Source organism: Globicephala melas, chromosome 13 (assembly GCF_963455315.2).
Source record: "Globicephala melas chromosome 13, mGloMel1.2, whole genome shotgun sequence".
Classification (NCBI taxonomy): Eukaryota; Metazoa; Chordata; class Mammalia; order Artiodactyla; family Delphinidae; genus Globicephala; species Globicephala melas.
Window position 1 is genome coordinate 88,470,192 of NC_083326.1, and position 71,258 is coordinate 88,541,449.

Genomic DNA, 71,258 nt, shown 5'->3' on the forward strand with positions numbered 1-71,258 from the left:
GCTGGTCCCAAACACGGCCGCCTTGTGTGGCTCCCGGAGGGCCTTTCAACATCGCGCCTCCCGCAGCCGCAGCCCCGCCTCCAAGGACCTGGGGTCCCTTCCCGGGCGCCAGGCCAGGAGGCAGAACAGACGGGGCGGGGTGAGCGGGCCCAAGGATGAGCCCAGCGCCCAGGGGTCCCACAGCTATCCAGCAGCCCCTCCTACCCCCGGGCCCCTCCCAGGTGAGGGCCTGTCGGGGGCGCAGGGTCTGTCAGCTGCTAACCTACAGGGAGGAGAAAAGGGAAGGCGAGAAACAGGGCAGGACGGCGGCCCTCGAGCAGTGTCCTGCGCGTGCCGCTGCCCTTGCGCCAGGGCGTCCAGCTCCGGAGGTTTCCGTTTCAGGCCGACCCTGCGGGTGCCCATAACAGCCCGCGGTGGTGTCAGCACCCCGGGAGGGGCCCCTTTCCTGCCCTCCTCCCAGGACCCCCGCAGACCGGGCCCTGGAGGCAGGCGCGGTGCGCAGGGTCGCAGGAGGGCCGCCCTCGCCGCTTCCCGGCCGCGCAGGCTGGTGGTGCTCGTGCGCACGATCGCCTATCGATGGACCCATGGATCGGCGGGCGGACGGGCGGTCTAGCGATGATTGCTCTGAGCAGGCCAGGCCTTCAAGGACAGCAAATCGGGGCGCGCTGTCCACCTGCCGCCGTGTCCCCAGAGCTCCTCTAGGTCATCGTGTCCCTCTCAGGCCTGTCCAGCTCCATCACCAGCATCAGCTGCCCCCACGTGCTCCTCCAGAAGGTTCTGGAACATGCCCCTGAGCCCTCAGTCTCCTGACACGATGGGGGACATGTCCTGTGGCTGCAGACCTTCCCATCTTGGGGGAAGCTGGCTCCGGAATGTCTTAAAGGTGTGAAGTCCTGGGCTCCAGGGTCCCGGGAGCCCTCCCCCTGCGCAGGACCCCGGAGGCTCTCGGGACGGTGACCTCCGAGGCTCCGGAGGTTCGGCGGCAGCTGCTTCTGGAGGAGCAGAGCCGGTCCCGGCCCAGCGGGGCCTGGATCTGCGAGGTTTGCAGAATGAGGCAGATGGGGACCAACTCGGGGACAGAAAGTCCTTTTCAAGTGCATGAAGCAGATGGAGAGGTGGTGGTGGTGCTTCCCGCACTGTGTGTGCGTGTGTGCGTGTCAGTGTGTGTACAGGTGTGCTTGTGTACCTGCGTGTGCACGTGTATATATGTGTGCCTGTGTATGGGCATGTGTGTGTGTGCATGTGGTGTGTATGCATGTGGTATATGTGTGTGCGTGGTTTTGTGTACAGGTTTGTTTGTGCACCTGCGTGTATACATGTATATATGTGTGCGTGTGTATGCCCCTGTGTGTGCATGTGTGTATGTGCATGTGTGTGTGTGCACGCGTGCTGGTCTGTGTCTGAGGTGCAGAGTCGGCCCCGGCCACCCCTGCGGTCGGCGAGCACCCTGTTCTCTCTTCCACCCACTCTGGCCCCGCCCACGAGCTCGCCTGGCACTGAGCTTGGGCTCTCACGCCAGCTCCTCCCACCTCCGCCCTGGGCACCAGGCAGTAGAGCACGGACGCCGGCACTAAATGAACCCAGAGCAAAGGGAGGTAAGAGTCCAAGGCGCCACCTGCTGGCGTCCGCGGCTCAGAGTCAGGTCCAGCCCTGCCGACCCCCTGCTGCTGAGGAAACAGCGTCGCCAATGGGCATCTCCTTCCCGGCGGGAAATCACGAGGGCCTCTGTCTGGGAGAAGTTTGCACTTATCTGCTCTCCAGCATCATCCTGAGCAGAGGGTGGGGAGAGTGGAGCGCAGCTCCTGGGGGTGCCCAGGAGCCCAGCCCTGGAGGAGCCGGAGGGACGCCGCTCTTCTGCTTTGCCCACGCTGGTCTCTGGGAAGACCGTCTTCCTCGAGAGGCTGCATTTGTGGGGACCGCACCTGAGAATAGAAGCTTCCTAAAGGCCTTGAGAATAGTGCACCTTCCTGGGCCCCAGCCCAGGCTCCCGGATCAGAATATGGGGGGAGAGACCCAGGCACTCGCATTTTAACAAGCTCCCCAGTTGTTCACGTGTCTCTAACGTGTGAGGACCAGTGCTGTAGGAAGAGCTGGGGGGTCCGTGCAGGAGACGTGCTTCTTCCCTTCCTCCCTTCTTTCCTCCCTTCCTTCCTCCCTTCCTTCCTTCCTTCCTTCCTTCCTTCCTTCCTTCCTCCCTTCCTTCCTTCCTTCCTTCCTTCCTGCATCTAATTCATCAGTGCCGGGGACATAGTGACTGGGGCAACCAGGCTGGTGCTCGCGGTATCCATGCTCCAGTGGGAAGACGGGGTGTCAGTGTGGGCCCCACGGGAAACGGGGAATCCAAGAGCCACCTGAGGGAGTGTGAGGGAGTCTGATGGTTGGACCAGGCGGTGATGCCAGCAGGGCAGAGCAGGTGGTCTGAGAGTGACAGCGTCTGAGAACCCGGGGGCGCCAGAGGCTGCCGAGGCCTCACCGACAGCACAGCTGAAAGGCTTTTCGGGCCACTGGGCCCTGCGTGCGTGACGCAGCATGAGCCCCCGCGGCCTCTCCACCCTCGAGAGGCTGCTGACTGCGCAGGAGGCTGCTCTGAGTGCCAGCGGCTGCCGTGCTCGCGGTTAATTATGGACGGCTTTTAGAGTTTCTCCTGCACAGCCGGGCCCATCGAATATTCATAGCAGCCAGACATCTGCCTCCCAGCAAGTCGGAGGCATTGGGGGAAAAGGACACTGCTGTGAGGGGTGCACAGGACAAGCTGGGCACCCGAAGCCTGCTTGTGAGACTCCAGCAACACTGACCCACAGGCCCTCCCTACGGGATTCCAGAGAGGAGCCGGGTGGTTGGTAACCAGAGGGTTCATTCATTCATCCGGAAACACTCACTGAGCACCTGCTCTGTGCAGGTCCCGCACTAGGCGTGGAGGAGCCGCAGTGAACGAGAGGCCAGGACCGTGTGCTGACGGAGGCCACGTTCCGGGCGTGGGGAAGGCAGGATGCCCAACTGGACTGGAGTCCCGGGGACGCCCGGAGCAGCAGAGTGGATGTCGGACGCACTTCCCTGATGGGGAAGGCTAAGAGGAGATGGGACGGAACTCAAGTTTGCTTTGCGCAAGTTGGGCAATGGGAGTCTCGGTTATTGGTCCCGAGACAGGTCCAGCACCCACGGGGCCTTGGATGGGGCTGTGTCCTCCGGAAATGAACAGCTCAGGATTCCAGTCGTGGACCCCCTGGATAATGCAAGGATATGGTACATTCTGGTTCCCAGCTATTGGGAAACTGGTAGATCAGGAGGACAGACCCCGCACACGATGCAGGTTTGAGTCAACATTTCATTATTCCGGGTGGAAAGAGGGACCCGAGGGCACAGTCCATTCTGGGGAACCGCACCTCCCCCCTCACCGTCCTCGCGCACCACTGATGCTCATGAGAAGACCCGCCAGGAGCTGGGCCAACTACTCGGTGATAAACAGCTTCTCTTAATGCGGAGCTTTAGGGCGAGAGCGGGTGCAGTCAGCGTGCCGTTCTCTCCAGGCGCTGGGGGCCGGAGGGAGTAATCCATCAGTACCAGGAAGAAGGAGATTTTTATTGGCTCCATTCATTTGCCTACCAGCGATGCTCCAGGAAAGAACAATTTTCATTAAAACCTTGATCGTCGGTGGGTTTGCTCATTTGATGGGTGAGGAGAAGCCGAATGTGTAAGGTAAGATCAGGGTGAGTCTGGAAGGTGTGGAAGGAGGAGAGAAGCAGAAAACACCTCTCTCTCTCTCTCTCTCTCTCTCTCTCCCTGTCTCCCTGTCTCCCTCTCTCCCTGTCTTCCTCCCTCTCTCCCTCTCTCCCTCTCTCCCTCTCTCCCTCTCTCCCTCTCTCCCTCTCTCCCTCTCTCCCTCTCTTCCTCTCTCCCTCTCTCTCTCTCTCTCTCTCTCTCTCTCTCTCTCCCCGCTGTTGCTGGATTTGAAGCCCAGTGGATCCCCCCCTCTGAGGACAGCTTTGAGAATAAGAGCTGGAAGACATTTCCTATCAGTTAGGGGAACCTTACTGAAATCCAGTGGCTGACTTGGAGTTCTCCCACTAAATTATGCTAAGGGACTTTTCCTGTACTTATCTGCCACACAGAAATCACGAAACAGCCGCGTTCCCTCCCCTGGCTCAGCCCGCAGGCTCAGGCCACGGCACCGGCCACAGGATTTCACTGGGCAGCGTCTCCCAGGAGACTCAGAGAGGCCAGCAGAAGACACTCCGCTTTCCACACCAAATCGTCCCTGGCTCCCAGACCTGGGACTGCTGGAGGATGGATTCAGCACTCTGGGCCCAGGCAGGCAGAACAAGGGCAGCCGCGCTTCCTTGTCCCAAAGGAGTGGACCTGTAGAGGGTCCAGAGTCTCAGTGTGTCCCTGAGACGCAGACCCCGTGGGCCCTGGGGTGTCAGCAGTTCTGATGTGGGAGGGAGGTGTTCCAGGAGCAAAACATCCAGCAGGGTGAGGGGAGTCCCCAGGGAGATGGAAAAGGGTGTCCCGAGGCCCCTGGGGCTCCAGGGACACCGTGATCTACGTGGAAGGTCCGTCAAGGGACAGAGAGGAAGGACCTGGCCAGAATGGTGGGGCAGGGGCAGCCTGGAGGGCAAATGGGCTGTGGGCACAGAGGGTACTCAGCCCAGACGGGACAGGACAGAGGATCCGTGGGAGCCCCTGGGGAAGTGAGAGCACAGAGTAGCGGGGGCTGGGATGTCTGGAGGTGAGGTTTGGTCAACTGCTGGAGAACGTGGGGTTTAATTTCTGATAATAAAGGAAATGAATAAGCAAGATGGTTTCCAACTTGAGGATAAATGAAATACTCAGAAAATAGAAAGTTATCGCCTTCTGTGTCCTGGCTCAGCAGTGAACGGGGCTCCCCGAGGTAACCAATGGGTCCAAGCCTAACTTACTTCCTGAGAGACCCACCACACACCGGAGGAGGGGCGGGCACGTGGGTGACGCCGAGGGCGGGCGAGAGGCTCAGCCTGGGCTTTGTGGTCAGGGATGGTTGGAGACACTCTGCACTGGTCCTCCTCTCCTGCCCCCATCTTGTCTTTTCTGTTCTTTCCCAGGAACATTTCCTTTACTTCGTAGTCCAGTATTTTTATGGCTTTTGCCTTTTCAATCCCATTTTTAATGCTCTTTTTAATAAAATCCTTTTCTTTTTAAATGGGTGTAGTGTCTTCTTTTATCTCCCCGAGGATGTTAGTTACTAGTTGTGGGTTTGAAATTGTCTTCTCTCTCCATAAACACCATGTTTCCCTCCCATTTATTTATTTTTAGTCTCCACTTCCATGTTGCACATTTTTCTCTGTCTGTTGGGCTCGTATGTCCAACTGCAGGAGGGAAAAGCTCGCGGGAAGCTGTGTGCTGTCGTGTGTGGCCTTTGGGGCTCGTTGGAGCATTTTCTAGGGAAATCCCTGATGCCAGAGCCCGTGGGGCTTTCTTCGTGGCCTGGCCAGAGTCTAAGGGCAGGAAGAGCGCTCCCACCTCCCCAGGGTGGGTTCCATGGCGTTGATGGTCAGGTACCATTTCCCGGGAGCTTCCAGTTATGACCTCTCCTTGCCCTGCCTGCTGGGTTAACACCTGTTCCGTGTCCCGTTACTACCTCCTCAGTGGGTGCTCCGGAGGACCAGCGGGTGGCATCAGTCTGTGCCCCCAGCCAGGTGTTCCCACTGCATCCTGAGAGACTCGGAGCTGGAGACGCTCAAGGCCGCGCTGAGGTCTCAGGAGGGGACGGGGCTCCTGGCGACAGCTAGGGTGGCGCTAACTCTGGCTTTACTTTTTGTGGGAATCACCGGGATGTTTTCAAAATGCATGTTCTGATCCAGCAGGTCTAGGGGCCCGAGGTTCTGCAGAACCTTCCTGGTGATGTTGTTCTTGGCCTGTGCCCACCCTGAAGTGACAAGGACCTCAGAGACAGCACCCAGGAGCAGTGAGGTCAGAGACAGGCCTCAGGAAGGCTCCACGTGGCTGCACATTCCGGGCAGCGCAGACGTGTCTAACTGGCCTCGCTCGGGTGGTATTCAGGTGGCACTCAGGTGTCCACGGCTCCTTCGCCTGCAGGAGCAGCAAAGCCAGCTGTCCCCTTCGTGTGCGTGAGTGTGGGACATCGCTGGGCAGAGGCCGTGTTGGTTGTATGCCTGGAGCACCTGCAGGCTCAGGCCTGGGGGGCGAGCTGGGCAGAGCCATGCCCTTGTCCCCAGGGCCCAGGGCCTGCCTCCTCTTCCCTGCCTGGTCCCTCCCGAGGGGCCTCAGTCACACTCACAGCTTTGGGTCATCGGTCGGCAGCACATGCACGTCTGACCCCTATCAGGCACTTACTGTCACTGCAGCCGCCCTAGCAGCCTCTGGGCAGAGGTCAGAGAGGGGTGGAGGGTGGAGCGTGTGAGGCAGGAGATAGAGGGGCTCCAGGTTAGACATTTACAGCCAGCCTCCTGTCTATACTTCAAGATGGAAATTACAACAGGGTAAGAGCTGGGCTTTGTCTCCAGCAGACACTCAGATAACAGTTATGGCCAGGCCAGAGAGGGGCTAAACCCTGCCTGGGTAATAGATTAAGAGGTGACATGTTTCTCATCCTTGGGGTCAGGGAGACTTTGACTTCACATGCACAGAAAGGTTCCCTGGGGATCATAGAGGGAGGGGATGCCAGACCGTAATCAGTCTTGCTATCTTCCCAAAGCCCCTCGCGCTGAAATCCATCTTGGCTAAAGGATGCACATGCGCATAGGGTAGGGCCCTGAGACCAATCAGCTGTGGGGTGAAAGCAAGACGACTGGCCAGAGGAAAACAAAGACGCGGAAGACTGCCCCCTTGTAAATGATTAAACTTCCCAAAGGCGCGACGCTCTCTGAGCTCACCCATGCGTCTGTCCGCAAGTACTCTGCTTCTCTAATGAACACCTCACTTTCCTCTCTACCTTCCGTCTCTTTGTCAAGTTCCTTCTTTTTCAAAGCACACGAGAGCTCGGGCCCAGACCCTAGTCACTGGTCCTCGTGGTCTAGTGGTTAGGTCTCACCAGGACAACCAGGGTTTGATCCCCATTCAGGGAACTAAGATCTCACTTCAAGCTGCCACTCACTGCTCTCTCCCCATAATCAGGCGGAGAAACACCAGTGCAGAGCCCAGTGTGAACCAGGGAGTCTCACTGACAGTGTGGCTTCCTGGGGGCTCTCGACATGCTGAGACATCTAGCAACGCTGGACCCATATCCCATAGAACCATCATCACCTGGGGGCTGTGGCAGCCACCCACCTCCAGCCCCACTGGGGGCTGTCACACGCCTGCCCTGTGGCACGCGGCCTCTGTGTCATTAGCACAACGTGGATCCGCCGCGTGGCCCTGAATGTAAGGAGAATGTTATTCCTCAGACTGGCGTGGCTCCACTGAACCCAGGCAGGGAGAGGAAAACCTGAAAGGATTCTGACAGCAGGAAACTAACAGGAAATGAGAACTACTGGCCAGGCAGCAGGAGCATAGACACTTGGTGTGTGTGTGTCTGAGTGTGTGTGGATAGGATCTAGAGATGTAGACATTTTAATTTCTGCCAACACCTTAGCCGCAGGCCCCTGTTGGTGGAGTATCAGATCAGATCCCCAAATGAGCAATTAGAGAAATTGGCTTTTCAGAGAAGCACCTCTGGCAAAGTAAGTTAATTTGGGAAAGTATCATATTCAAGACGCTGACAGGAGGGAGTCGGAGTGGGGGGGGAGGGAAGTGGCTGGACCCCGACACCATTCCATCCCGGCGGGGATCCCACCTCACAGGATGGCCCGGGGTCCTGACAGTACCCCAGGTTCCCCCTGTCTTGCTCAGGAACATGGGCTCCGGGGTCCTCTAGGGCTGGCAGACCACTGGGTGGGCACAGCGGAGGGACATGTAAGAGTCGTGTGCAGAAATGCAATATGGGGGTCATGTAGCGATGCAGAGGGGGACAGAGGCAGGACAGCAGAGCCAGGGCCACCTCCACCCACCTGGGCCCATCTGGGGCAGAAGTAGCAGGCGGCCCCTGCTGGGCTGATGAATTAGCACAAAGGACCCTCTGTGGGTGCAGCCCTGGTCAGAGCCCACGGCCAGGGGGCTGAATGCAAGCTGGGCTTCACCCCACATACCCCTGGGCCTGGACTGCAAAGGCCTCCTGACTGGGATACAGAAGAGCCCTTATCCACCCCTTGGGCCACCGCACGTCCCTGCCCCAGACCGGGGGAGGAGCAGACAGACTCTGGGTCTCCGTCTGCTGGGCCTCACACACCTAGAGCTGCCGCAACAGCAGCTCATTTAGACCCCAACACCCAGACAACTCAGGACACCAGGACTTTGGCTGGTCACAGCAACTGAAACCCAGAATTATTGTCTAACGAGTGAAACTGACGCAATGGCATCTTCATTGCTTCCCAGCCAGGAGGTCCCCTCCGTCCTTCCTGAGCTCACATCCTCACGGTACACACCTGGGCGCCAGGCCCCGTGCTGCCTTTTCGCAGACGCACTCCAGTGGACGGCGTGCAGGCTGCTTCCCCCTGGAGCAGGCCTCTCGGGGCGTCTTCCCAGCCCACCCTGATGCTCCTGTGCTGAGAACCGGCCCAGTGAAGCACCGCCTACAGCTTGTCTCCACGCAGCTACCAACCTCTACAGAATCACCTTTCGCTGCCACCTGTTCTTGAGAGCATCCTCGGGCCTCCCCTCCCCCGTGCTCTGTTGCAAATGAGTCCGTTCCTTTCAGAAGAGATTTGGAGCCCCCGTACCCTCTCCTGGGCATCATCTCTGAGTCTCAGCTCTGGAGCTGGACGCTGGGACCACGGCAAGCTCTCCTCTGCGCGGCGGCCCTGCCTTAGCAGGGGAGCACACGTGGAATGTGGAGGGAGCGGCTGCAGCCCCCGGGGCTTGCCCTGCTGCTGTGAAGACACCACCTCACAGTGGGGGGGAGGCGATCAGGGCCCCGGGATCCTCATGGTGGCGCCCCCAAGGGGAGCCTCGGTTCTACAAGCAGGGGCTTAGCCTCTGAAACAGGTAGCTGGGGGGCGGGATGAGAAGTCTGAAGGCCGCTCCTCCTGGGAAGCGAGTCCACAGTCTGCAGGCTGGGGGGACTGGGGGCTGGGAGCCCTGTGTTCTTGGCTGTGCCCTGGAGACAGGGGTCCTGTTCTAGACCCTGGGCATCCGAGACAACTCAGAGCGAGCAGAGTCCTCCTTACGGCCACCCCGTTCCGATGGACCAGATCCCAGCATTGCCCACGGGTGTCTTCAAGCCTTAGAAACAGCCGGGACATTCATTTCTCACTGTGGTCCCACAAGGCACAGGGTTAATTTCTGAAACTGACCATCAGAAGTTCACCGCTCACGGATCCTGACAGAAAGGACCTCCATCAGCAACATTACACAATTGTCTTTTTATGCCTCGTGCCCTGCCCGTCAGTCAAGGGGAGACAGAGCCATTTCCTTCCTAGTGCTGTTCGCGTGACCACAGCGCCTTAAGGCCCACACGCAAGTCCCTGCAGCCGAGTCGCCAGAGCCGCCGCCTGACGGGCCCCAAGTCGGAGTCCTTCGTCATCAGAGGTACCTGCATAACTGGCTCCCCACCCACCCCTCCTGGCGGGAGACCGGCGCTGCCCACACCGAGCGCGGAGGCTCGGGACCGCCCTCCTGCCAGGACCTCGCGGCCTGTCTCACCTACCCTCACCCCTGACGTCAGCTGCTGCTTTTCGAGGCAACAGGACAATTATTAGGCTTCAGATGATGTATTAATTAGCTGTGCTAACCCTCCTCAGAAAGGACACTGGCTGCGGGCATCTTCCTGCTGGGTCTTTGTGATCACAGACCATGTAATCTCCACCTTGTCCCTTGGCAATGGGGACACTTTTTGCAGGTTGAATGAGACTGTGACAGTTCTGACTTCCCCTTGGAGGCCAGTCATTGAAATATGTGTTTCCATTCATGGCAAAGCCCCCCAATCCACGTGCCAGAACCTGGGGACCCCTGCTCAGTTCATCCAAAACTTTTGATTTTTGTTTGTTTGTTTGGCCACGCCACGCAGCTTGTGGGATCCAGTTCCCCGACCAGGGATCAAACCCGGGCCCCCTGCACTGGAAGCGTGGAGTCTTAACCACTGGACCACCAAGAAATTCCCCATCCAAAACTTTTAAATGCAGACGTTCCTAAAGGAAAACACCTGCACTACCTACCACGGAAATTGCCCTAATATTGTTTCTGCATTAACCAACGCCTTCTCTACACCAAATACAAAATAGTAGTGAGGAAGTATTTGGGTACATGAGGAGATACTCAAAAGTGGGCGTAAAAAATAAATCACACACGGCGTTGCATTTCATCATAAATTATGTGTGGTTTCTTAGAAACAACACCGAAATTACAATGAGGCAATAAACGTTAAATATAAGGCATGTGTTTAATTCTAAATTAAGTAGATTTAAAACTGTTTATTCCCAGCACTGCTTAAAATGGTCACATGGCAAAAACAAATGTCTCTAATCTGTTTTTATTTCTGTGTCATTTGTCCCTTTAACTGAATCTCTGTGAAACAATTAAAACAAAACCTATATCCTATGCCACTGAAGGGAAATAAAATCCCCCCATCCCAATGGTCTTTTAATTAGAAATAACCCATCTCAGACATGAATTCAGGGGAAAATCTGCATTAGGACTGCAATGCTACTAATTGAGAACCTTCGAAATTGTGTTCATCTAATTTAATGATCTTTGCTGAATGTATCTAATAGATTCTTTCTCCCTTGATAGTTTTCACCCAGTGAATTTTATAGGAAAACAAAAACGTCAGGACATCTGGGCATATGAAAACGCCGTAACAAATTACCCTACAGAGACTTTTGCTAAATGGAAAAGTAACAAACATCAACAAAACAAGCTACTGGTATTGAGAGAAAGCATAATAACCTGGTAGTCCAGGCAGCATAAACGACAGTCAGCCCCTCCCCTCAAAAAACTTAAAGACCTGATGGTTGGGGAGTTCGTGGTACCCTCCATACTGCCTGGCACAGATGCTGTAACATGACGTGATTCACCGTTCGCCATTCCTGGACTCTGCAGCACCACACACACACACACACACACACACACACACACACACACACACACACACACACACACACACACACACACACACACACACACACACACACACACACACACACACACACACACACACACACACACACACACACACACACACACACACACCAGAACTCGAAGGTGGGTAACATGAACCACGTGGGTGAGGAAGGAAAGATACAATGTGGATGGGGAAGAAGAAGATGCTTCTGCAAACAGCTGGAGATCCCTTGAAGACCATCTCCAACCTGGTGCGATCCTTGGATGCCCACATTGACTGGCCAGGGTGTGAAAAGTAAGATTCGACGCTTCCTGTACTGAACGTACATTGGAAAATGTGACCTAATGCCACAAGTGATGTTCCCTGAGGAACTTCCACGCTACCTGAAGGGACAAGGCCCAATGATGGTTGAATTGTTCATCTCCCACCTCCATTTGTATTTTTACGTTTCATAGAACACCTCCCCATTCACCACGGTTGCCCACAAGCCTGTTTAATAGTAAATATTATCACAGATTCTTAGCATTGGAAAGACTCTCAGGGGACAGCTAATCTTCGTGCAACTGACCCACTGACATGTCTTAAAGAAAACAAATGTAAAGGAAGTTCAAAACAGTAAAGACCCAAGACAGGGCACCAGTCATTGTCAGCAGATTTGGTACAAATAACCTCTTCTTAACTCCATAGAGTGAGCCAGGCTCAGGCACCCTCTGACCCAAATGTGTCCTAAAGACCCCACTGCGATTACAGAACCCAGGAGTGCTATACCCCAGGGTGAAACTGGGATGTAACACCACATTTGAGAGAAGATGATGGAATAATTTGCCGAGGGGAAAACAGTTTTTAAAAGTTGGTGAACAGTTGCAATTGGTAAATGAGGGCGCAAAGGCCCAGCTTCAGGGCCGCGTCCTTGGGTCACACAACAGTGTCAGTGTGTCCATCTGGGCGCTGTCATCAGACACACAGATGTCCTTCTGAGTCAGACCTTGACCCAGAGGGAAGGGAACTTGATAGTATTTCCAACAGTGTCACTTCCAGCAGAAAAGACCTACCACTTTGCATGCTTCTGTCTGGAAACCTGGGGTAAAATCCTTATGGAAAAAGGTGGAAAATCTTAGGTATGTAAAGCGCTAAGAAAATAACAGAAAACATTAAAACACCAACCCTGGAGATTACGGTGATTTTGTTGTTGTTTTGTGCCTTTGAGCCTTCAACAATCCCATTGGGGTGGGAGAGGGGCAAAGAGAAGTGAGAGCTGTTGTCGGAGCTAAGGGGTTTTGTATTCGCGTCAGTGGTGCTGGAAATTTGCTTTCTCGTTCCTGAGGTCTCACTCTTCTGGAAATCACAAAATGGGGGAGGGGGCGGAAGCAAGGAGACCACCGTGTGGTGTGGGCGCCCTGGCGCTGCGAGGACTCACCTTCTCCTGATGGTGGAAGGCCACTGCCCGCTCTGCCAGGACAAAGCCCCAACTCAAGTCGGCTCTGGCAAAAAGGCTCTTGGGACTCAACCGTACCAACATTTTCTTCTGTGACTTCTCGATGTTTCTGATGCGCAGAGAAAAAAAAACCCTCTCTCACTTTGGTTTTGGGTGAACTTCCATTAAACACTTAATACAAGTTTTTAAAATCGAAGTAAGTTCTGAAGACGGCACTTACTTCTCCTTCTATCAGATCTGTTGTCTTCTTTGTATCAATACTAAGGCTCCCTAAAGTGAGGGGAGCAAAGTTTCTCAAAATTCCAATCCCAGAGCTGATTCTGAGTTCCTTCCAGGGCGCGGGGCAGAGCTGAGCTGATGGTGAGATCGAAGCCATTGCTCCAACAGAAGCAATTATTCTGCAGTTTGGGCTGAAGGCGACGTGAGCTCTGCTCTCCTCTCCTTGTGGATTTCATTACTCGCCCTGCATCATCACTTAACTCCACCGTTCATGTTTAAAATTTAATTTTTCTTCGAGGACAGCAAGCTATTTGGCCCAGACAGAATGTCATCTTGAATGGCGTGACAAGAATTCTTAAAAGCAGCTGAGATATTTGGACAACTTTTCTTCTCTGACTCTCTCTGGCAATTCTGTTCCCCAGAAACTTTCACAATGAGCTGAATTGGATCCCCAGGGAGGCGGCTACCTCTGAGCGGAGAGGCACCCACCGGGCGAGGGCCTGAATCACATGGGTGCAAATTCACCTCGCCCTCCACGCTTGGGAAAGGGGACATTGATTCTTTGCTCCACTGCGGAGGGCTCTGTAACATTCATACATCCTGGGGACTCGTGGGTCAGCGGTCCGTTACTGTTGTCATCTGCTTCTCCCAGCTTGGAGACGCTTGGCCTAGCTGAAGCTGGGTGCTAGAAACAGGGGTCAAAGCCCATTCAGGTGGAGGACCCTTTTCAAACGAGCCATGTGAATCCATGAACTGATGTCTTTCAGTTCGGCTGCACATAAATTAGTAATAGCTGATAAGTTTCTCTCCATTATGTGTGTAAATAATCTTTTATTTGTGTCCTTTCCAATAAACAAAATCTCTAGGTTGTAATCCATCATCCTTTTCATCTCCTGGGAGCTCACTGTAAAAGTAGTCACCATTTTTTTTGAAGTGTCTCAACAAGACCCTGTCAATAACGTAACAGATTTCCTTCGAACCAAAATGGGTGCAAATTTCCAAAATATTGTTTTCCTCCTAAAACCATTTTCTTAGATGCCCAGTGTGTTAAAGAAGTACCTGCTGGAGTCATGGCAATTGGGCTTCAACAGACACGCTAAGTTTTGTTTTATCAGGTCTAAGCCATATTTGTGCGGTTGGATCAAAATTCCCCCTTTTGTTGCTGTATCTGTGTCTCTTTTTAGTGGGGACCTCTTGAGCCTGTAGAAAGAAATCTTTTATAGGGTTAGCAAGGTTAATGGAGAGCAGTGGACAGTCTCAAGACTGGACAGGAAGAATATTTAAGGCTGCCTGTTCGGCCACGGCATTAGCAAGCTGATTTCTTTTAGCTTCCATGGTGTCAGATTTGGAATGCCCTATTGTTTCAATAATTGCTAACTGTTCTGGCAGCTGTATATCTGTAACCTGTTTTGTTTTGTTTTTAAATTTATAAGTTGTGCTGAGGAGGTTAAAAACATCATTGTTTTTACAGCGTTCCAAAGTTGCGTGCCACTTCAAAAGTATAGCGACTGTCAGTATAGATATTTGTTATCCTGGCCTTTAGCTAGCTGACAAGCTAGAGTTAAGGCAATTAATTTGGCCAGTTATGCTGACTTTGTTTCTGATAAATAAAAGTTTTCAATGATGTCCACTGTGGGTGTTACTGTATATCCAACTCAATAATGTCCTTGTTCATCCTTTAAGTAGGACCCATCTGTAAATTAAATCCGATCAGCCTTATCGATAGGGGCTTCCTGTAAGTCATTCCTGGAAGCAAGAAAATAATCTGTTAACAAAATGTAGCCGTGGTTGTTTCCTTCCTGTAGTGCTGGAAGCAAAGTTGCAAGGTTAGGGTTGTTGCCTGGAACCAAGGGAGTATTCAGTGCAGAAAGCAACAATACTTCATGAGAAGCTAGTCAGCTGAGTGTGGTGAGCGCTTAGGAGAGACTCAACTGAGTGTGGGACATACATAGTGAAAAGAGACCCTATTATTGATACTATTTCTTCAGTAGCCTTACACGAGAGAGCTGTTTCTGAAATAACCCTCATACAAAGTGGAAGTCTTTTGCTACTGAGTCTTCAGCATAAAAGCAAGTCATCTCCAAGTATTTTTGTAAAAGCATCAGAATAAGACAGTAAGACAATAACTGTCTCTAAATGACAAAAGGCTCAAAAAGCATGCTTAAAGACCTGATTACAATGTGATTGTCAAGGAAATTGAGCCATTTCTGATATAGAACATCTTAAGATAATAACTGCAATCATGACTGACAACATACCATGGCATTTTAAATTTTAGGAACTTCATATAATTTCATACATTAATAATATTTACCTATACAGTATAACTTAAGAAGAGTTATTATTACTCATTTGACAATGCTTCCCAGCTGGAATTCTCAGATTTCACTCATTCACTCATAGGACAAACTAGGTTCTGGGGATCCAGGATGACCAAGAACCACTTACTGATTTCAAGAGGCTGGGTTAAGAGGGTCTGAAAAAGGCTACAAGGGGATGTCCTGAGCTGCAGGAGGCAGCCCAGTGATTCTGGAATCAGGCAAGCCTGGGTACGGCCCCAAGCTCTGTGTCCTTGGGCAAGTTACTCAACCTCCGTAAGCCTCAGTTTCCCGATCTGTGACACAGGGATAATTAGATGACCCAAGTCTCTGTCCGTAAGATGCTCTTGGCTGCAAGTAACAGGATAATATACCTAAGTCACGTTTAGAACACAGGACATTTACTCAGCACAAGAAGCCCACGGGCAGGCGATTCCCGGGCAGACTGCACGGTCAGGCTTCAGTGGGTCTGGCTCTGCCGCCATGCTGTAGCCAAGTCCTTCAGTTTGTCTGGAACATTCTGGTTTTAGCACTGGCAGTCCAGGGTCCTGGGAAATGCCTCAGTCCCAGGCAAACCCTGGACGTCAGGCTTCCCACATCCTGCTCTGCTTCCTAATGGCAGCAGTGGGAATACGCTGAGGACTGCACTGACAATGGCCAGGACGGGAATTCAGGGCTAGGGCTGACTCCCTCTTACCAAGGAAGCAAAATCTTCCCCATGGTTCCCCCTGCAGATATTCCCTCACAGCTCATTGGTCAGAACTGGGTCACATGACCACTCTAGACCAATCACTAGCCAAGAGGGGCAGGAGTGGCACAAGGGCTCAGCCAATCATAAGGAGCTATGGGTGGGAACAAGGCTACCAGTGTCTGAGCACTTCCCGGCTCCCCATGGGAAGCACTTCCGGGATGGGTGTTAAGAGAAAAGAATGTTCCAGGAGCCCCCGTCCAGCGGGACAGGGGAGTCTGAAGCCCACCGTGAGAAACCTGCCCCGAAGCCCTGCCCGACTGGCTCTCCCCTTACTTTCAAAGGCTGGTGGGATGTGCAGCCGTGGGGGATAGAACCGGGGATGCTGAGGTCCGGGGGGACGGGGGGCGGGGCGCGGGGAATCGAAAAATGGGAGAGGCAGAGCCGGCGGGAGAACCGGGGTTTCTGCGGGAGGACCTGGGGCCAAGGCAGAGCGAGCAGGAGTCGGGCCCAGGCCAGATGGGCGCCGGCTTGGTGGGAGGCCGTGTGGGTGTGTTGTCTCCAAGCCCGGGGGTGGGCGGGCGCTGAGGCCCCTCTGCGCTTGTTCCTGAGGCGGGTGCTCCCCAGCCCGTGTCTGCGTTGGAGCATGGGATTCATTTGTTTTTCAGTCTTGCCAGTCCGCCCCCCTTGTCACTGCCATACCAAATAGACATTTGCTTCTCCTTCTTGCCAAGTCCCATATGGTCAGCGGGGGCGTCCTCCATGCAGTGACTCAGGGACTCCCCGCTCCGTGCAGCCTCTGAGGGTCCCGTCTCAACGCTTAGCTCCCAGGATCGGAGTGGAGCTGGGACCTTGTCCTGGCCTGAGCCTCTCAGTGGCCCCTTGTCTACGTTAGACGGCCTGGAGCCCCTTGGCCTGGGTGACGCGGGCCAGCTCTCTGGCTTGTCTGTGTGAGCTCTGTGTGGTCAGCTCCCAGTCTGAGAAATGAGATACAGCATCACCCACCACCTCTGGTCATTGTGAGGACAGGCCCTGGCCCACAGGAAATGCACGAGAAATGCTGCCTGTTCCTCTGCACGCTTCAGCGTGAAGTGGCAAAACAAACCAACACCCAAACCCTAAGTAGTTTGTTCTCATGCATTCAGTGCATCCAGCTGGTGTGGTTCTGAAGCAAGTTTGATTTTCAGTGTTTCTGTTGATGTTCAGGACGATCCCACGGTGCTGGGCCTGACTGAAAAGGCCGGCGGGGACCCCGAGGGCACCGTCCTGGGCTCCCTTTCCAGATGGTGGGGGGCCGTCCTCAGCCTGTGTGAGAGTGTGCAGGTTGGAGAGGGGAGGGGAGGAGGGAGGCAGTTAGCTGAGGAAGAGCTCCTATTTGCCCAATTTAATGCTGAGGGATTTCTGTGGGGCTTAGTAAATGGTGTTGGCCACTTCCAGGCCCCCTTCAGGGTTTCCTAAGGCTGGATTAGGGGCTTATCTGTTCAGGGCCCTGGGTTCTACTCCTGTCCTGGCCAGAGTCTCCTAATGACAAGCGGCCCGGGAGGCTTCAGTCGTCCTCGCAGTGGGACGTCCCTGCATGCTTCCTGGGGGCCTGCTGTTCATCCAGGAAGTGTGTAAGGAAACCATGTAGCGTTTGGGGCAGGGGCGCGTGCCGCGCGTGCCCCCCGGCCCTACATCAGTACAGTGTCACTGAACACTGTGTTCGAGACTATTATTTAGGGAAAACCAGTTATCAAAGGAGGGAGAATATGGTGCACTCAGCTCCCAGGGGCTTGTTAAATGTCAGATGGGAACCGGGGGTCGGAGTTTGCCGACATCTGTAACTGAGCAGAAACGTCAGTCCTTGCTTTGCAGAGCTAAGCTGGGAGGCACATGGGGTCCAGAGGAGAGAAGCAGCGAGTAGATGGTAAGGCACCCATGCTGGGGGGTAGATGATCCTGCGTCTCAGGGGCATGGTGCAGTGTCTCAGGTTCTAACTCATTCAGTAAGTCACTGAGCACCTACTGTATACAGTATACCTACTGTATACCATATGCCTGTTACGGTACGCCTACTGGACGCCACACGCCTGTTACGGTACACCTACTGTATGCCACACGCCTGTTACGGTACACCTACTGTATGCCACACGCCTGTTACGGTACGCCTACTGGACGCCACACGCCTGTTACGGTACACCTACTGTATACCACACGCCTGTTACGGTACGCCCACTGCACGCCCCACGCCTGTTACGGCCCGCCCACTGCACGCCCCACGCCTGATAGGGCCCGCCCACTGCACGCCCCCCCGCCTGATAGGGCCCGCCCACTGCACGCCCCCCGCCTGTTAGGGCCCGCCCACTGCACGCCCCCCGCCTGTTAGGGCCCGCCCACTGGACGCCCCCCGCCTGTTAGGGCCCGCCCACTGGACGCCCCCCGCCTGTTAGGGCCCGCCCACTGGACGCCCCCCGCCTGTTAGGGCCCGCCCACTGGACGCACCCCGCCTCTTACGGCCCGCCCACTGCACGCCCCCCGCCTGTTAGGGCCCGCCCACTGCACGCACCCCGCCTGTTAGGGCACGCCCACTGCACGCTCCCCACCTCTTACGGCCCGCCCACTGCATGCCCCCCGCCTTTTAGGGCCCGCCCACTGCACGCCCCCCGCCTCTTACGGCCCGCCCACTGCACGCCCCCCGCCTGTTAGGGCCCGCCCACTGGACGCCCCCCCGCCTGTTAGGGCCCGCCCACTGCACGCCCCCCGCCTCTTACGGCCCACCCACTGCACGCCCCCCGCCTTTTAGGGCCCGCCCACTGCACGCCCCCCGCCTCTTACGGCCCGCCCACTGCACGCCCCACGCCTGTTACGGCCTGCCCACTGGACGCCCCCCACCTGTTAGGGCCCGCCCACTGCACGCCCCCCGCCTGTTAGGGCCCACCCACTGCACGCCCCCCGCCTGTTAGGGCCAGCCCAATGGACGCCCCACGCCTGTTACGGCCCGCCCACTGGACGCCCCCCGCCTGTTAGGGCACGCCCACTACACGCCCCCCGCCTGTTAGGGCACGCCCACTGCACGCCCCCCGCCTGTTAGGGCCCGCCCACTGGACGCCCCACGCCTGTTATGGTACACCTACTGGACACCAAGTCAATACCGCCTCAGGTCTGCATCAGTCCTCCATGAGACAAGTACTCTATGTGCCAGGTAGGGTATTTTGGGTTATAAATGACAAAAAACTCCACCTAAAGTGTCTTCATCAAAAGTGTATTTTCCCTGGCACGTGTGCTTTGGAAGGTCCATGGATACACGAGCTTCAGGAACAGCTTCATCCAGGGTCCAGCTGATGTCCCTTGGCAAAATCTCTCTGCTCTCTTCGCAAGGTGGGCTCCCTTCTCAGTCACTCTCTCTCCTCATGTGTGAAAGTCGCTCCCAGGACCTCATCTTTCCGGGCTGACATCTAGTGAAGAGAAGTGAGAATCTTTGAACCAGCGTCTCTACCTCATCGTGTTGCACCTTTCTGGATCTTACTGGATGGTGTGCTCAGCCCTGATCAATAACCATGGCCTTGAGGAACACAGTGCACTGATTCATTTGGGCCTGAATAACAGGGCTTACTTTTTTTTTTAATTAATTAATTAATTTTATTTTTGGCTGTGTTGGGTCTTCGTTGCTGCACGCAGGCTTTCTCTAGTTGCAGCGAGCGGGGGCTACTCTTCATTGCGGTGCGCGGGCTTCTCATTGGGGAGCACAGGCTCTAGGCATGAGGGCTCAGTAGTTGTGGCTCACGGGCTTGGTTGCTCCGCAGCACGTGGGATCTTCCCAGACCAGGGCTCGAACCCGTGTCTCCTGCATTGGCAGGCGGATTCTTATCCACTGCACCACCAGGGAAGTCCAGTAGGGTTTACCTTTAAGCCCAGGATGGAGTCAACTTCAAATTACATGGGCTGCCAGTGGGGAAGGAGACGGTCACCTGGAGGGAAGTTGAGGAGACTTTTACAGGAGAATGAAGGGCTGCTGAGAGGCGAAACAGCAGATGTCCACTGAAGTGGAGTAAAGTACGCCACCTCAAAGTATGCCACTTGGTCATAAGGATCATTTTGAGCTGAAGGCAGTCTTTTTCTGTTTGGTTGGTGTTTTTCGTTTGGTTGGTTTTTTGTTTTGTTTCTATTTGGGTTTTTTTTGGGGGGGGGGCGTGTTTTTTGTTTTGTTTTTTATCCTGAAGGCAGACTTGAAGAAACAGACACCAAAAAAGCCCTCTGGACTCCACCTGTTTCCTAAAAGCGGGGCATACACTTATAAAGTTGTCTTCCGCTCCCCTTTCTGACTAGGAAGAACCAGAGACAAACCTAGACCCTTATCACCTAGCGACATCCCAGGAGGAATCTACGTAACAAAACTCACTGACTATTCTTCCTCTTCCATCAGTCCCCCCACGGGCCTGCCTTCCACAGTTTGCCACCCTAGAAACTCAAAGCCCTGTCACTTCTCCGAAAGTTCATCATTCCTTCAGTTAAGAGGCTAGGTGCTAACCCAGGTACTAACGGCTCTTTTGGGTTGCTCATCGCCGAGTACTCTGACGCACGTGTTAATAAACTTCTGTTGGTTTTTCTTCTGTTAGTCTGTCTAGTCAGTCTGACGTCCAGGGCTCCAGCCGAGGAAGCTAAGATGTGTGGAGGAAAACAACTTGTTTCTTCCTCTCATCCACCATGCTACTGTTTATCGCCCCATTTTATAATTAGGGAAACTGAAGTTCAGGCAATGTAAGTGAACTCCCCAAGGCTACACAGCGATTAAGTGGGATTGGGGAGAGTCTATGCCCAGTCGTTTTGAGTCTTTGTTATTTGACAGCTTCCTGGGCCTCAACTAGGTTGTTATTTGTCGTCCAAGATTACACTGCAGCTATCTTGGTAGTCCCTACAGGTGGCAGAATAAAGTCTTAAATAGAGTAGTGTTCAGTAACAGAATTGAAAAATTCTTCTAGGGGCTTCCCTGGTGGCGCAGTGGTTGGGAGTCCGGAGTTCGTGCCCCGGTCTGGGAAGATCCCACATGCTGCGGAGCGGCTGGGCCCGTGAGCCATGGCCGCTGGGCCTGCGCGTCCGGAGCCTGTGCTCTGCAACGAGAGAGGCCTCAGCAGTGAGAGGCCCGCGTACTGCAAAAAAAAAAAAAAAAAAAAAATTCTTCCAAAAAAGATCACTGTCGCAATAATTTGAAGTTTAATATTAAATTTCAAACCCATCTTCTAGCTGAATGCCTTCCTTTACCGTTTTGTAATAATATCCCTTTTATTTGCAAGGATCGCTGAAGCAGTGAATTTCAAAGACTCCGTGAGGCCTGCAGCCAGTTACCATATTTCCCTGGAGGAATCACTACCCCTGGCTCTCCCAGGGAGTGTTAGGCGCTTCTCTTCACGTCATCCGTCTCATGCACAAACAGGTGAGGCGCTCTCCTTTGATTTGGTTTAGCATTTAGGACGGTTGTTTGTCCACATGCTCATAGAAAGCGTCTTCAGTAGTGTGGTGGCCTGACTTGGCATTCTGCTGCCTCAAGAGCCCCTTCCTTTTCTTGATCTGTAGCAGAAAAGCTCCTCTGGTGGCAATGAGGGTTGATCTCAGGGTTTTAACAGGTAAAAGGCATCTGAGGCCAAACTGAAGATTTCACACTGTGCTATAGCAACTAGGAATGTTTCTATGAATAGAAATAATGTGTTTTAGGGGGAGGGAGATGTGATTTGTGGGGAGTGGGGATAAACTGGCCAGTTCTCAGTGGTCTTGTGTAACAGCCAATGGCAAGTGAAGGAATGCCTTCTGCCTGAGAGAAACACACTTGAGAGCTTAGAACACACCATTAAGTTTGCCCTGATGCATCTTAACTTTACTTTTTTTCTACATTGAATTTATTTTTCAATGGATGAAAGTACCCAAGTTACTGCTAATGGGTATGTGAACCGTCCACTTATTTTTTTTTTAAGCAGAGGTCTTCTTAGAAGCCCACATGATTTAAATTTATTTATTTATTTTTTTTGGCTGTGTTGGGTCTTCGTTTCTGTGCGAGGGCGCTCTCTAGTTGCAGCGAGCAGGGGCCACTCTTCATCGTGGTGCGCGGCCCTCTCACTATCGCAGCCTCTCTTGTTGCGGAGCAGAGGCTCCAGACGCGCAGGCTCAGTAGTTGTGGCTCACGGGCCTAGTTGCTCCGCGGCATGTGGGATCTTCCCGGACCAGGGCTCGAACCCATGTCCCCTGCATTACCAGGCGGACTCTCAACCACTGCGCCACCAGGGAAGCCCGAGAAGAGACCTTTTTTAACAGCAGAAAATTTCTTCTGTCTTTCCTCATTAAAGTAGGAGGTTCCAGACATCAGCTTCAGAAACGTACTCCAACCCACCAGCCTCAGTAGCATATTGACACAAGGGGCTAGGCAGCCAACACTGGCGCGTTACATTTGGATAATTAGCCACGAGTCTGGTCTTTCCACCAAGGGTGACATGCAAACTTGCAGTTTCATCAGAGAAGATAAAGGCGGGTCTTTTCTCCATGTCTCCTCATTTCAGACCATCCAGCTCAGCGGCAAGCAGCGCGCCCAAGTCTGCAAATCAAAATCCATTTGAATTTGTTTAAGGGGAGTGGAGCGCATTCACTGGTCCAGGCATGTGCCTTCTGGGCTGTTGCGTCACCACCTTTGGAAAAACACGTGAGGTGGGGCCCACGGATAGGCCGTGACTTGTCCCGCAGGGATTTGAAACGCCGTGATGGGCGTTGTGCCCTCGCGGGAGAGATCTGCTCCTCAGGCACTTACCTGACAGGTCTTGGCTCATCGGTGATTCACAGTGATTTTGCCCTCCAGGATTTCGGGGGGGCCTTGGTGTCATGAGGACACATTTCCTGTGTCTGGAGGACGACGCATTCTCGTGGGAAAGCGTGAGTTGGGGCAGAGTGCTTCCTCGTCCTGGCAGGTTCCCCATGGTCCAGAGGCAGAAGCGCCGCGGCGTTGGTGAAAGTCTTCAGGACCTGCTGGCGCATGTGGGGGAAGCGTCTGCGCATTGTTAATGAGGCTTCTTGATCTGTCAAGACATTTAACATTTAATACGTGTCATTAATGATTCAGAGAAGCAGCATTCCGTGCTCTTGGGAGGAGCACGTGCCAGTGTGGGACGTGAGCATCTAGAGGGACGGGAGGGCCCTGCCTCCCTCGGCTCACACGGGAGCGGGGTGCCACCCCTCCTCGTTCCCACAGGCCCCGTGGCAGGTGCTACACACTGGGGCCCCACTGCAGACGTGCTTTTCTATTGAAAGTCAGTGAGAAAAGCAGGGTTCTCAGCTTTCCTTAAAAAAAGGTAATAGAGTTTTTGAGCAAAACCATCTTCCATGTCCCTGACAAGAGCCGCCTACAGTGGCTCAGAATATGACCTACAGCCCTTGAGGAGGGACTAAAGGGCCTTGACTCTGTTTAGTGGCCGCACTTAATACTTGGTGTTGCTTGACTGTTTTCCTTTGCTTCTGCATTTTCTCACTTCTCTGATTAAACTTATTCTCTGGCTGAAGTTCTTCCACAGACAGAAGGCAGGCGGAGCACGTTGTGTGGCCCGTCTCGCCTCCCGCACCCTTTACTCGTCACAGCGCGCTGCTGCCCGCTTACCTCCCACCTTACCGGCCCTTCCTTCTCGGTCTCCTTTTCAGGCTCAGCCTCCCCACTGCAAGTTAAGCGTTCTGCAGAGGTGCATCCTGGGTCTCTTCTCTCCTCACTGTATTTCTTTCTGTAGTTAACCTTATCATTCCCCAGGCCTTCGAAACTGCCCGTACGTTGATGGATCCCAAAGTTATGTCTCTAGAATATTCCTACCTCTTAGCTCTAGATTCATGGGTCCAGTTGTTTCCTTGATGTCTGCATCTGGATGTCTCGCGGGCAGTGCAGCGTCCACAGGCCAAAGTCATCTCCGGTCCCTCACTTCAGACCTCGCTCAGCGTTTCCACTTTGCTAAACTGAACCACAGTCCATTGACCTGGACGAATCAAGAGAACCCATTCCTTGTATTCCCTTTCCCTGACTCTCCTCGTATCCAGCTCACTGCTAACTGTTGATTTCATGTCCAAAATTCCCTGAAATCCACCCAGTTTCCTCGTCTCCACGGCCTCCACCCCCAAGTGCACCCAGTGCCATTTCTTGCCTGGTGCCCGCGCAGCCTCCTAGCTGGACTCCTGCCCTCTGCACTCCCTGTGGCAGATCGAGTGCTTTTTTAAGAAACAAGTCTGGTCGTCTGCCTCCTGTACCACTCTCCTTTTCTGTCTCTGCCTCAGCCACTGGGCCTTTGCACACGCTGTTCACCCAGCCCAAAGCCCTCTCCTCCCTCTCTGGTCACTGCTGGCCGCCCCGTGCCTCACCTCCTGGGCCAGGGAGCACCACTGCACTGTCCCCCATTCCTTGTTGGCATACCCTCCTGGGCCAGGAGGCGCCCCTGTGCTGTCCCCCATTCCTTGTTGGTACTTACACGCCTCCTGTGGCCACTCACTACCTGTTGCTCTTTTCTGCTAGACTGTCAGCTCATGGTTTGGGTTCATCATGGAATGCACAGCACACGGCATACAATAGGGACTCGACGAATATCTACAGTATAAAATGAAATACAGATAATAGTCCTTGGTAAATGGAAATCAGAGGTTAGAAAAGGCTGCTGACACAGTGCGGCTGCGGTGGCTGCAGGACCCGAGTCCCGGTGTGAGACACCAGAGCCAGGGTGCTGCTCTGTGTCTCCTCCGAGGGCGAGGCCGGGCTTCATCTGCATCTGCCCCGTGTTTGTGTTCACGCCCCGGGCAGGAACTGCAGTGCGCTGCTGAGCTGGTAATTTAATGAGCACAGACGTCCGTCCATCAGACAGTCTGGTTCAGCTACTGTTTTAAGAGATTTGAAGATAAATCTAGTGCGAAGGTCAGTCACTTAAATCGTCTGTTATTGTCTATTAAGGAAAATGTGTACAACAGGATTAACATGTAGCTGGCCCTCCATGTCTGTGAGTTCTGTCCATGGATTCAACCCACCTCAGATCGAAAATACCGGGGAAAACATTCCAGAAAGTTCCCAAAGGCAAAACCTGAATTTGCTGCAAGGCAACTATTTACATAGCATTTAAAATGTATCTACAGTTGTGTACACGGCTTGTACCTCATTTTAGGTTTTATGAGATCTGGAGATGATTTAAAGCATGGAAGGAGGGGCATAGTTATACGCAAATGCTATGCCAGTGTCTATAAAGGACCTGAGCACCTGTGGATTTCGGTGTCCTTGGGGGGGTCCTGGAACCAATCCCTGTGGATACTGAGGGACCGCTGCAATTCACAATAAAACATGGAAAAAGATATTTATTTTTCGAGACACTGAACCATTTAGTTGTTACAAGTATACATACATTTTAAGAAGCAGTAATTATAATGTAGACAAGCTTTTTATTCTCACAGTTAATTATAATTGTGAAAGGCAGGGTTATCGCATGGAGAGTCACCAGATCACATCCCCCGCAGATTAAGTTGTATCATTAAAGTGTACCCACCGCCTCCTTATTTGTCTGATTTTTTTTTTTTAATACTTGTGCTCTAAAAACACGGAAGTCAGAGATATGGGAACATATGTATATGTGTAACTGATGCACTTTGTTATAAAGCAGAAACTAACACACCATTGTAAAGCAATTATACCCCAATAAAGATGTTAAAAAACAAACAAACACACACGGAAGTCAGTGGGGCGAGTGTGATCTGGGCTTGTGCCCGTCTCACCTGCATCAGGTTCTCGGAGCTGTGGGTGCATTTTCACAACTGAGGGTCTCCTTAACTCCATCAGTTGGCGGTTTGACTCCTTTCTTCCGTGATTTTTATTCCACCTGTTGAAACGTGTGGACAAGTCGCCACGCCCTTGCCGATGGATTCAAATGGCCCAGCAGCCTGGGAACCCTGCCCCGCCCTCTCCACGGAGGCCCGTGTCTTCACGACAGGCCCCCGTGTCACAGCCGCTGGCTCAGGGGCTGGAGGAGGACGGGCTGGGGCTGCGGCCGCAGGAGGGCCTGAGACTACACAGAGCTCAGCCCCCGCAGGGCCAGGGCCCTGAGCCGTCCTGGGGGCTCCTGCCCGGCCTCCAGCCGCTCCACCGACGGCCGTGGTCACCCCTCATTCACGTCTCTGAGCCGTCTCGTCTGCGCCTGGACTCAGCGCACCTTCCGTTGGGGCAGGAGCGCTGCTCTCCCTGCGGGCGGAGTGACCGCCCCTGTTCATGGCCATCGAGGAGACACAGGAGCTTCCAGGGCTTTCCTGGGGGTGATGGCTTTGAAGATCCCAGCGGTGACACACTCCCTTCCTAAGGATACGGGTGAGAGAGCTGGGGTCTCCCCTCCCCTTCTCTTTCATCTGCATCCGTAAGGACTTTCTGAAGCAAACCTGACCCAACCTGCAGTATCCACAGAGGAACGCACAGGCCCCTGTGACCTGCTAGGGGCAGGTTGGATCAGGGCTGACATGCCGCAGTCGGATCTCCGCTCAGCTCTGTGTCGCCGCGCTGACTCTGTGCTCAGACAGCGTGTCCTCCAGCAGTCACCAGGCCGAGGCCTACCTCGTTCACACCAAGCAGGAGACACAGGGCCTGTCCCAGCCTTCCCAGGTCTCACTGCCACTTATCTGCCCTGATGGTGTCACTGCTGGCCCGGCCGCACCGTGGCAGGAGCCAGCTGCGTGGTTGGCTGAGACCCACATGACGGGGCGGCGCGTCTCCAGGAAGATCAGGGCCCAGTGAACCAGGAGGCAGGTCAGTGGGTGCTAAGCCGCGAGATCTTCCTGCGACCAAGGCCAGGGAGGTGGGCTCGCTTTCTTATTTGTGAGCTTCTCCAGCAGAGTGGAACAAGGGAGAGGACAGAAATGTCAGCTGGTACATACTGGTGAGGGTCACAGCGGTTCAGGGGTCACGACCTTCCCAGGCAGCCTGGGATACAGAGGGTGGGCTCCCCAAACCCCCCTTTCCACTCTGAGTGGGACTGAGCATCTTTGAGGAAAACGGTGAGAAGTGTTAGAGCACAAACGCGCTTGTTATCTTCTCAGCCCTCGGGCCAGGCGTGAGGCAGATCAGCATTTCACAGCATCTTAAACTCCGCTGCCTCCTGGCAGAAACAAAACCACACAGAAATGAAAGCAGCATCTCCCTGGGGGGGTGCGATGTGATCCCCTTGGGGGCCGCACCTCCGGCTGAGAACCATTGTCTGCAAATCCTCCATCCAAGGAGGTGTGTTCGGAGGTCTGCATTGTGGTGTGTGTTATTGAAAACAGTATTTTTCCCAGTCGAAGACCAGTTGAGAGACAGACAGGGAGAGATTACCTGTATTGATTATAAACTCCTTTGGTTGGACATACGCTGTAAAGCAGTTAAGTCACTTAGAAAGGAGGTTTTTTCTAATTATGGAAAACCTGTGTCTCCTGAGAAGGACCCCTGGACACAAGACCCATGAGAACTGCCAGGGCCAGGGGCGTGGCTCACCCTTCAGCGTCATAAAGGACACCGTCCTAAAGCCAGCTGCTCATAGCGTCCCTGGAGTCCCGGCTTCTCTCCAACAAGTCAGGAGTGAGAGAGCGAGGTGGAGGTGTGAAAAGGTCGAGCTCAGCTCCTTTCTTCTCATGTGAAGAATGAATAACATGTTGATATGCGGCCTGCAGAAGGCCTTGGAGAAATTCAACCCACGGCGTCTGGGATGAGTGATTTATTCCACGGGCAAGAGGCACCTGGAGGAACAATCGAGAAGGAGGTCCAGAGTCAACAGTTCCGGGACGCTTTTGATGCGGGTGGAGAGTAGAATCTACCCCTGGACCTCGGAGGCCCTGGATGGGCCCTGGGTGAAATGACTGTGTCCTGGGTCCCCGCTCAGACCGCAGCCTGGTGTCTGTTCCACAGTAAAACCAGAGCACGCGCCTCGGAAGCCAACGGGAGAGGATGCTGCTGCCAGCCTGGGGGACAGAAGGCCGAACCTAAGGTTTGAGGGGTGTCGCGCGAGTCCAGGTGGGAGCCAGCGTGGCTGGGTGTGAACGCAGGAGGGAGAACGCCCGAGTGAGACAGGGCCCCCCCAGCTGTCAGGGGAGCTGGATAAAACCAGGAGAGGCCAACCCGTGACACCCGAACGTGAGCGGTTCTGAAGTCGAGGCAACTGCCCTGAGCTGGCCGTGCTCTCCCTGCTGAGCCCGCCCCTCACCGGCTGCGGCGTGTGCAGGGAGCTTCTCCCTCAGCCCTGGGGATGGACTGGATGCCTCGGAGCTGCCTCATGGATCAGAGGAATCATGGGGTGTCTTAGTCCCCTGGGCCGCTGTAACAAAGTCCCACAGACTGCTTGTCTACAACCAGCAGACATTTATTTCTCAGGGTCCTGGAGGCTGAAGCCTGGCCAGGTTCCAGGGAGGACTGTCTTCTGGGCTGCAGGCTGCCAACTTCTGGCTGGGCCCTCACGTGGCAGAAGGGGCGAGCGAGCTCTCTGGGGCCTCTTTAATGAGGGCACTAACCCCACCCATGAGGGCTCCATCCCATGACCTAATCACCTCCTGAAGGCACAAAGAGACGCTTGGTGGAGGGGGTGGGGCTGTCTGGGCCCCAGCTCCAGCCTGCTGGGCGCTTCCACTCTGGTCACCCAAGTAGAGACCGTGGTGCAGTCTGGGGCTGTGATTTGACCTCTGAACCCAGTAGTACTCTCCAACTCCCCCTCCCGCCTCTGCTCAGGTGCACAGGCATCTCCTGGGCCGTGGGCTTCTCGCAGCCAGGAGCTCCAGAATGGCTCCTGGGAGAATGCCCCTTGGAGGGAAACTCTGCCAGACCCTTCTGGGCACCCAGGGCACGCACTCAGCTTCTGGCCAGCGTCCTCCGTGAACAGGGTGATGCGACCCCCTCCCTGCCAGGCCAGGGCGATGGTGCGTCAGGGTGTGTGCCGTGTTCAGAGCCGCCCTTGCAGGCTGTGCCGGCCCACGGTGCTCTCCACAAGCATTCCTTCCCTGGGTGCAGGTCTCTGGAGAAGGCATCTTGTTAGCGTCCTGATTAGGAAATGACCTAATACATAGCTTTAGGTTCTGTCAGAGCCTGACATTCTCTTTCCCTTTTAATGATCCTGGTAATCATTAGGAGGGTGAAAACTCTGTGTTTTCTCTTCTTGTTAAGGATCGTGCTCAGCTGCAAGAAACGGAAGAGACAACCGAGAGCCTGACCCGATGGGGATTTACTTTCCTCCTCGTCAGACATCCGAGGAAGGCGGTTCAGGGCCGGTGTGACAGTTCTCGATGCCCTCAGGACCTGCTGTGGTGTGTGTCTGGGGCACCACTGTGCTGTCTTGTGGTTACAAGAGGGCTGCCCTACCTTCCACATCACAGCTGCATTCCTGGCGAGAAGAACTGGGAGGGTAGATGACAGAAGGGATCAGCCAGCCGAGTCCACCCCTTAAAGGCATCCTCTTCCCCTGTCTGCATTTCGTTGGTCAGAGTTCTGTCACATGACCAGCATGTGTCCAGGGGGTTCTGGGAAATGTAGTTCCATAGCTGGGCACATTGCAACTCTGATCTCCAATGGTGTCCTGTCCCTTAGAATGAAGGGCCCATGCACACAGCTCAGGCACCATCTGGGCCTGCCAGAGCCCTCAAGGAGGTGGGTCTGGCTCTGTGGGGCCTCCCTGGGCCCCTCCCAAGGTCTGGCTTCTGAGCAGTGGCAGCCAGACAAGAGGTGAGGGACCCTGCTGACGCAGACCAGAGTCAGCCTCCCCATCCGCCTCCAGTCCTGTTGCCGTGCCAGCAATCTGTCTAGAGGGAGATTGGGGAAAGCCTCCCAAATCCTTCATCCTGGGGGCACATCCCTGAAGTCAACGCATCAGGGGCACTGGAGGCTGGTTCCAGAATCCCACGGAAACTGAGCCACGGACGAGCAGAGGGAGGGGTTGCTGCTGAGGGACCAAGCGAGCTTGGACACATTAGCAGTTCACTCTGTTCCAGAAAACTGTGTTTGTTTGTCGGAACGTCCCTGGTGGTGCAGTGGTTAGGAATTCGCTTGCCAGTGCAGGGGACATGGGTTCGAGCCCTGGTCCGGGAAGATCCCACATGCCGCAGAGTAACTAAGCCTGTGCACCACAACTACTGAGCCTGCACTCTAGAGCCTGTGAGCCACTACTACTGGAGCCCGTGCACCTAGAGCCTGTGCTCCACAACAAGAGAAGCCACTGCAATGAGAAGCCTGTGCACCGCAACAAAGAGTAGCCCCTGCTCGCCACAACTAGAGAAAGCCCACACACAGCAACAAAGACCCAGCGCGGCCAAAATAAATTTTTAAAAAATTAATTTTTTAAAGAAGTACTGAGAGGCAACAGACAAAATGACATTTTATTGTGCTGTGCTGCTTGTATTTTGGACACCTTTCTCCTGACTTCCCCAGACTTCCTGTAATGAGCTGCCCTGTCCTACATGTATAGCAGGAGCCTTGCAGAGTCAGGCCAGCTCTCCAGGAAGGTGGTTAATTAAAGCTGGCAGTCAGGAGGGCCTGTGGAGCTGACTGTGCCACCAGGGCCCCTGGAGCCAGGAGCTTCCTTCCTTCCTCCCCTCCCCCTCCCCTTCCCCTCCCCCTCCCCTCCCCTCCCCTCCCCTCACCTTCCCCTCCTCCTGTCCCTCCCCCTCCCCTTCCCCTACCCCTCCCCTCCCCCTCCTCCCCTCCCCCTCCCTCCCCCCTCCCCTCCCCCTCCTCCTCCTCCTCCTCCCTTAGCCTGGAGGGACCAGCTGAGATTCCCCAGGCACATCCTCTGGTAGATGGGAGCCTTGGCCGCTGAGGCACAAATAGTCCCAAGTACTGACTCAGGGGGTGTCTTTTGTCTCCCTCCTTTTTCCAGGGATCTGAGAGATGCAGTGCCCTGGTCAGGAGCCCTTTCTCCTGACCACCCTCTGGAGGGGAGGGTCAGTGGGTGGAAAGGGACCTTTGCTGTCTCTTCTCCCCCCCACTTCCCTGCAGGGGCGCAGAGGGAGGGACTGTGCTCAGGGCGCTGATCAGAGGCCCTGGGCAGGCGCCACTGCTTCCTGAGCAGCTGCAAGTGCTGTTTTCAGAAATAAGCCAGATTCTCAGTCAAGGTCCTCAGAATCCACGTGTGCGTGTGGAAGGGGTGGGGATGGAGGTGAGTTTCCGATGTGTGCTCTCCAGAACAAAGTCCCCCGACAGCTGGGGCGGGAACCGCTGCCTCTCAGCCTCCCTGTCTGAGATCCACATTAGCTCATAAAAGCCTCTGAGCTGCGCAGCGTATCTAGGGGCTCAAGTGACGTTCTCGAGATTTTGTCTTCCTTTTGCTGTCTCACATAGATTTCTCCATTTGTGCTTTGCTGCTTTGCATATGGTACCAAGATAGCTGCCTGGGTCTGAGTCTCACTAGCACCTGCGTCTTCTCAGAAGCTCAGCATTTTTCTTTCTCAACAGTTTCAATGAAAACTCCAGAACTGTGTCTCCTTGGTCCACCCACTGCTACATGCCTATCCCTGGGGAGATCTCTGGCAGGGGGATCTGATGAGGCAGTTATCCGGGCTCGGGTCACGTCACTGTCTTAGATCGGGAGGGGATCCAGCCCCCCGACCGCATGGAATGATGGGGGTGATGGTTCACCGAGGAGAACGCAGGTTCGGCTTCTAGAAGGAGGAGGACTTGGTGTAGACCCAGCAGCACCAGCAGGTGGCCGTCGCCCTTCAAGTCCAGCCCGTCGTTGCCCCTTCCTTCCTCCCCAGGCCTCCTACCGGCTGGCCTGCTTCCTGCCCCCCCCCCCGCAGGTCCCGCTGTCCCGGGCCATCCACGCTGACACGGCTCCTGGGGTGCGCGCGTGGTGTCTGTGTGGTTAGACTCTGGGCTCTCGGAAGGGTTGTGTCTCATCTCACGTCTGCTCTGTGACCCCAGCTCTTAGCACATCGTGTCTGCATCTGTCGAGTGTCAAGGTCGTGCTTCAGGAATGGACGGAAGGAGGACTGGAAGGGAGCCTGAGTCGGCCAACATGCTTTCCTGCTCTGACGTTTTGCAGGTTCTCGTGTCTTGGTCTGTAGCACGTCCCCGTCGTCGGCCTGGGACAGCTGCAGAGAGGGTGTGAAATCAGGCAGGAGGACCCGTGTGCTGCCTGACCCTGCGGACTATCGTGACCTCCGTGGGCGAGGTCACCTCAGGTCTGGATGTCCACTGTCTTGGTCCAGAGCATCGTTCCATGTGGGGATGGCTGCGGGGTATTTAAGGCTGCTTTTTCTTTTGTTTTGGCTTGTGTTTCTTTGCAAGCCCTGGGCAGGAAGGGCCAGGAGGACTGGGAGGCAAGTCCAGCTCAGACACACACATCTGGTCACACACAATTGTGTGACCCTGTCGCTGATTTGGGGTGGTCGGCACAGAGCTGGTGTACAATAAGTGCTCAATAAATTACAGTCAAGTGAATAAGTCAGAGGAATGTGATTTGCTGAGCCACAGGCAGGTGGGGCTTAGGATTCCCATTGTTTCGGTGGGATGGGGTCGGAATTAATAGGGTCCGACATCTCCTGCTGCCATTTTGAAAATATAGCTTATGAATGTTGAATCAGAAAGGAGATGGGATGGTGGTGTGGGCCCAGGTCTCTCCAAGACCCAGAGAAATTATTCATTACCAGAACATTTTTCTTTTCTTTTCTTTTCTTTTTTTTAAGATTTTGCCTCAAATGTCTTTAAGAAGCTAACCCCTCTCTGCAGACAAGCTGGTGAATCACAATGATGAGAGTTTCTCAGTGAGGAAACAATGAAGCATCATTGAAAGCATTTAAAAAGAGAGGGAGTGAACGATTGTTACAGCTTCAGGAAGAGATCATTTTCCGGATGAATTGCTAAAATAGGAGGAGCCTGGCCTTTTCTGCTGTAAGGAAAGGATGTTCTGGAGGTGAAGCACTTACAGAAAGCGCCGAGTGCGAACTGAAACAAGAAGAATTAAACAACCATTGTTCTCGCCCATTCCTTGCAGTCCTGGAATGTTTCCAAAGTTGAGGCGCTAATTAAAAGAAGAATGTTCTCCTCAGACACATCTCAATGGTATTTGTTCCATTTTATCCCTTTATCCCGTAGGGAGCTTGTGGCCTCCGGGCCGTGCACAAGCGCGTGCTGTCTGGACTCCGGGGTCTGTGTCTGTGTCTGACCCAGCAAAGGTCCTGAGGCTCACTGAGTGTCTGGGGAGGACAGGGGATCTGAAGGTCCTCACCCACTTAACGTTCTGCACGAAAATGGTGGAAAGCACAGGCTTCCTCGTGCAGAATGCCCACCCTCCCAGGGAGCCTGGGTTGGAGCTGCCCCTTCGCAGAGGGACCACCAGACTCGCCGTGTGTTTCCATGTTAAGTTCCGCGTCCTCAGACGGGAGGCTCTTTTCTCCAGGCTCTGGGTTCCAGACGGGAACGAGCCTCTTACAGGCGCTGTCACCTGTATGGGGCATTTCGTGTCTCCTGGTCCAGGAGGTCTTGGGGGAGGACGCGGGCAGCAAGGCAGGGTGCAGGCATGGACTGGGGTCCCCGAACGTCCCTGGGCCTCAGCTTCCTCCTCTGCAGGATGGGGTCATCACAGCGCCTGCCTCAGGGGCACCATGGGGTTACGGGGGGCGGTGCTGTGCTGTCAGGGGGCTGTGCTGGGTGAGCAGGCGTGAGTGAGTGACCAGGCGGCCCTGCAGGGACGTCCATGTCCTGCGTCCGTGAGGATGCGCCGTATGCCTCACCAGATCCTGGCGGGTGTGCCAGGCCCCCGGCGCTGCCCCCAGATCCAGGGAGGTGACGTGCCTCAGGGACCCCGGGTTCTTGGCGGTTCTGATGCTCTGGAGAGGAAGATGGTAGTCCTGCCTGAGTTCCTGGAATTGCATCTCATAAGCTGTCGATGGTTAAGCGCAATCTCGTTTCAGACCAAATCCTCCACCACCTTCCCTGTCCGGAACCCTCTTCAGGAATCTAAACAGCCACTGCCTCAGGGAGCAGCACATCTCCAGCCCCTCCTGCGGCTTCCTGCCGCCCTGAGGTGGGGACGGACTGCCAGTAGCCTGCAGAAAGCCTCAGGGAGTTGGGATGGTTGTGACGTGATCTGAGCCCATTTGGTCATGGACAAGGGTTCGGTTATTTTGATGCGTGACAGCTACTTCCAGAAAGTCTGAGATGATGAGAGTCACGTGCTCTCACACAGCCCTCCTCCCAGGTTATGATGAAGCCAGGCCCAGACCAACCCTGACACGCAGATGGTCGTGTATTACCCACACTTCCTCGGGGGCAGACACTGAAGGCCCAGGTCAAGCCCTCCTGAGAGCCCGTGAAAACCCCAGATCTCCTTGCTGGAGATCCAGCCTCCCCTGCAGGCAGGGCCGACCTGACATCCCACAGGCAGGGCCTTTACTTCCTGCTCAGCACCGCCCCACAGCATCCTCTGGTCCACCAGATGGACCCAGAACTGCGTAGGGACCGTGGGTGCAGAGACCACCTGTCCTGCTGCTCCCTTTACCTGTACGTGTCAGATTGGGGGGGGGGGTCTCCAAAATGTGTTAGCCAGTCCCCTCGTGACCAGTAAGAATGCGTTTCTAAGGCCTGGGGTGCTAGTTAATAAGCTAGACTTTTCACCCAAAGAAACCCGCTTCTGGGTTCACTGTGCTGATAAAATCACAGCAACATCCGGTGCTGATTCGACATGACGCTGGTAGAAGCTGAGCGATGGGGTAGAAACTCCCCAACCTGGGTGCAAAGCCCCGAGGCAGCAGGTGGAGAAGGGCAGCTGGGCGGGGCCCGGCCGAAGGCTTCCCCTGGCCCAGGTCCCCTGTTGACTGGCAGTCCCATCACTGTGGCTGCTCTTGGACTCCTATGGCCTGGCCCCGCCCTTGGAGGCAGAGCCACCGTCTGGGGACGGACGTGAATGAGGACGGCTTCCTGGGGGTAGGAGCTTGAGACGAGCTGGACGCAGGGCAGGGGTTGTGCCAGCCCAGGGCGATGGCACAGCGGCTCTGTAAAGGAGGCCTCCTCCGGGAAGGGCTGCCGGGTCGGGAAAGGGACGGGACTGTGGTCTCAGGGCGTCCGTCCTTGGCGTTAACCCCGAGCTCTGAGTACAGGCCCGGGTCCTTCCATCAATTGCTTTCAGCTGCGGGAGGTGGTGCATTGTCGCGGTGACACGTCCCTGAGCTCTCCCTCCAGGCTGTGCCCTGTCCCAGGGCTGCGTGAGGGCCATCTGCAGTCACTTTCCCACCCGGCCTTTCACAGGGTGACAGAGGCTCCCGGGGGCGACCCCGGGGCGCCCTCCCTTCCTGCCCCTGGGGTCCGGGAGGACCACTCGCCTCGTCACCCAGACGGAGGCTCGGGCTCAGACCCGACTCCAGTCCCCCCGCCAGTTCAACCCTCCTGGTCAGAGCGCGGGCAGTGGCAGGGGTGGAAGGGGAGTGAGTGAGTGTGGAAGGCCTCGCCCTGCTGTCTCTCTGGCTGACTTAACCCCCCAGGTCTGCAGGGCCCGGCAGCATCGCCCGCTCCCAGACGCCCCGGCTGAGCTGTTTCCTCTGACTTTGGTCAGTGACGGCGGGGGATCCGAGGCGGCCCTGCCTGGATCCTTCCCTACCACCCACCACAGCGAGGGGTCCAGCAGCCGGGTCCCCGCATCCCATGTCCTGCAGGCTCGCTGGAGCCCTGCTGTCCTTCCAGAGGGGGCGTTACCCCCGCCCCGCCCCACCTGCTCCCAAGGGGTTAACATCCATCACCTGGGACAACAGCCCCTGGGTCCTCTGCAGAGGGGTCAGCGGGGAGACTTCACATTCTGATGGGCTCCCACCTCCAGAGACGGCGTCTTCCTCACCAGGGGGTCTGGACACTAAGCATGGGGGGCCCTCGGTGAACAGTGTATGGACAGATAACAAAAGGCACTCACGTGCCCACCCCTCCTCATTTCACCGCCCCCTGCAGAGACCCAGGGCCTGTCCCTCACAGTCTGCAGCCTCAGCCTCGGGGCAGCCAGTACAGTTTCTTCTTTTCACTGTGTGCTTGTGACGGTCTGAACCCCCCAGTGCCTGCGTTAAATGCAATTTTCACGTGTGTGTGTGTCTGGGGTTTCATACGTGTGTGCATGATATCATATACGTGTGGATTTAATCTTCTCGAGGCTTCCTCTTTGACACGTGGCTTCTTTAGAAAGTGTTGTTCAGTTTCCAAGTATTAGGGATTTTCCAGATATTGATTTCAGTTTAATTTCATAATGGTTCAAGAATGTCCTTTCACGACTGACAGTCTCTAATTTTCATGGCCCGCCTATGGTCTGACTCAGTGAAGGTTCTGTGTGCGCCTGAGAACGACTTTATCCTGCCGTTACTGTGCAGAGTGTTCCGGAACGTCTGTTAAGTCGAGTCTCTTGACGACGCTGTTCGGGTCGTCAGTATCCTCACTGCTTTCCTGCCTTCTTGTTTTACGGCGGCTGAGAGTGGCGTGCTGACATCTCCTGCCCTAACTGTGGGTTTGCCAATTTTTCCTTTCGGTTCTATCAGTTTTTACTTCGTGCAATTTGAAGTCGTGTTGTTAGGCACACAGCTGTTTAGGACTGGTATGTCTTCTAGGAGAGTGCACCCTTTTATCGCCCTGTAATGGCCTCTGCCCATCCCTGGACGTGTCCTTGTCCTCAAGTCCACTTTGCCTGAAATCGGGATATTCTTTCCAGCTCTCTCTTGTTTGCTGTTTGCGTGGTATACCTTCCTCCCTCCTTTTACTCCTAACACAGAGATGTTTTTATGTTTAAGGTGGGCTTCTTTTTGATGGTTTGTAGTCAGTTCTTGCTTATTTTTATCCACTATGACGATCTCTGGGTGTTAACTGGTGAGCTGTCACCACTCACATTAAAAACGACGATTGATGGAGTGGGATTCGTAGCAGCTGTCTTGCTAGCTGTTCTCTGTCTGTTCCTCTTGTTCCTTCTTTTTTCCCTCTTTTTTTGCCTTCTCTTTAGTCTAACTGGACATTTGTTATTACCCCATTTTATCTCCTCAATTGACATTATTTATACCTCATTTAAAACTATTTTTCGTGGCTGAACTATGGTTTGTAATTTTTCACTTTTAAATAGTCTGCATCCATGTTCAAATAAGGGCTTCCCTTGAAGTGTGAGACGATGTAATATTATATGCCCAGCGCCTCTCCGCCATCCCTGGTGCACTGTTTTGTCGTGCATTTCAACTTTCCCACGCTCAACTCTTAGCAATTTGTTTAATTTTGAGTTTAATCTTCCTACCAGCTTCCTTTGGCACTGTCCAGTTCACCAAGTGCTGGCCCCTTTTCTCTCTGCAAGCGTCTGTCTGTCTGTCTCTCTTTCTCCATTTCAGGTGAGTTGTCTGCTGTGAAATCTCAGCTCTTTAAGGGAGTCAGGAAAAGCTGTTGATTTGCAGTCTGTCCGGCTTTTTTCCGTATTGTCTGGGTGGGAGCTACACGCTTGTCTGCTCTCTACCTTTCTGAACGTAAACCATAATTCCGAACACAGTTTTGAAAGCAGCTTTTGATGAGATGAGGAAACAAGACAAAAAAACAAGGATCTTATCTAGTTTAAATAATTGGACAGATAGAAATGCCATGTTTTATCAATGTTCTAGCATCCCAAGGCAGTGGGGTCTTCATTTTCACCTAGAGTTGCAATGCAACCCCTGAATTATTCTTCCAGTGATTTATTCCACATCTGGTATAAGTAGCTTACGGGCAGTTCTAACAGGAAGACGCTGACTTGGTGAAATACCCATGGTATTCATACAGCCTCACCCGGAGCCTTTCTGATGGGCAGTAGGTCAGGGGGGCACCTCCAACCAGGATGCCAGGAGCAGCACGCATGAAACAGAGCAGAGGGGCAGGCCGGCTTCTGTTTTGAATTTTCCCAAAACACTAGGTTGGTTTCACTTACAGCCACTGTCCCTCTTAATCACACACTGATGCGGGGCTGGAGCCCGGGGGCCGCTGCACCTCCTCTCACAATGTCACAGCTAATGTGATTGTCCCACCACGGTGAGGAGGTATGTGCGCCAGGGGAAACCAGACAGACCCAGGCGAGAGAGGGCGCAAGGTAGAGAAATAAAACACGGCAAAATCCCTGGATAGATCGGCAGGATGATGAATTGTAACCGTCAGTAACGCGAACAGCTTAACCATTATTAAAGCATTTTCTTCTGGGTCTTAGATAGAGAGGCCAGGAAACAACCAAAGACCTGTAAGTCCCTTATTAATCACGGAAGCACACTTTCATGTTTGCAGAATACTTTGCTGTAATTTATTATTCTTTTCAGTGGCTCCATCACAGATGTCTATGTACAGAAATCTGTACAATCCACTGGTTTAACAAGACATCTAGTTCAAGCTGAATGAGAGGTGGGGCAGAGGCAAGTTTCCTGGCCGTCAGGGGCAAAGGCTGTTATGAAGAGAACGCGGAGCTCCCCTGCGGAGTTGCCTGTGATGAGGCTTCAGGGGCCACGCAGAGTATTCGAGTCTGTGTCTCTCCATCTCTCTCTGCCGCTCCCTCTCTCTCCGTCTCTCCCTATGTATATTACACACACACACATATATATACATTCATAAATATATATGCGTATATATGTCACGAGTGGCCACCTACTTCCTAGGTCCCAGGCTCCGTGGTTTCTCCATTCCCTTTCCTGAATCACTAGAACTCTCACGGTTAATCTCCTTTCCTCCTGTCCCTGAGGACACTGCTGAGATATTCACAGGAAACAAGTTAGGTTTTCCAAATGACCTCGGATGTTTCAGAAACTAAAATTCCCCGAATACAGCACAGCCCCGAATCCAGCTGTGGACCCTGTAGCGGAAGGACATGGCGGGGCCTCGCTTCCCCTGCTGTCACCTGCCTGGTCAGGCTCCTGTTCAGGACCCTGGAGAGCTGCCCACAGGAGGGGACACTTTGTGCCAGAGCCTCTGCCAGAGACCCTCACAGCCCGGGCCTGGCCCCCAGCCCCCAAGGGGAGCCTCCCAGCCCCCAGACCCCCAAGGGGAGCCTCCCAGCCCCCAGACCCCCAAGGGGAGTCTCCCAGCCCCCAGACCCCAAGGGGAGCCTCCCAGCCCCCACCCCCAAGGGGAGCCTCCCAGCAGGTTCCCAGCGAGGAGGGACGGTTAGGTGTAAGATGAAGAGCCCTCTGCTGCGAGAATCCACGGCCTTGGAATGGGCGAGAAAGGAGAAACGGGCACTGCACTAGGCAGAATCATGTTCTTTTTTTTAATCTATTTTTTTATTGAACTATAGTTGATTTACAAAGTTGTGTTAGTTTCAGGTGTACAGCAAAGTGATTCAGTTACACACACACACACACACATACACATATATGTACATATTCTTTTTCAGATTCTGCTCCATTACAGGTTATTACAAGATACTGAGTATAGCTCCCTGTGCTATACAGTTGGTCCTTGTTTATCTTACATACGATAGTGTGTATCTGTTAATCCCGACCTCCAAATTTATCCCTCCCCTTTGGTAGCCATAAGTTTGTTTTCTATGTCTGAGTCTATTTCTGTTTTGTAAATAAGTTCATTTGTATCATTTTTTTTAGAATCCACATATAAACGATATCATATGATATTTGTCTTTCTCTGTCTGGCTTACTTCACTTAGTATGACAATCTCTATGTCCATCCATGTTACTGCAAATGGCATTATTTCATTCTTTTTAATGGCCGAGTAGTATTCCATTGTATATATGTACCACATCTCCTTTATCCATTCCTCTGTCCATGGACACTTAGGTTGCTTCCATGTCTTGGCTATTGTGAACAGTGCTGCCATGAACATAGTAGTGCTCGTATCTTTTTGAATTATGGTTTTCTCAGGGTATGTGCCCAGTAGAGGGATTGCTGGATCCTATTTTTAGTTTTTAAGGAACCTCCATACTGTTCTCCATAGTAGCTGTATCAGTTTACATTCCCACCAACAGTGCAGGAGGGTTCCCTTCTCTCCACACCCTCTCCAGCATTTATTGTCTGTAGATTTTTTGATGATGGCCATTCTGACCGGTGTGAGGTGGTACCTCATTGTAGTTTTGATTTGCATTTCTCTAATAATGGGTGCTATTGAGTATCTTTTCATGTTTCTGTTGGCCATTCTTTCTTTCTTTCTTAAAGCCTTTACTTTGAGACATGATGGGAAAACCTTACAAGTGCACATGAAAAAGTGAGACATGATTCCAGCTGAACGTGAAGCCGTGTAACCAAAGAGCTTTAACGCCCGTCAGCGAGTGTGCCGCCCCTGGGGCTGAGCCTGGCGGGCTGCAGGGCCGAAGGGGATGGTGGCCAGGACTCCTGTCCGTCTTCCTCAGCGCTCCTGCACAGAGCCCACGGCCGCCTCCTCAGAGCCTTTCCCATGGGCAGCCGAGTCGTCACCCACGTCCCAGTAAGCAAAGGTCCCCACGGCCGGCGTGAGGTCACACTGGTGGCCCGGGGACCCAGGCCTCCACAGCGGCTGTGGCGTTGCTCGGCACACACGGCTCGCTGCGCTTTGGCCGGGTCTCCAGCAGGTGCCGCCAGGGGAGGCTGGTGATCGACGCCAACTCTGAAGCCAGTAGGGCACCGGCCAACAAACTGGACGCCACGCTTGCTCTGGTTGAATATACACATATATATCCCCTTTGCCTGGTGACTCAGCCTCGGCCACATGCCCATCCCTGAACCAGGCACAGTGGACAGAAGTCACCAGCTAACCTGGACCTGAGTCACAGGGTCCACTCTGGCTCTGAGGGACAGTCAGCACCCCCAAACCACGGTGCCAGAAAGCTGAGGGGGAGGTGGTTCCTCACAGGGAATTTGGGGGCCACTGTGAACATTCAGAGCATCGATGCTGGTGGGCACGACAAGTAAGTGGACGTCACACCCAGGATGAGGATTTTCCTTCCAGAACAAGAGGGGGCATGTGGGCAAACCTGCCCTGGAGCCAGGGGACAGAGCACACGGGGGAGCCTTGTCCTGGGGCTGGAGTTGGGGGAGGGGTGGTGACAGGGCGTGACTTCCCAGGACACTGGCTCCACCGCGCTGAGAGTTTGTCACGAAGGGTCTTTTCCGTTTTACAGAACTTAGACTCAAAACATTTTAAATACCGGCACTGGCGCAATTAAATTTACTTTAGTTACGTCATATCTTTTTGGATCTAAAAGGAAAAACAGTAAACATGTCTGCAGTAAAATCGATAATTATCCTGGAACGAATTCCAAACCCTGGGGAGTAAGGTGACAAGTGGCCTTCGCCCATCTGGGCTGTTTTCAGCTTCTCAAGACCTTCAAGGGCTGTGCCCTGTGAGAGGAGCCGGCAGCACACCCACAGGCGCAGCCTTGGGAGAGGAGGCCCGGCATCGGGGAGTCTCTTGCATGTGGACGGCGTCCCCCGCCTGCTTCGTGTTCCTCTCCTGCAGGGACCCCGCTCCTTCTGCCGTTGGCAAGGGACCTGACAGCTCTGGCCCTGTTAACAAGAGTCGTCAGAGGGCTTCGACTAGAGGAATTTTCCCAAAATCTTATCATTCATTGCTTTACTTTGGTTTAAATAAACCGTCACTTTAAAAGTTGCACATTTGATACGTATCCCTCAGCAGCTGCTCCTTTCAAATCTGGATTTTCTAGGATCTAAAGACTGAAGCTGAATAATTCATGATATGCTCTTTCCCAGATTCGGGTGTTTTATTTTAACAGTGTTAACGTCACGAACACACTCGGGCTGCAGCTTCCCCGAGAGCTGATGCGTGGGAACAGCCCCCGGGTCTACAGGCACGTGTGTGACCAGCCTCCCCGAGCCTCAGTTTCCTCATCTGCAAACTGTGTCACGGGTTATTGCGACGCCGAGTAGGATGCACACACCGTGCTTGGCTCCAGCCTCTTTCTCTTGGGGCTCAGACACACGTGCCGTGGGTGCTATTAGCCCAGATGTTCCCCCGTCGTCGGGCTGGGTCCTGCTGGCGCATTTCCACGGTTTCCCGAGCACATCTGCACACGCTTGCTACGTGCCGGGTAGGTGCCCTATACGGTGGTCACTGTACCTAAAACTCACATCCACCACCCTTCGGAGGATACGCGGGCCACAGCACTGAGACCAAGAAGGTTCTGCCAGGACCTGTCCACTTTGGTTTTGCCGAGGACTTGCGTGACATTCTCCTGAAAGCACACCTCTGACTCGGGAACGAGGTCCAATCGTGGCTTTAGAAGCTGGAGAAATCCGTTCGTTCGCCAGGGGGTCACTGAGCGCCTCTATGTGCCAGGGACTGATCCAGCTGTGGGGACAGCAGTAAAGGAAACCAGTGACGATGGCTCTGCCCTCACGGAGCTCCCAGCCCAGCGAAGGGGTTGGAGAAGCCGGAAGAGGAGCCCCACGTGCGACGTGTGAGACAGAGTCGCGGGTCCTGGAGGGAGGGGGAGGGGTGTGAAGCGTGTGCCTGGGAGGATGAGGGAGATCTGAAGATAATCCAGTTTGCCAGACAAATCCGTCAACTGAGTGTGCAGGAAGCAGCCTCACACCGACATGTGGGGAATGAGTCACGTGACGCTAAATAAAGCTAATGGCAGCTTGGGTCACGTGCTTCAGACAGGTAAGACCCCGAGTCTCGGCCAGCGGAAGGCACAGGGTGGGAGAGGGACGCTGGCCGGGGCGTCTCTGCCCACAGGTTAACCGGGGCCCCGGCTCCCAGGAACGCTTCACGAGCGCCTCAGGCCAGTGAGAGCCCTGCGGGACCTGCTCTTTGGATCTGACCTTTACGAGGAGATCACGGCACTGGGTCCAGTGCCGTCTTGGAACGCGGCTCCTCTGGCGTCAAAGCCCTTGGTTCTCAGAGTGGGGCCCTGGACCAGCCGCGCGAGCATCACCTGGGAACTCGTCAGCGCTCAAAGAAACGTTCACGCGTCGAGGCGTGGGGAAGTCATTCCGCCTCGTGCACGAGTTAACTTGATTTTATGCGAACAAAGCCAGCTCGTTTATGGCCTATTAAACACACGTTGTACATCTGCTTTTTTCACTATTAAAGAAAAGCGCACGCGGGCCAGAAGAATGTCCGTGTTAAAAATAAATGGCTCCCTTCCCGGGATGACAGGGCTGGTCCTTCTTCACTGATAAGACTCCCTTCCCAGGTGCCAAGGCCACACTGACTCGGTGTATGCGCTGGTCTGTTCTTTTTGAAACCTTGAAGGAATGTATCTTTGACGTGTTTGACGTTCTTATTTTCTGACAAGACATAAAACTGTGCTGAAACACATGCTTCTCGGGAGCCGTTCCTCAGGATCATCTGAGCAGCTGCTTTTCTGGGCTAGAGTCCTCAGTCTGGCTCAAGTAAAACCCTTCTCTATTCTTATTATAGATCGTTGATTGACTATTTTCATGGACACTGGAGACGTCCTCCAGACCTGCTCGAGCAGAAGCCCTGGCCGTGGGGCCCTGCGACCTGGGTTTCAACAAGCCCCCTCTGGGTGATGCCCGTGCTGACATCTGGGAATCTCTGGAGTAACAACTCCCGGAAGATTTCTTCACACTGAACCGTCCCTATTAGTATCAGTTTATCCTGATGACGTCTGGCCTCCTCAGAGACAGGGAGCTGAGAGCTCTGAGGTTCTGCTCCGGCCTCTCCTACTGCAGATGGAGCCTCTGGGCTCTCCTCAGAGGGGGCAGCAGGGCAATGGGGTGTTTGCCCTCATCTTGGAAACAATTTAGTTCAGATTAAATGGGCCACTAGATGGGCCACTAGAATGAGGCCAGCCTCATGCTGTAAGTAAATCTGGGCTGTGATACACGGGCTCCGCTCTGCTAAAAATGCCTTTATCCTCCGGGTGCAGTTCTGAGCTGCTTATTTCCTTGATGAGGGATCACAGCCATCAGCTGACGATCGGGGGAATTTGTCTCCCATCACCCAGCACCAGCAGCCCCATTACCTTCTCCAGCTCGCACAGATGTGGACTCTGTTGACTGAGTGAGGGGCCGTGTAGTGTATCTGACGGTCTGCTTGGTTCGTAAGATCCCGCTTCGTGATTCCTTCTTAGCTTAGAGACTTAGAGACATCAGAGACTTGCTATGGAGTCTGGGAAGGAGTCGGGTGGAGACGCAGAGATGGAAGTTACTCACATAGTGCGTGGACCACGGAATCCCAAGGAAGAGTTTACAAGAGAAGGTGGCTAAAAACAGCCTTGGGGGATGTCTGCATGTAGGGGTCACAAGGAGGAGAGACAATGGTGGAGGCAGATAAAGAACCAGGCAGGGAGAAAACTGAGAAGTGCAGTAAAACAATCAGTGACAACTTTTCACAGTGAAGGAACCGGTCCGTCATCTAAAAGGCTTCAGAAAGAATGAAGATGAGACTGAGGATGAGCCCTGAGTTGGAGGAGTCATGAGTGGCAACATCGCTGAGGCTGGAGGGCGGGGCTTTGGGACGAAGCCCGCCCACCCCTGCTCAGGAGGCTGGGGGAGGGCGTGCAGTGGGAGCACTGGGAGGGCATCCCAGTGCTCATCCCAAGACATGGGTCTCTTCACAGCTGCCGTGGCTTTGTGGGAGGGGCACCACCTTCTGCCCTCCATTCTCCCTGGAGGCCAACGTGTATCTATTCTCTCCCTCACTGGACAGATATCCTTCGAGGAGATTTAGTCAAGGAAGAATGGGCCTAATGGAGTCTTTCAAGATAAGTGGCCCCTGTGTGCCGTGTTGCCTGCTCACGTGGTTGGGTCTCCTGCAGACTCTTCTGCTTTTATTAGCTGAACAAGCTGCATTTGTCTGTTAGTTTGCAAATGGCCCTGTCCCTCGGTTCTATTCCTGGTTTCACAGGTCTCCTGGGTTTTGCGAGATCTTTTTCCTTCGCTAATTGGAGCCAACTTCTTCTGTCCTTGGGTCTACCACTTAGATGGTCTCCACGGTGCAGGCTGTTTCCACGTGGCGGTGGAGAGCATAGGGCACAAAGAATGCCCATGCCTGGGCTTACTGGGCCACCCTGCCCTTGGGGCCTTGGGGTGACCCTGTCTCTGCAGGGCAGATCCACTTATAACACGTGCGCTACCTTGGAGTTTTAGTGCTGTTTCCGAACACCGTGTCCCGGCAGTGAAAAATCACTCTGATTTTCCCAGTGCTCATCCCAAGACATGGGTCTCTTCACAGCTGCCGTGGCTTTGTGTGAATCTGGTCCCCAAACTTGGAGGAGCTGGAGAGGTTCAGGAGAGTAGAGTCAGATAAGGACAGTGGCCTGCCTGTCTCAGGCAGCTGGAATGTAGATGTGGGGGCTGGAGCTCAAGCAGCCATTTTGGAACATGAGGAAGAATCAGATACCGAGGAGTTCCTAGAAGCAAGAGAGAGGAGCGATCTTCCCTTATGACTGTGAATGATGATGCCAGCCCTGGACCACACTTCTCCACACTTGGGTTTTGTGCGAGAGAGTAGCTTGTCTCACGTGAGCTCCTGTGGACTGAGGTCTGCAGCCGCTCACGGCAGACTTGCCCCACCCGATGCAGTCACAATGGATGCATTTCCGCCCCCTGTGCTGTGCTGACTGGACAGAGCAGCTGCCCTCCGACTCCTCAGAGGACAACGTGCTCACGAGTCCCCGGGGCTGCTTGCACTGCAGATATGCTGATTCCTGGGCCAGGGCGGGGGCCTGGGATTCTGCATTCCCCACATCTCAGGGGATGCCAGGCTGCAGCTCCCTGACCACCCCTGGGGCCTAGAACTCATCTGCCTCACGGGTCTCGGCCTGGGTGCTCTCACCTGCCCCATGCAGGGCAGCTCCTGTCCAGCTCTGCCCACAACAGCAGCTGCTGCAGAAGAGCGGTCAGCAGAGAGGATTTGCATGTGATGGGCCCGGGGGGAGCAGGGCCTCTGCAGTGATGTGGGTCATAGAGGAAACACGTCCCCTCCCCTCCCCTGCAACCTTCCTTCCACAGCAGGAAGCTGGGGCATCGTTGTGATATCAGAGGCCCAGGAAGGGTCCAGAGGACGAGTTAACAGTTTCATGCTTTTCTTAATCCTCGAAGCAGGTTTTCTGAGCCATTTGCTGGGTCTTCAGAGTGGCTCCCCTTCTGTCTTCCGAAGGTTGGTTAGAAATCAGGGGCTGCAGCCCAGGAGCCCCGATTACATCACTCACACCTGAGGACGCTCAACGCCCAACCCCCTTCCCTGTGGGTCTGCCTGGACCCACAGGGTCACTCTCCCTCCAGCCCCGCCCGTCCTCCCTGGGATTCCTGCACAGACTCACTGAAAACAATGCTGGGGAAGGTGCGAGGCCTGGACGGGAGGGCGGGGCCGCAGGGACTGTGACCGCGACCTTGCACTGGGGGCCCACAGTCCTCAGCACCCTTTCCTCAGAGGTCCACCACCCTGCAAGGTGGTCAAGAACCTGCGTCCTGCTGTCAGGCGGATTCAAGTTCAAATCCTGGCTCTGCCATGTATTAGCTATGTGGCCTTAAGAAATGACTATCTCTTTGGCTCCAGAGGGCATTGCAGGTGAGGGGCAGCATGGGGCAGGCACAGTGTTGCAGGAAGAGCCTGTGAGCCTGGGGCAGGGAGTGACAGGAGAATGGCTGAGGGACAGTGAGGTCAGATCTGCAGGGGGCTCTGTACCATGCAGGGCAGAAGGTCACAAGCCCAAGAACCCAAATCAGGTTGCACAGAGGGACAATGTGGGAGCGCAGGCTCCCCATAAGCTGCAGGTGCAGCTGGATCCAGGGGCTCAGCTGGTTCTGCCTCCCCACCTCTGGGCTCTGCTGTCCTCTGGGCGCCTCCAGCCTCACGCTCCTGTGTGGCAGCAAGGCAGCTGCCTGCAGCCCAGGTACCCCCTCCTCCCAGCACCCAAATGTTAGCCTCTCACCCCCACAGGTCACTGGGATTCCCGGTGGTTGGGTCGGGGATCAGAGGCACCACCGGGCATGCCTGGGTAAATGCACAATCCTGGGCCCATGACACCGACACCCACTCTGTGGGCTGAGGGGGTCTGCAGCCTGACTGCTGCCTCAAACCCAGCTCCGTCACTTTCTAGCTGTGGGACCCAGGGCGGGTCACTGCACCTCTTCCTGGGTCTGATGTCCAGCTGTAGAATGTGGGCGAGCGCAGCACCTGCTCACAGGCTTGAGAGGGGTGCGGTCCACGTCCTAGGAAGAGGCGCCACCCAGGGAGGTAGGCGTCCAGTGAGCGCATTACCAGTCGTTATCAGTCACCTACCACAGGGTGCAGGTGTGTGAAGTGCCCCTGAGGTATCTGGCTGACACCTCATCAGGTGACCTCTGCTCTTGCAGGTGTCGCACCTCTAGAACCTCTAACTTACCTGGAAGTCATGTCACCAGCCGTGGGTTTCAGGCACCTCTCTGCATCTGGCGATCAGCTGGGCATGGAGATGACCCACCAAACCATTACTGAGTTCCTACTGCATACATCCATGAGGTCAGGTCGTTATCGAGCACCTGCTGTATATACTCACAGTGCCAAGGGCCATTGCCAGTGGCTTACTGTGTACATTCACGTTGCTAGGTCACTGCTGAGGACTTACTGGGCACATCTGTCTCAGGCACAGTGCTAATGGACCTGGACCCTCAATGACGCACACCCTGGCTTTGCCTCTCCAGCCACACATAAACCTGCTCGAGGAGAGCAATCTGGTGCTCTCGTTCATCCTGCAGCAGCAGCACGTCTCCGAGAACCATCCCCCAGCCACCCAAATCTGCAGCTGGTTCAAATTTTGAAAGATGAAAAAATGAACCATTTTTTTGAAACCAGCCTCATCTCTATTTCTTCATCCAAAATGACTGATGGCACAGCATCTGATCTTAGTCAATTCTAAGTAAGCGCGGTCACAGCAAGGTTGGACCTGCTCGGTTCCCTCTCCTGGGAGGGGTGGGTCTGAATGCACCGGGGTCCTGGATCCCTCCTCACAGACGTCTGCAGAGGCATCCGTCATGAACTGGTCCCTGTGGGTGGGTGGATGACAGAGGTAGCCCTGAACAGCTGTGTACGACGTACCTGGAGCCCTCTCCTCTAAGCCCCACTGCAGGGCTGCCGTGGAGGTTGGTTCTGTGATTCTCTCTCTCAGGCATTTCCTCTCTGGCCAGCCTTAGAAAGGTGAGGACGCACCTACAGGCTCGCTACCCCCAAAAAATGTTTGAGCAAATCAGCACAGCAAAGGGAAACAGGGACTGTCCGGGTCAGATATTGATTTCTCCCGTTACTCTGAAGAAGCCCCAGGGAGGATGGGAAAAAAATCGATAGAAATTTAAGGTGAGGAATGGAACTGACAGTTTTCTTACAAGATAGATTAAATTGAGACGAACTAAATAGAGCGGCTGCCCGGGTTGTATGTGGGGAATGGAGGCACTATTGGTTCATGCGGGGACTGACTCAGTCCGTGGATCACAGTATCTGCCACAAATAAGAATCACCTGGGGAGATTTAAAAATCCTGATTTCCAAACTGTGCCTCAGACCAATTACACCAGGAGCTCTGAAGGTGGCAGTCAGGATCCAGTCTTCCGAAAGCCTCTCCGGTATTTCAGTGGGCGGCTATCTTGGGAACAATTGGCTAGAGCCCCTCCAGCCCTCTTGGGCTCTGGAGGTTTCTGTCCCACCCAAGCCTGGGCGCAGGGCGGAGTGGGGAGTGAGCAGAGCTCGGGGGCATTCTCAAGCTCCCCTGGAGCTGCTGCGTCCTCTAAGCCATCCTCTGTCCTCTCTCCTCATAGCCATGGTCTCTGCTGGCCAGAGATCCCAGAGTACACACCCTCTTCTTTGGCCAAGCCCTCCTCCCTGGCCAACGCCCTAGATGGGCCTGAAGAATGACATTCACGTGTTGGCCACGCAGCCCCCATTTCCCACGCCCGTAGCCTCCCCTGTGGCCCAGACGTGTCTCCGCTCCTGGTGTCCTGAGGGTGGGTTATTCATCCTGGCTTGAGCCACAGTGATTGGTTCAGGGATGGGCATGTGACTCAAGCAAGACTCTCTGGCTCAGATAGGGAAGCCCTGAAATTATGGCTGAATGGCTGGGAGGTGGTGGTTGACTTTTCTTGAGACTTCTGTGTCATGAACTGGGGGCACAGGGGGATGTTACGGTTGAGCTGTTGAACAAAGGTGCTCTGAGAATAAAGCCAGCACAGAGAAAGCGAGGAGAGAATGAACCCTGGTAACGTCACTTGAGCCCCTGGATCAAGCCAGGCCTGAAACCTATCCTGTTTCCAGCTAGGCGCACCTAACACCTCTTTCCACTCAAGGTGGTTTGGTGGTGGTTTGCTCTCATTGCTCATGACGTAGACGATCCTGACACACACAGGTGGCCCGCGGCTCCTCATGACTTGGTTCTGGCCCTGCTCACCCCCAGCCTCTGGGCACACGACGCTCCGTCTCCTCTCGGAGCTCAAGCCACACTGAAAGGTCTTCAAGCAGCTCAGTACAGCGATCCAGATGGCCCAGCTCCAATCCTGGTTCTGCCACTCATGAGCTGCGTAACGTCAGGCAAGTCGCTTATCCACGTGTGCTTCAGTAGCCTCACCCCAAGTACAGGAATATTGATGGTACTGTGCTCATAGATGTCTGTACTCATAAGGATGGATTCGGGCTGCAGTGAGGAGGTGTATTTAAAGCAGAACTGTGTGTGGGCACAGTGAGGCCTGTGTCAGTGTCAGCTCTTGCTATAACAATGGTGTGTGTGTCTAAGGGGCTTCTCATCCTCCCACCTCAGGGCTTTGCACCTGCTGTTCCCTCTGCCTGGAATGCCATCTACTTTGCTCACACCTCCTTCAGATGCCAGCTCCCAGAAGGTCCCTGTTTTATGTTCCCAAGGGTCCCTGTAATTTTCTCTCCCAGTATCCATTGAAGGTTGCAATTCTATGTCTTTAGAGCACTATTCCTTTTCCGCATCCCTGTCTAGACCGTGAACTTGAAGACGTGATGAATCTGGTTTGCCACGGTCTGTAGCTTCAATACCGAGAACAGAGCCCGGCCCCTCAGAAAATACATTTGGAAGGAAAGATGGAAGGGACGGAGGGAGGAAAGGAGGGAGGGAGGGAGGGAGGGAGGGAGGAATCGAATGGTCTGGTAACTCAGGGACAACTTCACAGGGAAAATGTGAGAGACTCGAGGGCTGAGGGCCACCCCGGTGCTCAGGCTTGGAGGAGAAGTCCAAGCCCTCAGAGCTGCGGCAGTGGGGGTTAGAGACACCCTTTGACCCGCGCGAAGCTATAGATGGTCCATATTCTTTCATTATTCTATACGAACTTCGGGTGTACAGCACTATAGCTCAACACCTTATACACTAGATGGTCCACATTCTCAATCACTTGATCAAGAGCGCTCATCGCTGGACCCGCTCAGCACCTGCAGTTGCAGAGCTCCAGCAAGGTCTGCACTAGGCACGTGGGGGGGTTTAAACGCGCTGTGAAGAGCAGTAAATGGGCTCCAGAGGGGATCTGTGTCCTTTTCTCCTTCTAAATACATTTCAACATTATTCGCTTTTAATTAAAACTGAGGCAGGTGTCACTCTGCTAAGATCATACCTAAGAAGTGAGACGATGGAGAGGATGCTAAGAGGGATGGGCGTGGATAATGCAAGGTAATTGAGATGATGTTTCATGAAATGTGCTTTGTTCTTAAAACTGGAATTGGCTTTGATGTCTTTCAAAGCCCCAATTCATTTTTAATCCATGCAGAGACTCTTTTCTTCATTTTCTAGGCTCTTCCAGGGGCACTGGGGACCAGTGACATACCGGGAGCTGGACGGAGCGTGAGTTTGAACAACAGTCATAATGAGATGGTCCAGTCCCCAAGCCTGTCCCACGTGGGCAGCACTGTGGCCATCTGCAGCCTGGGTGCAGAGGGTGAGGGGTCCCAGTCCCTTCGTGGCTGAGCTGAAAGTCACCTCCATGATGCAGAAGGGTACAGCACCTCCCCAGGAACCCGGGTCCAAGGCTGTGCTGTGTTCATGGGTCACAGTCTCTGCCAGGCAAGGGTCAAGGTCCTCTGGGTCCAGGCTACAGACCTGGACTCTGACCAGTGCCAAGCACCAGAAAACCTGGAGACACTTAGAAATTCAATGGATTTTCATCCTGATCTTAAGAATTTCCTCTTCTTTCCTGCTACCCCGTGCATGCGTGCTGCCTGAAGGAAGGGGGGAGGAGCTTGGCTCAAAGCGGACTTAAAGTGACATCTGTGAAACAGCCCCCTCACCCCACCCTGGGTGGGAGTTCCCCTCAGGACCCGGCAGAAGACACCACCTGCCAGGATTGGCTTCCTCCATCGGCCCCACCTTGGCAAGTTATCCACAGCTTCGTGAACGCCGACCCACAGCAGGGAGAGCGTTCCCGCGTCCCTTTAAAGGTGGAGAATAAAAGTGCTCCCAGGACAGAAAGTCCAAGTGCAGCATCGCTGCGTTAACAACCTCCTTGTGAGGGTCCCTGGCCTCGTCTTTTCTCTGAGCTGTCAGAGTGGATGCAGTGAACTGAGTGCTCCCCCATCTAACACTGGCGCACCCCGATTCCTGGAGATGCTCAGGGCCTCCGACGACCTGGGAGCCTGTCAGCAGTCACAACGTCCTGAAGAAGCCCCACTTCCGATAACGAGAGGGGCTCTTGGGAGAGCCTAGGCAGCAGGACAGAACCAGGGAAGATTTGTGGAGTAAGTCAAGTTCTTTGTTATCTAAGAGATAAAGGCCTCTTTGCAAAGTATTTACTGCATCTGTGATGCTGGAAAAGAAATACACACGAGGGTTATTCTACTTAAACATCTTGACGGTTTTCTCTGGGGAAGATTGAAGGCTAATGATTTAGAATCGTGATATATGCTATACAAACAAGTACTCAGACCACCGCTATAGCGCCCCAATCGTTCTCAGAGGCCCAAGCACTACAGCTGCCAGCCCTTCTGCATCCCTTCCCTGGTTTCCAAACATGTTTTGTCTCCAGGCAGATCTGGGTCTCAGGCTAGAGGGAAGTATTGGGCCCATATCTACTTCTTACCGAATCTTATGACCAAGTATGGGCCTGAGACAGCTTGTGTACGTGTTGCAGGTGTGCCACCCACGTGGCTAATCTATGGGTGTGCATCTGGGGATGGCTCTGTTACCTGCAGGGGCTGCCTGAGACTTACCTATCTGGTTCCCATGTCAGTCGCCCGAAGGTGTGACTTATGGGCTATAGCGGTGTGTGTCTTACATCTGCGATGCTGTGCGTGTCACGCACGAGCTGTCGTGCTCCGTGCGCTTCTTACGTGTGTTCCCAGTGACTGTATCGTCTGCTTCCCACGTGCTGCTATCCGATGTCATCCCTGTGTATGTGACCTGTGCTACACTCACGCACCTGTGCTACCTGGATGTGGCGGCATCCTGTGCGTGTGCGTGTCACTTGCACGTGTTGGTGCTTATTTGTGTTGCCACGCGAGTCTCCTCCGTATCCTGGTCCGCATCCGCCTCGTGTACAAGCTTCTGCTGTGGGCTCTTACTGTGCACCGCCCCCCGGTGGCCTGTGTACCCTCCTCCCCGTTCCCGCGCCCGCTGCTCTGGGTGTTTCATGCACTCCTATATGCGCCCTACTCACGTCAGTTGTTTCCGGGCTACTCACCGCAACATTAACCCTCCGTCCTCCTTTTACAGACGAGGAGGCCGAGGCCGGAGGGTCCGGGCTCGGACCGCACGGCGGGAATCTGCACAATCACGACCCTAGAATCTGCTCCGTGCCCTCTGCACTAACGAGGCCTCCTCACCGCGAAGTGACGGACCCACCTCACATCTGCTCAAGAAAACAGGGGTGGGGCTGGTGCACTCCTGACCTGAGGTCTCCGCAGGGCAGGGCCAGCTTCAGGCGCGGTTGGATCCAGGGCCCCAGTGACGTCATCAGAACTCAGTCCTTTCTTCCCTCTCATCCCTTTGCCTTCGTTCAGCCTGGCTTTGTTATCAGGCGCCAATCTCTGCCTTCGGGCATCTTCAGGCCCCTCTACGGTGACGAGATGGCAGCAGAGGTCCTGCTCACCTCCTCTCAGAGCCGAGGCTTTCCCGTCAGCCCCGGGCGAGGCCTGGCGCTCACTCTGATTGGATTGCATGAGGTCATGTGACCATCCCTGACCCAATCACTGCAGCCAGGACACAGCCAGTGGAAAGTGCAAGAGCCTTTCCTGTTGACTTGGGACAAACCCTAAACCTCACTCTGATTGGACATGTTAAGGTGATGTGACCTTCCTGAACCAATCACTGCAGCCAGAACACAGCCCGCTGTAAGAGCCTTTCCTGTCTGCCAGGGACAAGTCCTGAGGCTCACTCTGATTGGACATGCTGATGTCATGTGACCAGCTCTGGACCAATCACTGCAATCAGGGCAGGGCTTGACTTGACCTGAATCACAGCCCCAACTGGAGCCAAGGGTGCTCTGCCTGGATCACGGGTCTGAGCGGGTGGATTCCCGGATGAAACCTGGGGTGCTCCTAGAAGGAGAGGTGGATGCTGGGAGATGTCCAACACAGAATCTGGGTCAGTGCCCCGGAGGCCCCCAGCTGCCCCCGCATGCCGACCCTGAAGGGAAGAGAGGAGGGATTCCAGCCTGGTCCTCACTTCTGGTCCTGGACACGAATCTCTGACACCCGCTGACCTCGGCCAGAGCCTGGGACCCGCTGGGACTATGGCCTCCTGTACAGCTCTGGCCAGAGGTCGGCCACCCCGCCCTACGTCCTGCCCTTTCTCTGGCCCTGCAGATTCCCTGCCAGGCTCCCCACAGCCCAGCCATGGGCTAACGCCTCTCTGAGCCCACCTGTAATGGGCTCCTTAGACGGTACTTTCATATTTTGAAGGTTTAGAACCCGAGTGCATCAGTGTGAAGATTTGGGGATTTGTGCATTCGCCGAATATGAATTACACTGAGCTCTGGAAGGCCTTGAGGCTCTAATGAAATTTGAAATGTTAACCTGATTCATGGACTCGGAAGCAGATGAACCATCCACAGGCGTCTCAAGGTGACAGCGAGCTGCCGACTGTGGATGTGTGTGTCTAGTGCCACTCCTGGGATTCTCCACCCGATTCAGAAACCAGAAATGCCGCCTAATGCGACGCACAGCTCACAAAGCTCTAGGATCAGAACGGGAGATTCTGACGGGAACGGCTCCCAGAAGTAAGGTCTAAGACGGGGCCACAAGAGCCCGTGTGTCCAGATGAGGTGCGCACACTCCCGTGGTGGCGGCCTGTCCTTAGGTGGAGACAGCGCCCAGACGGGCTGCTCTGTGGTCTGCTCTCAGTGCTGCTGGGGAGAATTCACATCCGAAGTTAAAGAACAGGAACCGCCAGAGGCAAAGGCTGAGACCCACATGGCGCTCAGACCCCCACCCGCCTCCAGAAACGTCTGAGGCTCAGCCTTTCACGCCCTCCTCTTCATGGGCGAGGCTGCCTCTCCTGAGCCCCTGGGAAGCCCTCCCGGACCCCAGTCCGCCCGTGATGCTCCTTCCTTTGAGCCTCCACGGCACAGGGTGGAGCCCCATTAGAGAGCTCGTCTCACCCACCTGGAGTAATGGGATTGCTGGATGGAGGTCATGCTCACTTCTATCCCAGGGCATTTGATGTCCTTGTGGAGCTCCTCCCCACTCTGACATGGTGACTGACTGCAGCAGCCTGGGTCCTGGGGCAACTGTGGTGAGCAGAGCACCCCTGTCAGTCCATGATTGGCGTGTGGCACAAGCAAGAAATGGACAGCGGTTTCAAGTCACTGAGATTTGGGGATTTTCTGTGACTGCTGAAAACTTTTGTGTGTTTTAGTCAAAAGCAGCTCCTGTAATAGAATGGGAGTCTTGGACAGCAGACAGAAGTCCCTACACAGCTGCATTTAGCTTCTCTATTGCACAGGCTTAGGCTTCACCCTGGTGTCTTGCATTCCCGAACTCAAAGCTGGAACACACATTTCCTGGAACATCCTCTTCTGTAAGGATTAGAGTTTAGTTATTATTTACATCTGACACATCTATTTGTTAGTTCGAATGGGTTTACTCCTATCATTTCTAATCAGTCTTTAAATCTTTTAATGTATCTGTTTGTGCTTCAGTTGCCTCTCTTGGTTTCAGACACAGACTCTTTACCAGCCACCTGCCCTGTCTAGCCTCATTCACCCCTCTCCTACCAGCATCTCTCAAGCCTTCTCCCAAATACTTGACCTCCAAATAGCTTGACCTTGAATGTTTGCTCCAGATCTGCTTATGGGGGGACGTAAACTCAGATGACATATACTAGAGGTAAACCATCCAGGACTTAAATTAGTAGTGGGATGTGAGGCAAAGAGAGAAATCATGGATGAAGCCTGAGTAGTTGACCTGAACATGAAGGCAGCACTGCTACAGAGATGTGGATTATATTAAAAGGAACCATTACATAATTGGGGACATGCCGGTAAAATCTTGATGGTCACACTATCTGAACTCTTCTTAGCAGCCACAGGATAAAGGGCTGTGAATATTTCTAGAATTTCAAAAGCCTTAAACTCCTGATGTCCCCAGTGAGTCTTTTCAAGTCTGCCTTAGAACATTAGAGGATTCTTCTTTTTATCATCTATCAGCAATGGATTATTCAAATAGCTTCCAACAAGAACCATTCATTTCTGGGTAAAAAGTTCAGACACTGTCCCAGAAATAATTTCATTAGCCCGTCTCATTTTCAGCCACACATGACTTTATTAAGTTTCCTCTGAGGAATTAAATTTCCATGCTCGGTCTCCACTGGATGGTGACTTCACTGCAGAATTCAGTTACATTTGTTTCAGTCCTGTGCAAAGTAACAGAATGTGCACTGGTAACTGACAAATGGGTTTTTACAACTTTATGCTTGTGCATACCTGGGAATTGTCAAAAGTATTCTGGTTGGGAACTTTACCATTTTTTTCCCAAATGTGCAACACCACAAGAAAAAAAAATTAGTAGGTTTGGCAAATCTTCTTCTTTGGGGATCTTGTCCAATATGCTATTACTCAAAGTACACAGATTATTCATAACATATCCCCCTTGTTCTCAGAGCACTTGCAGGTTAAATAATCTCCCTAAGGCAGCCATTCATCCTGTAAGATTTTTGTTTTGTAGACAGAATTTCAAGGTATCTTCTTCTTTCACATGCAAAGGCACAAAACAAGTCTCAACAAATTTAGGAGGATAGAAATTACATTAAACACCCTTTCTGACCACAACAGTATGAAACTAGAAATCAATTGCAGGAAGAAAATTGGGACTAGACAAACACATGGATAACAAACAGCATGCTACTAAAAAACCAAATGGTCAATGAAGAAATCTAAGAGGAAATCAGAAAATACCTTGAGGCAAATGACAATAAAACCACAGCTTTCCAAAATGTATGAGATGCAGCCAAAGCAATTCTAAGAGGGAAGTTTATAGCAATATAGGCCTACCTCAAGAAACAAGAAAAATCTCAAACAGCCTAACCTACCATCTGAAGAAATTTAAAAAGAACAAACCAAGCCCAAATTCAGCAGAAGGAAGGAAATAACGAAGATCAGATCAGAAATAAATAAAATACAGTCCAAAAAATAAATAAATAAAAATGATCAATGAAACCAAGAGCTGGTTTTTGAAAAGATAAACAAAATTGATAAGCCTTTAGCCAGGCTCATGAAGAAAAAAAAAAAAAACAGAGGAAGGAACCAAATAAACAAAATAAGAAATGAAAGAGGAGAAATTATAACTGATACCACAGAAATACAATCATAAGAGAATACTATGAATAGTTATATGCCAGGCAATTGGACAACCTAGAAGAAATGGATAAATTCCTAGAAACATACAATCTTCCAAGACTGAATCAGGAAGAAATAGATAATCTAAACAGACCAATTTCTAGCATTGAAATTGAACCAGTGATCAAAAAACTCCCAAAAGGGCTTCCCTGGTGGTGCAGTGGTTGAGAGTCCGCCTGCCGATGCAGGGGACATGTGTTCATGCCCCGGTCCGGAAGATCCCACATGCCACGGAGTGGCTAGGCCCGTGAGCCATGGCCGCTGAGCCTGCGCGTCCGGAGCCTGTGCTCCGCGACGGGAGAGGCCACAGCGGTGAGAGACCCGCGTACCACAAAAACAAAAACAAAAAAAACTCCCAAAAAACAGAAGTCCAGGACTAGATGGCTTCGCAGGAGAATTCTACCATACATATAAAGAAGAGTCAATACCCATCCTTCTCAAACTATTCCCAAAAATCAAAGAGAAGAGAATACTACCAAACTCATTCTTTGAGGCCACCATTACCCTGATACCAAAACTGGACAAAGATACTACAACAAAGAAAATTACAGGCCACTATCTCTGATAACTATAAATGCAAAAATCCTCAACAAAATATTAGCAAACCAAATTCAACAATATATGAAAAGGATCAAACATCTTGATCAAGTGGGATTTATTTCAGGATGCAAGTATGGTTCAATACCACAAATCAATCAATGTGACACAGCATATTACTGAAATGAAGAATAGGAACCACGCAATCACCTCAAGAGATGCAGAAAAAGCATTTCACAAAATTGAGCACACGTTCATGATAAAAATTCTCAACAAAGTGGGCATAGAGGGAACCTACCTCAACATAATAAAGGCCATATATGACAAAAAAAAGAAAAGAAAAGAAAAGAAACTTCCCAGAGCAGAGATTGTAAACTGCAGGACACAGGCTGGGCGATCTCCAGGTGTTTGCTTAACCTGGTCAGTGCTGAAACAATCTGAGTTAGGGTCCAACGCTTAAAAATTAAGAAGTTTTGCCTAAAGTGCTCATTTCTGCATGTTCTTGAGCAGTCAGAGCTCAGATCCCACACGGCTGATCCCTGAGACCCATCCCACACGGCAGCCGTGGCTGGTGCCGAGCGGAGGACACCCCCTCGTGGGGCACAGTCTCACCAGCGCCCCAGGCCCTCCTGGTCCGTAGTTTCCTGTCACCTCCTGCCCGTGGGTGTCCTGAGGATTCACCTTTGCATCAATTCATATTCACTGAACGGACCTTTGGAAATGTGAGACCCTTCTTGACCTTGAGAAGGTTTGACCCTCAAGTCAGAGGATGGGGACAGACAAGCAGTTCATCAAATCACAGCACAGCATCCCATCAGGGAAACGGAGGGGGAGAACCTTGATTCAAGTCCGTGATGGCGTGGCTGGGAGAATAAAGGCACCAAAGGCGTCCACACCCTGATCCCCAGGACCTGTGGCTGTGTTACCTTGCCTGGGAGACGGGGGCTTGCAGATGGGATTAGGGGTCCAGACCTTGAAATACAGAGTGCATTCTGCATTATCCATGTGGGCCCAATCTAATCCATCAGTGGCTAAAATATGACAGCCTTTCACTGGTATTGAGCCCAGAACGTCCTCTGTGGCCTGGAATAGGGGACCACTGCCCTCTAAGACCCACAGCTAGTTCTCAGGATGCCGCCGAGCCTGTGTCTGAGGGACGGGCACGACCAAGACGTGGATGGTAGACCCCGGACCTTGGCCCCCTCCCCGACATTCACTCTTTCTACTGGCATTGCTGACTCTGAATTGTGGGCCAGGTCCTCCCTGGGTGCTGGGGGTGAGTAGCAGTGGAAAGACCAAGCCCTGCAGGTCAACCCCCGTGTCAGAGATTCCAGGAGAGAGACAGCGAGGGGCAAAGAGGAGGCCTGCACCATGTGGACTCCAGGAGGGAGGTCATCTTGGCTTCACCTCAAACATTATCAGTTGGATTCCCAGAAGACTGGCTGCGTTCTCAATTGTCCATGTGACAAACCTCTGCTGTGTCGTGTCGCTGCAGGCCTCATCCTTGGCATCTCCCTGGCTCTGGGAGAGCAGCAGCGCTGTCCTGTGGGCTGGAGGGGGTGGACCTTCCTGAGAGATCTGAGGGCTCAGAGAGCAGGGCGTCCTGGATGGTGGGAGGTGGGAGAGTAAGTGTGAGGTACACCCGGAAACCAGGGAAGGGGAGACGCCCTGCTGTAAGGCTGGAGGAGTCCTAGAGGGACGGCCCACTGCATCTGGGGTCAGTTGAGTGGTTTGCCTTGTATGCGTGACTATGGGAAAGAGAAATGAGAGAAGGAGAGAGAGAGGTGATACTGACTGACAGTGATGCCGAGGGAATGCTGACAAGGTTGAACAACGTCAGCTCTCCCTCGGGTATAAATTGAAAATCATCTCAAGTGAGTGGACTCAACTCAGGGAGACTCTCTCCTTCCAGATGACAGGTGGGAAATGAAAGGGACGCTCTGACTAAATCTTAATAGCCCACAGGCATGTGTGAAAGGCGAGGTTATAGGGAACCAGAAAACCAATCTTGATCTAAGAGAAAAAAATACAATGGTAGTATTTTTACATTATTATTATATCCTGTTCCTGTTGCTCTCCTAAAGTCTAGGCTTAAGCATTAGGACTGAAGGGATAAGAAATATGGGTTGAGGCAGCCAGGCGAGGAAAAAAATACATACGTTAACATGAAGAAATATTTGAGTCCAGGGTCCTAGATATGAGAAAGCATGGGATAAAGGCCTTTGAAATCTCGTACTTCATTCACAAGTGCCCTGAAATATAGCATGACAAATTTCAAAATTATTTCTGCACCGTTTACTGCAAAGTCCATCTTGTGGACGTGAAGTTAATAACCACATTTATGGGGTGCCTCCTGGGCGACAGGCCTTGTGCTAAGGGGCTCAGACGGATTAGCTCGTTCAATCCTCTCCCAGTGAGGTAGGTTCTGCTCTCACCCACACCCACCAACGAGGAAGCTGAGGCACAGAGGGGTCACAGAGTTGGCCACACAACCAGGGAGGGGTGGGGCCAGGACCCCACACAAGCGTGTTCCCCTCCCAGCTGGTGGGCCCTCAGCACCCAGGATGGAGCATGGTGTGGGGGGAGCCGCCTAAGACACAGGGGCCACGGAAATCATGACAACATGGGAGAGCCCTACCTTACTCGAGGTTTAGATTTAAACTGAGTTCCTTTAAAAATTACAAGTTAACCAGTATCGGAACAGATCACAGCTGGATTTTTTTTTTCTCTCTGTTGAACATAAGATGAAATACATACCTGTCTGTAGGCCCATTTTGAATGAAAACATAATTTTAAACACTGGTTCACGTCAGAATGATGAGATACTCACCCCCTGGAGACAGATGAGGGGACAGCAGATGCCCATCCCCCGACTCCTCTGCATTTGGGGTGTGGACTCCTTGACAGGAATGACCCCAATGGTTTACACAGTTCTCCCTCTCCCTCCCCCTCCCCTCTCCCTGTTGTTGCGTGTATATATCTGAATTTAACAGCTAGATGAGCGTGTGCCAGGATCCCGCTGTGTCCGCACCACAGCTTGGAAGAAGGTTCCTTGGTCGACATCCACGTAGTGAGCTCCCCACGTTGACTTCCGGTTCCCTCTGCACACGATGACCAAGGGCTGGGTCAGCCCCTCTCCAGTCCCTGCCGCATCTGCTCCTGCTGCGGGAGGTGCTGACTGACCAAGAATCAGTGTGTCTGTCCCCAGCCTGCTCATGCCAGTTGTATCTGTTATGGAGTTTAGATACTTTAATAAATCATCATAAGTGAATAAGATAATAGGGCAAAATAGCGTTGTTCTTTCTATGAAACCTGAACTGAAAGCCTTAGGTTTACCTAATAAAGAGAGATGCTTTAGAAAGTCCTTTCGGGTCTTCCTTGGTGGCGCAGTGGTTGAGAGTCCGCCTGCCGATGCAGGGGACACGGGTTCGTGCCCCGGTCCGGGAGGATCCCACATGCCACGGAGCGGCTGGGCCCGTGAGCCGTGGCCGCTGATCCTGCGCGTCCGGAGCCTGTGCTCCGCAGCGGGAGAGGCCACAACGGTGAGAGGCCCGCGTACCGCAAAAAAAAAAAGTCCTTTCGAATTAAGTTTGGGCGAAGCAACTGTAGAGAACTGGGTAAAAACTTTGAAGGATTTTGTACTGAGATTGTAAGTTTCATCATCTCATTTGAAAAAAAAACAAAAACAAAACCCTAGAACTATAGCTTCTAAAAACTATATTATGGCTGTGCTGAGATAACGGAAAGAAAGCCCAACTCCAGTTATCAAATCCATGCTCAAAATATTAGCAAACAATTGTACCTTCACATACTTTATGTTAAAAAATATTTTCAAGAAGTACAGGTCTTATTTTTATCATGATCCCACATCTTATTCCCCTTTATTCAGATAACCACACCAGCTAAAGAGACATCTACCCTGCTCAGAGGCAGGAAGAGGAAAGAGAGCCTTACTTTGGGGAACAGAGATTTTTCTTTTATGCTTTGATTCTCAGCTCGCTCTGCTCAACACTGATTCCTCCATCTCCCGACAGCCCTGCTCTCACCGTCTCTGCCTCCCCCGTCGCTGGCTTCCGTCCTCTCCTCTCCCACCCGATTCCAAGCTTACTTTCCCTTCACCTGAGTGAGGCTGCGGCCTCCGCTCACCCCGCCCCCCTCCATTCCCACGACCTGAGATACTGTCCACGTGTTGGCGGAGGGTCAGGCGCTTTAAAAACGCCATTTAAGTGAAAGTTCAGCATTGTACCATCACATGCGATGCTTTTTACATGCTGGCGTCGAACGGCGACCACGCTGTCAGAGGAAGGGCACTTCAGCGAGACCTCGAGAAGAAGCCGCACACACAGCCCCACACAGCGGCTCACACGCCGTAAGGCTATTCAACACGGTGGATCCGTCCTCCCAGCGGGAACCCTGGGTGTGTGTGGAGCGTGGCGAGGTGTGGACGGCGGGGCCTGTGAGCCTTGCGGCCCGGGGTCTGGCTGTGGGAGAAGCTGGCGTGGACGCCGTGCAGCCCCCGGCTGGCTGTGACACCTCCCTTCCCAGGGGACGTTTCCCTCACCAGGAGTCTCACTCCCCAGGGTGGAAACCAGAGGGCCGTTTCCCAGCCTCCCTTGCAGCGGGGCCCAGTCATGTGACCCCGGCCCACCCATCCGAAGCCTCCCGTGAGCCTCTGCTCCGGAAGAGAGAAGGTGGAGCTGGCGGAACCGGTGAAGCCGGTGGCGCTGGCGGGAGCCAGGCCTCGGTGGGGAGTGCTGGAGAGAAAAGGTCCAGTTCTCGGGGCCAGCGGCCGCGGCGGGGTCTGGCTGAGTGGCCCTGGTGTGGGGCAGGCGTTTGTTCCCCACGAGGGGCCTGAGCGCCTCCTGACATGCGCCCTGGCCGCCCACCTGGCGGCTTCACCTGGGGCCGTTGGAAATGCTCAGGCTCGGACCCCGCCCAGACCTGCGCGCACGTGAACGCTCAGGGCGGTGAAACGTGCTCCTTTCCCCGTTCACCCAGCTGCAGGGGTTCCTGTCCTTACAGCTACCAGCCCTGATGATGTAGAAGCCCTGGGAGGACTTAACCCGGGAGTGAGGGGCTCTGGTTTATCCTTTCCATGTCTGTCCTGCTGCTGGGCTCAAGAGGGGCGGAGGGGAGGCCAGGCCGGGGGGCCACGACTTGTCCAGGGAAAACATGTCGTTGTCGCAAGGTAGGCAGACATGCACATGCCCTGTGCAAGGACCGAGACACACACCTGCAAACTTAGACGCACACATCACAGATGCTCGCACACACAGACTCCCATGCGCAAATTCAGAAACATCCCTATTTATACAGAGAGCACAGACCCACAAAGACACAGGTGAGGGTGCTGGCCCCAGAGCTGCTTTTCTGTCTCGTGCCCCTAGAACCAGAGGAATGAACCAAGCCTGCCTGGCTTTGCTCCCCTCGTGCTGCAGAAAACCTTGCAACTGAATTAAATATCCACGAGCCCCGGGAGCCTGGTTTGGGAGATTGGATCCGGTGATGAGAAGTCCCAGCTCCAGGCCAGGTGAGATGCCTGTGGTCCTGCCTCTCTCAGGGAGGATCGCTGAGCTGAGACCCCATGGCTGCAGATCAATATGGACCAGATGCTAATGGCTTTTTAGCTGGGGACAGCCTTGAACCGGGGCAGCGTGTGCTGCCTTCCACAGGGCAGAGCGGGTCAGCCACGGGCTGTGACCCCTGGTTGGTGACCTGGTGCGTATCACTTGTGCATCCGCGGGCGTTCTGACATTGGGGACATCAGCGTCTGTCCACGATCAGCTGTAAACAGTATTCATACCTTGGTGATTCTATCCCACTGATCAATTACAAGGGAAGAAAATCACATTTGAGAGATAGTCAGACATTCTATAGTATATTGCACTTCCAATTATAATTTTATGAAATCTCATTATTTATGTCTAGACTGAAAGAGATTTAATTTTGATTACTTAACTGCATTTCCTGTTGCTCTTATGAGGAATGCTGTGTTTCTGAAGGTCCTGTGTTTCAGTCCTTGAGCGTGGTTTCTTTCCTGATGTGTCTGGAACTGAGCACCACCATCAGGGGCTTCTAGAAGAGTCTCTGGGAGTCTCAGGGCTTGATTCTGGAAGGACATTATATCCATTCTGGGCCGCTTGCTTTCATCGCTGTTACTGTCGTCATCACCACCATTATTATCACTGCCATCATTACCAACATCACTGTCGTCATCACCATCATCATCGTCATCGTCACGATCACAGCCATCACTGAATGTGGTACTCACAAGTCCTGGCACTGCTCTAAGTGCTTTCAATCTATTGCTCTTCTAATGTCATCACACGTCTATAAGATAGTGTCACCATCCCCATTTGAATGATGAAGAAGTTGAGGCACAGAGAGGTTAAGAGACTCACCTAATGTTGAATAGGTAGTGAGCTGCAGAGTCTGGCCTCAGACCCACCAGCCTGGTCTGACATCCACGCGCTTACCCACTCTCTGTTTTGCACAACACACCCTCGATCTCCCTCGACAGCCTTTGCTCTCCATCATTGGGATTGTGTCCTCACCTCAGCTGTTCCCAGAATGTCCCTCCCTGCCCCTAAGCCTTTGTCAACGTGCTCATCCTCCAGACTTCCCTCTGGTCCACCGTCTCATGAAGCCCCTGCTAGCATCTCTCCCCAGCCCCAGACACTCACACTGCTGTGCTGTCCCCCCCGGACACGGACCCCCTGCAGCACTGTCCTGAGAACCACAGAGGCAGGTCTCCAGTTGGATAGACTCTAGTGCCCTAAGCACCTCCCCAGGATGTCCAGGGACAGCCTGTTGTTAGCCCTGGTGACGGCACTGGGTCAGGGAGGAGGTGTTTATCACCTGAAATTCCTGGTCTCTCAGTGTCCTCACATCACAGCCCACAGAAACGACATGCCGTGGCATCATTCGGGTTTGACAGGCATCTGCTGCTCCCCCCCTAGCGTGGGGCCCCCGGCTCTGGATGTAAGCGTGTGACGTGGGCAACTGAGAGATACTGAATTTGAATGAAATCAGATTGAAGCAGAGAAGCCTGTCTTGCCCCACAGCAGAGAAGCCTGTCTTGCCCCACAGCAGAGAAACCTGTCTTGCCCCACAGCAGAGAAGCCTGTCTTGCCCCACAGCAGAGAAGCCTGTCTTCCCCCACAAGGCGACTGTGCCAGCACCTCTTAAACGGAACTCACTCTCATCTGATCTCCCTGCTGGAGACTCCATTATCTTTCCTTACAGAGAATCTAGCCTCTAAACCTACACAATTTTCCTGCCGTAGCAAGATGCAGACAGGGACTTAGAACAGCATGTGTAATAGACCCAGACTGGGCTTCCCCACTGACAGCTGACAGGAGCAAGCCAGCCCCCCTGTGAGCACGTCCCCTTCCTGGGCAGCCCAGGAAGGGGTGGCCTCTGCCATGGTCCCCTCTGAGACCCCAGCCCCAGGAAAAGGACCCCCAATCTCCCCTGGCCGATGTGCAGCTGAGAAGACCAACGTTAACGATGTTCACTCAGTGCCGGCCATGCTTGAGGAGCTCTGATTACAGGACCAGTTCACTCAGTCCTCACCCTGACGTGGGGATAGTTTATCCTCAGTTTTTGGATGAGGAAACTGAGGCACAGAGGGGTCCATTCCGTTGTCCAAGGAAACACGCTGGTGAATGACGGGACTAAGTTTGTCACCACCACTATCGTTATCTTCTCCACAATCATAATCGCCCTCATATCAGCACCTTCCTCATCATCCCATTGTCATCACTGCCCCTCCCTTCTTCCTTTTTACTTCATAAGAGTCTTTCTTTTTCATGTCGTTGATTTCTCTGAGAAAGCAGAGTCGTTTTTTCCCTTTGTGGTTTGGCTTAATTTGTTTCTCTATAAAATAACTTTTTAAAAATTATATACATATTATTCAGATACTTACAAGGTAAATATTCAGACATTATGAAATTAAGACTAAACATTTATAGAATAAGAAGAGAAAAAACTAATAATCATGTTCACTAGTAATATTTTGATGGTGCTCCTTTGCTTTTATTCAAAGGTATGCAAAACTTTTCTTTCACCAAACATAGGATAATACGGCATGTGGTATTTCATAACCTGCTTCTTCCACTGGACACTGTGTTGTAACGTCTCATGCCCACTCTCACCCATCTACCCGCGCCTCGTGATGTGAAGCCCACACAGGTGACACCAGCCGGCCTCTCCCACCTGTCCTCCTCGCTGCTCAGTGGGGCGGGCGTCTGCACTCCGGTCCCCCAATTCCCATAGGAACCCCACTTGTTCATGGTCATCAGTTCCCGACCTGCCTCCTGCGGGAGACCCCCTCACCCACATGTTCTCTGAGGCCCCCTCCCCACGTGGGTCATAGCTCATAAATCATCCCGCTCGCGGCCCTGTCACATTTCCCGAGAAACGTCTCACTCCAGGCCCTGGATGGGTGCCGGGGTCTCACTCCAGGCCCTGGATGGGTGCCGGGGTCTCACTCCAGGCGCTGGATGGGTGCCGGGGTCTCACCCCAGGCCCTGGATGGGTGCCGGGGTCTCACCCCAGGCCCTGGATGGGTGCCGGGGTCTCACCCCAGGCCCTGGATGGGTGCCGGGGTCTCACCCCAGGCCCTGGATGGGTGCCGGGGTCTCACCCCAGGCCCTGGATGGGTGCCGGGGTCTCACCCCAGGCCCTGGATGGGTGCCGGGGTCTCACCCCAGGCCCTGGATGGGTGCCGGGGTCTCACCCCAGGCCCTGGATGGGTGCCGGGGTCTCACCCCAGGCCCTGGATGGGTGCCGGGGTCTCACCCCAGGCCCTGGATGGGTGCCGGGGTCTCACCCCAGGCCCTGGATGGGTGCCGGGGTCTCACCCCAGGCCCTGGATGGGTGCCGGGGTCTCACCCCAGGCCCTGGATGGGTGCCGGGGTCTCACCCCAGGCCCTGGATGGGTGCCGGGGTCTCACTCCAGGCGCTGGATGGGTGCCGGGGTCTCACCCCAGGCCCTGGATGGGTGCCGGGGACACAGAGGCGCCCCCGCTGGCCTCTCCTGAGCACTGTTCACATGTCTGGCTTCCGTAATCCCACAGCAACACCGTGAGGTACGTTCTGTCATGTCCCCGATCCAGGCACAGAGAAGGTGAGGCAGAGGTTGCGCAAGTGAGAAGCCAGGCTTCACTACAGGCCGTCAGAATCCAGAGCTGAGGCCCTGACCGCCTGCTAGTCCATAGTCCCTGCCTGTGAGGAGGCCACCCTGCACCAGAGGACTCTGCACCCGCCCAGTCCTGTGTCCTGGGAAAGGCCAGGCAGAGCCCTAAGTGCTCTGTGCAGCTAGAAGTCGTTTAGTTGTAAAGGACAGAAAACCCAACTCTAACCTGCTTTCGGCCAAATGGAGGGTTTCAGCTTCAAGCTCCTCCAGAGTGTAGGGCCAGAGCTGGCCGTTCCAAGGCTGGACGCAGACCCGGTGATGCTAGCAGGGCTCACTCTCCCTCTCTCCCTCGCACTGTCTGATTTCTTCTTCCGGGTCAGCTTCATTCTCAGACACACTCTCCCTGATGGTTGCAGAATGGCTGCAGCATCTCCGGACCTCACACTCTCTCAGCTTCGAGTCCAGCGGGAGGCCACCTGCCTCTGTCCTGGAATGTGCACCAATGGAATGTGACAGGAGTGACGGGTGTCCCCTCTGATAGAAGCTTTAGGAACCAGTGTGCTACTCGTTTCCCTGCCGCGGTGAAGAGCAGCGTTCCAGATAGAAGCTGCCTCAGTAGCCTGGGGCCTGGAGTGACAATGATGGGCAGCAACTCCACGGCCAAGACGAGACGAGCATGAAGCATGAGGGAGAATTAGCCGCTGTTCTCGTGAACACTAGACCTGGGGCTGTTCGTTACTGCAGCGTAACCCAGCACGTCCTGCCTGACCCTCCAGTCCATGAACGTGGTGTGTGTCAGCTGAAGGTCTGTGTCTGGCATCTCTGTGTCTTGTTTCCCCCAGAGAGCCGAGTCCACACGGAGACCCAATCGATACCTGGTGACTGATGGGTGCCAGTCACCTTTCCCATCGCTCCTGTTTATCTGGGCTGGTTCCCTTTTCCTATCAAGTCTCTCTGGCCACTCGCCCTCCTGGCTTCAGCCGAAAGCGCCCGGCAGGGCTCCAGGCGCCGGTCAGGAGCAGGTGATGAGCTCCGGCTCACCCTCCTGAACCGTGGAAACGAGTCTGGTTTCCATCAGTTCTCCTTGTGCGCTTGGGCACAGTGGGATCTTCCCTGGAGAAGGTAGCTAGGAGCCCACCTTACACGATGCGTGAAGGAAACGCCCATCACCAGTTTTCAAAAAAATGTTTTTCTGCACAGTTGTGGAAAAACTAGGGCACTGGCTGCCGTAACCTTCCCTGAAGTCAGAAAGCCCCCGGGCTCTAACTTAGCCTTTGCTCAGCGGAAGACTCCTTGGCGCTCCATCGAGCTAGGCGTCGTCCCTCACAGAGCACAGGACACGGTGCCCACGGAGGAAGGACCGTGTCATCGTCAACCACAGCTTCCTGCACTCAGCCTGCAGCCTGCCTCCTGACGCAGCCTGGCCCCTTCCCGTCTACCCTCCTCCTCGACGGGGCCTTCGTTTCTGGAAACTAGTCCAGTAAACGTACCTGTGTGTGTGTACGTGCGTTCATGTATATGAATAAAACATTCACTGGAGTGTTTATAGACGTTTCAGACCAGCAACCACAGAGGTGTGCGTGGACTGGGGCAGGTTAAATGCCGCGTATTCATTGTCCACAGGGACCCCGCGCGGCTCCTTTTAGACGTGAGGCTCCTCCATGTCTGGCACCCGGGGGTGGGGAGATGCTCCAGGCTTGGGCAATGGGGCGCTTGCCCCAGGACTAGGGGCTCAAGTGAGGGGAGCAGAGCTGGAGCGATCACGTGGCGGTCAGTGGGGCGCATGGGCAGGGGTGCCTGGGTGTGACCTCTGCAGGGCCCCTGCTGCCTCGCCTCCGGAGAAGGGCCTGCTTTCTGGGTCTCCGGCAGTTCTGTGAACCCTGAGAGCAGAGCATGATTTCCCTTTGTCCTTAAGACAGAGAGGCTGTCCGCCGTGGCACCAAGCCCTGGACCCCGGAGCCTGCCCTGCATCCTTTACCCTGAAGGGCAAGGTCGCACATGGGTCTCCCTGGCTCTGCACCTGGATCACAGGCTGGCAGAGGGCAGGCCCTTCTCACCTGTGCTTGTCCCCATGTCACCTCCTGCAGGACAGACTGGCTGCAGGGCTGACTGCACGGAATCCCCCGTTCACGTTGCTGGTCTCAGGTGGGGTGACAGGGTGACAGTGACGTAGGGACACACATGGCTGGAGCCCTGGCTGACTCCGGGAGCTGTCAGAGTTGAGCCAGAAGTCACCTCCTGGGAGCACCTGGACCCGCCGCCCCCGTCAGGGAGAAGCTCGGTGACAGCTCTCCAGCTCGACGCCCGTCAAATAAAAGTCTCCCGATACACTAGGATGAATCTCCCTTCCCCAAGTTTTTCTCCCGAGGGTGGACACTTAGCCAAATTTGCCAGTTTTAACCATGCAATTTGTGACAGATGAGCTGTCCTCATCCCGCGTCCAGAGACTCAGGCATCAGTGTCCCCCCACCCCCGCCCCCGCCGCACTCGGAGTCTCGGCAGAGATCGCCCCGCTCTGCGCGTGCTTCCGAACAGCCACCCGCAAGGGCGGAACTTCCTGTACAGTGAAGACCACCTATGCCGCCTGAGACCAGCACACCGGGGGGGAAGCCAGCGCCGCAGCCTGTCCCCAGACGCTCCCTGGTTTGGCATTTTCATCCCAAGATCCTCACTTGAAGCCAGTGCCCACATTTGACACAGGCTGGGGCGGTTGGCCTTGACTTTTCTGGGGAGTCCCTGAACTTTCCACTTTGCCTTTATTTCCGCTTCTAGCAGCTTCACCGAGTTACTATTGGCACAAGATGAAAGGCACTTACTGACCATTTTGGACGTGTGTCTCCGTGTGGAGCCATCAGCACAGTCACAGTAATGGGCGTGTCACCACCCCACATCTCCTCGTTCCCTCCTGTCCCCTGCCTCCTGACGGGCACCTAAGCCCTGCCGGCTATCGCTAAAGAATTTCCGCTTTCTCGAGTTTTATAGAAATGGAATCCTGTTATCTACATTCCTTTTGCCCAGCTTCTTTTATCCAGAACGACCTGAGATGCGTGTGGCGGCACAGAGCTTTTCATTGCTGAGTAGCTCCCAGTACGCATGGACCACAAATTGTTTTCCATTCAACTGTTGATGGACATTTGAGTTACATCCAGTTTCCACTCATTACACCTAAAGCTACTGTGAATATTCGTGCACATGTCTTTGCTTAGACACTTGCTTTCATTTCTCGTGGGGAAGAATCTAGGGGGGGATTGACTGGGTCGTACATATGTGTGTGCTAACTTTTCAAGAAGCTGTCACGTTATTTTCTGAAATTCCGCCATTTCACGCTATTGCAGTCGCGTGTGAGAGCTATGGTTGATTCACATCCTCAACAGCACCCCGTCCCGTCCGTCTTTTAATGTTCGTCCATTGTAGTAAGGTGTGCAGTGGCATTTTAAAATACCTTTTTGGCGTATGATTTACATACCAAAACATTGACCTATTTAAACGTACAGCTCAGTGGTTTTCAGTAAATTTAAAGAGCTGCACAACCATCACCATAGTGAGATGTTAGAACATTCCCATCGCCCCCCAAAATACTCCACTCAGTTCTCCCCCCAGCTTCTAGCGACCAGGAGTCTGCTGTCTGTGTCTGTGGACCTTCTTACTTGACGTTTCACATGAATGGAAGGGCACCTGAGAAGGACTTTCACACCTGCTTCTTTCACTTAGCACCACGTTTTGGCGACTCACCCAAGTTGTTGCTTGCCTTGGTGCTTTGGTCTTTTATTGCCAATTAGTATCTCAGTAAACACATATAACACATTTTGTCTCATGATTCACCATTTGGTTGCCATTTTAATTGTTTTGGGGTTTTGATTATCATGTTATGCCCCGAGCATTTGGGTACAAGTCTTTGTATGCACGAATGCTTTCATTTATCTCGGGTAGACAGACACCTAGGAGTGGAATTGCTGGATCATACTGTAATAAATTTATATTCTTTTTTTTTTAATTGACAGATGGGACTTCCCTGGTGGTGCAGTGGTTAAGAATCTGCCTGCCAATGCAGAGGACTCAGGTTCAAGCCCTGGTCTGGGAAGATCCCACATACCGCAGAACAACTAAGCCCGCATACCACAACTGAACCTGTGCTCTAGAGCCCGCGAGCCACAACTACTGAGCCTGCATGCCACAACTACTGAGCCCTCGTGCTGCAACTACTGAAGCCCACGTGCCTAGAGCACGTGCTCCACAACAAAGAGAAGCCACTGCAATGAGAAGCCTGCGCACTGCAATGAAGAGTAGCCCTCGCTCACTGCGACTAGAGAAAGCCCGCGCACAGCGGTGAAGACGTAACGCAGCCAAAATTAATTCATTAATTAAATTTATTTTAAAAAAATTGACAGACTATGTTGTGGTCTGAATGTGTCCCCCCAAAATTCATATGTTGACATCCTAGTCTCCAAGGTGATGGTACTTTGAGACAAAGCCTGTGGTGGGGGTGATTAGGTCATGAGGGTAGAGCCCTCAGGAATGACATTAGTGTCCTTATAAAAGAGGTTCAGGAAAGCTCCCTTCCCCTTCCACCATGTGAGGACACCCTGAGAAGAGGGCTATGAACTAGAACCTGGGCTCTCAACAGACACTGAATCTGCCAGCGCCTTGATCTTAGACTTCCCAGCCTCCAGAATTGTGATAAGTAAATTGCTGCTGTTTATAAGTCACCTAGCCAGTCTACGGTGCTCCGTCACAGCAGCCCAAATGAACCGAGACAGACTGCTTTCCAAAGTGGCTGTACCGCTTTACATTCCTACTAGCAGTGCATGAGGATTAAAGTTATTTCATGTACTTCTCTCTTTTATTTCCTCCAGTGTTATTGAGATATAGTTGACATATAACTTTGCACTAGTTTCAGGTATACAACATAATCATTTGATAAATGTATGTCTTGCAAAATGACCACCACAATAAACATCAATTAACATCCATCACCTCACAAAGTTACAAACTGGGATGTGATAAGAACTTTTAAGATCTACTCTCTTAAAAAAATTTTTTTAAAGATTTACTCTCTTAGGAACTTTCAAACACGCAATACAGAATTGTTAACTATCACCACGCTGTGCATTACATCCCCACCACGCACTTTTTGAAATTTGTTATTATCTTTTTAATTGTCATTCTAGTAGGTGTGGAACTGTA

The 71,258-nt window shown here is 53.5% G+C and overlaps 1 long non-coding RNA gene across 1 annotated transcript; it reads left to right on the forward strand.

Moving 5' to 3' along the window:
* The first annotated feature begins 15,980 nt into the window (after positions 1-15,980).
* On the forward strand, positions 15,981-25,405 carry LOC132598383 (uncharacterized). Its single transcript, XR_009566505.1, has 5 exons — positions 15,981-16,139; positions 17,604-17,655; positions 19,020-19,105; positions 21,019-21,158; positions 22,273-25,405. It is a non-coding gene; the product is annotated as an uncharacterized lncRNA (long non-coding RNA).
* Positions 25,406-71,258: the final 45,853 nt, after the last annotated feature.